This window comes from Hyaena hyaena, unplaced genomic scaffold, assembly GCF_003009895.1.
Source record: "Hyaena hyaena isolate Hyena2069 unplaced genomic scaffold, ASM300989v1 scaffold_825, whole genome shotgun sequence".
Taxonomy (NCBI): Eukaryota; Metazoa; Chordata; class Mammalia; order Carnivora; family Hyaenidae; genus Hyaena; species Hyaena hyaena.
The window spans coordinates 722761-794849 of NW_024081460.1; positions in this window are offsets into that span (position 1 = coordinate 722761).

A 72089-nucleotide genomic window follows, 5' to 3' on the forward strand; every position below is an offset into this window, starting at 1 on the left:
AGAGAATCTGCTAGTTACAAGGAATAGTTAGATTAATATTTTGGCTTTGATGACTGGCCCTGAGGATGCCTATTTTTTGAAGGCAAGGATCAGGAGCCAAAGCCCGTCTACAGCCTAGACATTAAAATCTGGCCTAATTCAGTGGGTTTTACTGCTCCTCATTTACACTACAAATTGAATGAGATAAATACTGTTAGAGTGAAACTCCCTTCTCCTGACTTTATTTCAGTTTAGAGAAACATCAATTGATTTAACTCTCATTTCTTTACCCCATAATACAATCCTTCAACAGGGAGAAATATATTTCACTTGGGTAAGTTTGGGAATGGACCTGGGGAATTCCAAGTTTAATCAGTCTTTTCTTTCTTTCTTTCTCTCTCTCTTTCTTCCTTCCTTCCTTTCTCCCTTTCTTCTTCTTCTTCTTCTTTTTTTTTTTAATTTTTTTTATCTTTCCCGTATATGCCTGCCCATGGACAACATTTTCTTTGGTCCTTCAAGCTACAAGAAATGTTCAATGGAAAAGACTTTGCCCTTGCCTGAAAGGCTTTCAATTTGTCTAGCCTTGCTTTGGATTAGTCTGTATAACCAGTTTAGCATTAGGAAGCACATTTTGGTCACACATGTGTCCAGTTCTTCAACATTTCTAAAATAATAAAAGTGACATTCCCTCTGCCACTGCCACTTATTTGTCTTTTTGTTGTTGTTGTCTATTAATTTGTTAAGAACTTATGTGAAAGATAAAGGAATATTTTTGTATTAACCTTCTCAAGTCTCAATAAATATGCTACCTTAAAACAAATTTATTTATTTTTTAAAGATTTTTTTGACTTTTATGGGGCTCCTGGGTGGCTCAGTTGGTTAAGCGTCCAACTTTGGCTCAGGTCATGATCTCAAGGTTCCTGGGTTCAAACCCCGCGTCAGGCTCTGTGCTGAGAGCTCAGAGCCTGGAGCCTGTTTCAGATTCTGTGTCACCCTCTCTCTGACCCTCCCCTGCTCATGCTGTCTCTCTCTCTCAGAAAAAATTTTTAAAACAGCATTTAACAAATATATTTAAAAAGATTTTTTTGACTTTTTAATTTTATTTATTTATTGAGAGACACAGGGAGAGAGAGAGTGAGTGAACGGGAGAGGAACAGTAAAAGGTAGACAGAGAGAGAATCTCAAGTAGGCTCCATGTCAACACAAAGCTCCATGTGTGGCTAGAACCTACTAACTGTGAGATTGTGATCTGAGCTGAAATCAAGAGTTGGTTGCTCAAGCAATTGAGCCATGCAGGTGCCCCATAAAACTAATTTAAATAGTGAAATAAATGTAGCCCAAGAAATAAGAAACTTTAAGTTCTTAAAAAGTGACTAAAGGTAATATATAAATAAGACACTTCTTTTTAGATGATATCATAGAAATTCTTGAAAAATAAGACCTATTTATAAAGTGGAGACAATAATTCCAGACAGAATCATTAGGCAATTAGTTAAGCATGAGCAAGAAGGGATATAGCAGATGCTGGCCACACCCTCCGATCCACAGCCCTACCTTTAGAATCACCTCTAAGGGGCTAACAGAACAGGAAAGGTCTAGCCACAGCGCTGCCTCAGAAGCCAACAAAGGGACTTCAAGAGCTGAGCATAGGCACATAAGGTGCAACTTACCCTTAAATGCACAGCAAAAGCTCATTAGAAATATATAATACATAAGTAAGTACAATTATAACAGAATGTATCATGAGTAGGCACATTTGCAAAAGCCAGAAGGTTATAACCAACAGCTGTCAACCAAACCCAAATTTTCATATGCAGAAAGCAAGCTTAAAAGGATGCAGCCAATGCCTCTTGGGGCCATTGCCACTCTTGCTTTGGCAGTGGACCACTTTCACTCTTGAAAGTCCACTACACTTATCTACTGAATAAACTCTATCTCCCCATTCTGGTCTGGGGTCTCCCATTCTTTGGTACATCTGGTACAAGAACCGGGCAACCTGGTAACAGAATGATCTGCAAGATGATAATGCTTTTAATTCTGCTTGCTTGCACACTATAACTTTTAGATGTTTGTATTGAAAAAGAAATTTAGCCTTTCTTATAAAACGTGTACCTTAGTGTAAGGCATGTATGTGTTTAACATTGAATGCACATGCAAACAATGAAAGCAGATGTCATATAAACTGTGACTAGGAAAACTTGTTACAGTTTTATTCCTAATGATCAGGGGCCACCAATAACCCTTTTATCATGACTAGATTCAAGTTGGATTTAGACTTATCACAGTAAATCAGATTTGGAAGCAAAGGTCTGTTCTTCTTCTTCTTCTTCTTCTTTTTTTCTCAATCTGTCCCATTTCAACAAGGTGTGTCTTCAAAATAGAGGCATGTGGATCAATTGCAGATTTGCTTACATGGCTGTGCACATTCAACAGTTTTCTAATAGACATGACCCTCCATTTTAGCAATATTGGGGATATTGAAACAGGAATATCAATAAAGGTATTATTAATTAAGGACATATGCCTTAAATTTTTCTTTCAATTCAGAAATACTTTGTTTAATATTTTCAATATATTTGAAACACTTTGATCTCTCAATGAAAATTTTAGTATAAACATTAATAATCACAGTAAGGCTAATGAAGTAATAATGTGATAACAGTTTTAGTAGAGCAAAAAAGACAAAAATATCAGATAAATTTTGTATTTTGATAAGATTATAGTCTGATTTTTTTTACATATCATTAGAAAAGAATCTGCATTTGGTCTAGACTCAGCAATATATACCTGTTAAATAACGAAGTACTTTGAAAAACATCCCATACTTTTTATTTTATATTGGACATACATGCCATACATAAATGATTAACATATTAATTTTAATATTAGTTTATTTAAAATTTGATATAAATAGAAAATATTTAAAATATTTATAAAAGAGTAATCAAAAATTAACAGCCTACATACTGATTGGTGATTCTGGGTTTCTGTGGAAAATTACATATACATATTTATTCAATATATATAATGTGAGGAATTTAATTGAATACAGAGTAGGAACAGAATAATTATGGCAAGGGAAGGGAAAAATTTACAGGAAATTACATACAAACTAAATCATGAAAGATAAATTAAATAAGCCTCTCTGAGTAGCTTACGTGGTAAAGTAGACTTGACGGAGATGAAAGTGAAAGAGTTGGTCCAGATATAATGTCATGGTCAAAGACCTGGATACAGGAAATTTCAATGACTCTTAGGAAAGCAGCAAAGAGAGGATGAGTAAGGTATGGGAAGTCATGGTAGGAGATGGTACACGTAGGATAGCATGAGAAAGTTAGGATTTGGGATTGGAGGAAATGGAAGTCCATCAAAGCTTTCTCATATGGGCAGTGACAACAAAATCTATAATTTAGGTATATAATAGCATAAAGGGAAGTATGAGAAATAGTGAGTATAAGCTTGATTGTATGAGTTAAAAGTCAGTTTTAAGTCTAATTTGGCAAGAGAAAGGACTAGAGGTGGGAAATAAAAGGTTCTTATAATCATCCATGCAAGAGATAATAAAAGCCCAGTGATACTGTAAATACTGAAGAATGGAACATGTTAAGTAGACATTTTAAGGAAGAGTCAATACAACATTAACTGATTATATAGAGAAAAAAAATCAAAGGTAATATATGATTCTAAATTATGTAATTGAGAATGCAAACAATAGGCACCACAATTTCTGTGGGCTTAAGTACTCCAGTGGTTTTAAATGATCTCTGAAGAGTTTGTTCAATATTTTCAGGTGACTTTGTTAATGCTTATATGCCATCATCCATGACCATTTAAAATAAATTTACATGTTCTGATTTCTCCAATACATCTGTCATGACATTGCAAAGAGAATTTACATTTCCTAAGGTCATAAAAAAATGAGGCAAAAATTTACATTTATAATCTATGACAACCAATGAAAGTAATAATTATAACTATCATAATAGTTATTACCTACATGACATTGATCTGTAAGGCAATGTTCTATAGGCTTTGCATATATTACTTTGCTTACTTCTCAAAATAATCCTATGAGCCCCATTTATAGATAAATAAAGAAACTGATGCATAAACTATGGTTAAGGCCCAAAAGCTGGTATGTGGCAGAGTTAAGATGTAAACATGTATGATCTGGCCCCAGTGCCCATATTCTTAATCACTACAGTGTGCAAGGCTTTAATGCATTTCACTTAAGTAAATGTGTTCCATTCAACACAGTTCTACACATCCTCAAGTAAGCAAAAAACAGTACTATTCCTATTCATAAATAATGTAATAGAAAATAAAGCTCTGTCTATAACAGTAATAAAGATGAAAGATTATAAGTAGAAACCTAGTAAGAAACATACAAAAATGTAGAAAACTATAAATTGTTAATGAAAAATATGAAAGATGGATTGAATAAGTAGAGATATGCTATGTTTATAGACAAAAGTATAATAAACTCAGTAGTTTGAAATGCCAATTTTCCAAAAGTAAATCTATAAATTCCATATAATGTCAGTGAAAATCCTAGAATATTTTTAACAGAATTTGAAAGACCAATATTGAAATTCATATATTTGACTAATGCCACCACAATCTATGAACACAATTCTAAAGAATAAAAAAGACGTAGAGCAAATTTCCTTACAAGTTATCCAAACTTATTAATTAAGGTGGTATACTGACACAGAAAGAGACAAATAGATCAATGAGAAAAAACAAAGCAAATACATACTAATGCTAATATGGAAATTTGAAATATGGTATGAAATTCAGTTTATTCAATAAATGTTTTTGTTACAAGTGAATTGTCACAAAGAAAAAATATATACTGCCAATTGCATATACTATAAGCAAAAAAAATGCTGAGAGTAAATATTTAAAAGCAAAATTATTAAAAGATAAACCTATATGATCTTGTTTCTAGATGATTATTTCTTTAAAAAGATGCAAAAAGCATAGCCTTAGAGTAAATCTATATTATATTTTACTAATTCAATTACATTTAATTTATATAAATTTTTGAACAAATGAAGGAATAAAATTGGAATATTTGAATAGACTTGTAGAAAAAGTTGACTACATAAATTATTGCCTGGAATTAAAACCAGTCAGTTCACACACACACACACACACACACACACACACACACACAACACTGCAATAAAAAATAACATGGTAAAATATCTTTCAGTAACTCTAGCATCCAGAGCTCAATAACTTCTTTCACCCCCTTTACAATTTTTCTAGGACAAGGCACCAACATTTTTTGTCAGTATCATAGATGTAGCCTTTTAACTCATCTACCAGTTTCTATGCTTCTCCTCTTCAGTCTACTCTCAACATAGAGAGGTCTCATTAAATTAAGGGTTAGATTATAATAATTCTGAACAAAACCTGTGCTTTCTTCACCTCAATTTGAGTTAAAGCCTTTCAACATAGGACAATTATAAATCCCATTTTGCCCAACAGAGTCCTGCTTTACGTTTGTTGTCCTAACCCAGTCATTGATAGTACTCCCTCACTCTTCAAAGTGTCCTGTTGGATAATCAATATATAGTTATTTGGTAAAAATTCAATCCCTGTGACCTCTTTTCTCATCTTGTGCCACTCTCCCCCAAAACTCTTCAGCATCACCATCACTCCCTGCAAGTTCTTATCTGAGGGCTTTTTGATTTACATCTTTTAATTTTATATTTATTTATTTATGATTTATTTATTTGTATTTTAGAGAGAGAACAGGGGAGTGGAGCAGAGGCAGAGGGAGAGAGAATCTTAAGCTGGTTCAACCCTTAGCACATAGCCCCATATGGGGCTCAATCCTATGACACTGGGGTCATGACCTGATCCAAAATTGTGAGTCAGGGGTCAACTAACTGAGCATGCAGCCTCCCCTACATCTTTTATTTCCTTAGTCTGGAACACAAACATACCTTGTCAGGATCTATTTCCTCAACATATCTGATAAAATTTCAACTTATCAGTTAAGAGTCATTTTATTTATAATAGCAATACTATCCCTCCACTTTCACTAGGTATATTCCATACTTTAACTATGCTTTATTTTCCACCATAACTTTTATCAACCTTTGACATATGTTCATATTTTTTTTTCTCTTCCTCCATCCATCTAGAATATTAGCAGACTGAGAGCAAAAATTTGTACTTGGTCAGCCAAATACTGGTACTTATTACATAATATGTACTTAACAAATATTTGTTTAATGAGAAAAAGAAAGACTAACTGTACTGTGGAATACAATGTAAAATGCTGATGCTTTTTATGTAAAATGGAAAAAATTTTAGGATATATAAGGAAATACTCTCTGTATTTTACTATTCCACGTATACCAAAATCTTTATAGTATTTGTTTGAGGGAAGAGGAGAGAAGGAAAGATGATTTGGGAATGGTGTCTTTGGTCATCTCAACCTTATCTAAAATACTTTCAGACATATATTAACAAAAGATGAAGTAAATGTGAAAAGCTTAGTAGTTTTAAATTCATAACAGTGGAAAATCTGATATGTTCATATGCTTCATAGTTTTCTGCACTTTTTATTTCTTTAAAATATTATATATATCTTTTATTATACCTTCTTGAATAGCAGACAACCATGGTTTTATCATTCACTAGCTAATTATTTTTTAAATTTTTAAAAATGTTTATTTATTTTTGAGACAGAGAGGCAGAGTATGAGTGGAGGAGGGGCAGCGAGAGAGGGAGACAGAATCTGAAGCAGGCTCCAGGTCTGAGCCGTCAGCACAGAGCCCGATGCGGGGCTTGAACCCACAAACAAGTGAGATGATGACCTGAGCCAAAGTGGGAAGCTTAACTGACTGAGCCACCCAGGTGCCCCATTACTAGCTAATTATTTATAAAGTCTTCCCTAAAATGCAAATTCAATCATAGAACATGTTTCTTTCTTTTTTTTTTTTTTAAATATTTTTATTTATTTCTAGGAGAGAGAGACAGCGTGAGCAGGGGAGGGTCAGAGAGAGAGAGGGAGACACAGACTCTGAAATAGGCTCCAGGCTCTGAGCGGGCAGTCAGCACAGAGCCCGACGCGGGGCTCGAACCCACGAACCGCGAGATCCTGAACTAAGCGAAAGTCGGACGCTTAACCAACTAAGCCACCCAGGCGCCCCCATAGAACATGTTTCTTAAACGCAATATGCCTCTTTGAATATTCTGTTTAATGAAAAGTATTGAGGCTAAAAATCATAAGCTAGAAGCAAACAGATGATGTTCCAGGGTATTATTTCTTCTACAATATAATTGAAAAAGTACTATTTATTTCAAATTACTTTAGCCATTTTTATTGTTATATGCTAGTTTTCTTCTTGTTGTGGCCTCTCACTGCCTCTCCAGTTTTGCCCCTGTATCTCTCCAATTCCCACTCAGTAAGTCCCTTCTTTCTTTCCCAGAGCATTATAGGAAACTAATCATTTACTAAAGTCACTTAACTTCTTAGTCTTTTCCTCATCTATGCACAAATGTAACATCCTGCTCTGCTAATATCACAAAACCAACTGACACTTGTTTGTGAAAAGTATTTGGTGAACTCTCTACAACACAATTCTCTAAAATTTTAGTGATAAGTTTTGTAGAGATAAAGAGGTGGAAGAAAATTAAAGATAAATGTAGGTGTTAATAGATTTTTCCATTCACCTTAAATTAGTAGTGAGAAAAGTAACAGGAAATTCTCAGCTGAAGGTCTGTTCCAGTACTATGACAAAAACTTTTCTGTTCTTCAATTTCTTCATCAGTAATGTATGGAAAATATGTTTCATGTGACTCAGAGAAGATAATACATTTTAAATGATTTTTGTAATAACAATAGTAGTGTACCAAAAGGTTATGTTGATGAGAACTTTATTTTGGCAACAATGAACATAGTCACAATTGGATACCATGACACTGCTGATAAAAATAATTTCAGCAAACCCAGAAAAGGCAAGCAGCTGTTTGGGATTTATATATTTCTGATACTGAAGAATCTATAAAAGTCAGTTGAGCAGCTCAAAAGAAATGAAAACTTTAAAGAAATTGTTTTTTGAGCATACTCACAGAAATAATAGAAGATACCAAAATTACATAGAAACAAGTACAATGTAATCAGAAACATTTCAATTGGAGGCTACATTTTCAACAAATTACATTCTATGGAAAAGGCTAAAATTATCTCTAGACATGGTGATAATATCATTCTATCGAAAAGATAAAGTAGAATCTACTCTGTGAGTGAATATCTTTTCTTTCCTTTCCTTTTCTTTATTTTTTTATTGATTTAGTTCTTTCCAGGACAAAAAAAAATAGTTTGTATAGAATGAAGTAGCTTTATGAAACAGAATAGATAACACACTGACAGAGAGATGATTTCCTATGCATGAAAAGAACAGTGGCCTATGTATTATTTTCTTCTTCATTTACAATCATTTCAAACCCAGATATATGCATAGGATACCTACCATGTTCAAGACACATCATCAAGAATAAAAGGTTTCCTTGTCTTAGATTTCAAGGTATCTTGTAACTAAAACCTTCCAAAATTAGAATCTACTGTCAATATTCAATGATTACCTATGAATTCATATATCTATAAATTTTTCCAGATGAAGCTTTGAATGTCTAATTGAGCTTTATTTCCACCTAGAATTATGTCTTCGGTTTGTAAAATGATTATTTTTCTGATACCATCAGCAAAAACTATTTATTCTCTCTTGTTTCTATTAACTCCTGGATACAAGGCATCTATTACAAGGGGCTTAGAATATAAAAGTTTGTCATTATGTCATTAAATCCAAGGTACCCATCACGAGGCCAGTTAGCAAAAAGACTCAAAAAGATACACTCAGTGAATGAATGAATAAATGAACAGAGTAAATTCTAAACTTTTATTGAAGTATTTAACACATTGATAAATGTAAAGAGAATACTTTCCAAATCAAGCTAGAGATTTAATATAATTCTAATCAACTTTCCAATGGGGATTGTTTTTATAACTTGCAAGGTAAATTGATTCTGAACATTGTATTAAAGGAAAACAGTAAGTAATATCTAAGATAGCATAAACATTTTTTAGAAAGATTATTATGAGATGTTTTCTTATATATTAAAACATAAACTAAACTTGTAATTATAAAATTTATGCTAAATATTAGATTAATAGCATAGAACAGGTAGCCTAATATATTAGGAATTTTGTTTACAATAATAAAGCAGTATCAAAAAGAGTAAACAAATTGATTTTTTAATATTGGAACAGTTGGTCAATCACTTAGAAAATAATTAAATTTTTTCTTCACATCTTATCCCCAAATACATTCTAAGTGGACAAAACAGATGTAGTAAATACACACATTAAAACTTGTGGGTAAAAAGTCACATACTTTTTGAAAACTCAGAATGGGCAAGAACTTTCTGAGAATGAAACAATAAATTAAATCATAAAGGAAATTAAATCATAAAGGAAAAAGTCTGATTTGACAACATAAAATTTGACACACATATATTTAAAACTAATAAATATAATTGAAATCAAATGACAAAAATGAGGAAAATTACTGCAACAAATATGAAAATTAAGAGATAACACTCTTAAAAAGCACTGACCCATACAAATTAATTAAATAAATAATTTATCCACACCCAGTGGATCATGATCAAATCACTCTCAAATCAGACTTAAGGTATGAAGAAACTGGAAAATATCCGACATCTCTAATGAAGAAATGGAAAATTAAATAACCAGATATCATTTTCTACCTATCAAGTTCACAAAATGTTTTGAAAAGTGATAATATTCCATTGTTTTATGAAATCAGCCCTAATGGCATTCTTACATGAGGCTGGTAAAGAGGATACATTGACCTAACCTTTGGAGAAAGCAATTTCAACGGGTCGTAAGAGGACAGTGATTTTTCCTTACAGATGTATAAAGCTTCTGAAGCCATGACCCTCATAGTCCAGTTTTAGAATAATGTTCAGCCCAAAAAGCAGCAAGTCTGCAGCCAAGAGATAACTTCAAAACAAAACAATTTCTTTTATTTTTATAACACTTTTATTGAGTAGCTTATCTTGGACCAGATTAGCAACTCTTAAAAAATCCCCTCTTTTTCTGTTTACTCCCTCACTCTGTGAAGCTGCCCTTTTTCAACACTCCATGAAAAATTTCCTCCCACTGGACAAGTGCAAGTGTATCTGCATTACCTCTGTGGCTCCTCAATGCTTACCAGCAAAAAGAAAAAGAATGGATCTGGCAAACCATGGATCTGGCACTGCGGGAGGCAGGTCAAGAGAAACAAAGAAATAAATTGAGGGAACACAGCTGAAGTTCCTTTCATGAGCAGAGTTGATGAAAAATTTAGGAATACTCCTAAATTAATATTTTGTTCTGTCATACAAGAAAACAGTATATTGTCAAAGATTGTTGTTTAAAGGAAGAAAAGATTCACATGCAGTGCTTTAATAATAAGACAATTGGATGAAATTTATGTCCATTTATAGGTAAGAGATTAAAAAAAGCCAATCATTTCATATAGGAAATTTTGTGCAATGCTTCAACACCACTGTATTTGAAGAAGAATGATGTGAAAAAAAATTCTAAGTGGGGGGAAAATGTAGAGTAGGAAATGTATTTCCAATATGACAATATTTTTACAAGGAGAAAACTAAAGGAAGTGCACCAAAAATGTTGATATTGATATTTTAGTCATTTTCTTCTCCTTCTTTGTATTATGTTTTCCCAAGCTCTGGCAGTGAGCATGTTTTATTTTATTGATTTTTTAAATGAGAAAATGACCCTTTAGAAAATTTGGTTTTATTTTAATCCCTGTATTTATACTGATATGAAAAGATGACTAATTGCCAGTCAATCTCAGTTACTAAGAAGTTAAAGCAGTAAATTTTCTTCCATCAGATATGGCTAAGGCTAATCATTAACATTCCTGTTGTCTTTCTTTCCACTATTATTACAGAAGCTGGAGGAAATGGCATAATCATGAATCTAAACCCAGGATGGTAACTGACAATGTGTTGGTAAAAGAAACTCATTTTACCTAGCACAAGTCTAACGAGAGACCACAGAACTAATTTATCTTCTGATAGTCTCAATTCTAAATGAGAGGAGAAATGGCAATGCATTAGTCTATGTCTCTCATGCCACATTTCTAATTTAACACATTACTGAGAAGATAAATCTTTGAATATGTCCTGCATAAATAACACGTTGTTAAGACTCTGTTAATAAAGCATGAACAATTAGCCTAAGGACTTTGAGCACTTCAAAAAAATATATATTATTTTAAATATTAAGTATATACAAATATTTGTAGAGTATATTTAAAACATAAAGAATAATAATACATGCAAATCATCTAAACAATCTCTCAGGTTAAAAAAGAACACTATCTTGACTTTTAGGTCTCTGTGTAAACTTCTCTGCTAGGCTGTAACTACTTTTTAAAATTTTGTGATTACTATAGTCTTATTTTTCTTTCTTAGATTTACTAGATGTTTAAATGTCTAAAATTATACTGTTTAGTTCTGCATGCTTTTCTTAAACTTTATGTAATGAAATTATGCTCTATCTACCCTTCCATAACTGCTTTTTGACTCAACTTTATGTTTCAGAGGATCATTTTTATTTACATGTTGATAAAATTAACAAAATTGTTCTTTTTATGGGCTATCTTTAATTTCATCATAAGACTCTAGCTCACATAATGTATCTTTTATAGTGTTGGTGGGTTTGATTGGATTTGCGTGATTTACTTTTTTTTTTTTTTTTTGGTACTGCAGTATCTCTCTAACATTTTTTCATGTTTCATGGCACCAAAGTACAGTGGGTTTTAGCAGACACACTTAGGAGTGGAATTGTTCAGGCATAGGATAATTGGGTTCAACAATACTACATCATGTCAAATTATTTCTTTTTTTTTTTTTTTTTTTTTAAACAGTCTTTTTTTTTTTTTTTTTTTTTTTTAAAACAGTCGTTTTTTTTTTTTTTAATTTTTTTTAAATATTTTTATTTATTTCTAGGAGAGAGAGAGAGACAGCGCGAGCAGGGGAGGGTCAGAGAGAGAGGGAGTCACAGACTGAAACAGGCTCCAGGCTCCGAGCTGGCAGTCAGCACAGAGCCCGACGCGGGGCTCGAACCCACGAACCGCGAGATCATGACCTGAGCGAAAGTCGGACGCTCAACCGACTAAGCCACCCAGGCGCCCCAATGTCAAATTATTTCTAAAGAATGTTTTCTGGAGGATTTATTTTTTTCTAAAGAATTTTTATACAGCACTGAATTTTATTTGTGAACACTGTTTTGAATTTTTGATACTAGGTTCATGTCTGAGATTAGCCTATATTTTATGTGTTTATACTGTTTTTGTTTGGTTCTGGTAATCAAGGTAGTTGTTAATATTATAAAATTGAGCTTTTTCTTTCTCTAAGAAACAGTATGTAAGATTATTATTTGTTCTTGAATATTTGGTAAGCATTTCTAATAAAACTAATTGGGACATGAGATTTTAGGTTTTAAGATCTTATGTTAATGGTTAACATGTTCACAAGATTTAATTGTATTGGATTATTTAATTAATATAGGATTTTTATTTATTGTTATATGATTTTTATGTTTCTTAAACACTTTACATTTTTAATTATTGCAATTTATCTTTAATAACTTATATTTCTATTATTTATTTTTTAGATGTTTATTTTGAGAAGGAGAGCATGAGCAAGACTGAGCAGGGGAGAGTTAGAGACAGAAGAGAGAGAGAATCCCAAGCAGGGTCAGCGGCTAGCAGTGCAGAACCCTAGGCAGAGCTGAATATCATGAACCTTGAAATCAAGACCTGAGCCAAAATCAAGTGTCTGTTGCTTAACTGACTTGAACCACCCAGGAGCTTCAATAACTTATATTTTTAAATAAACTTTTGTGCCTCTAGTTACACATTTTCATTTCAAATGTTTTTGTATCATCTTTGTTTTTCTCATAGTCAAACTTTCCAGAGTATAGTATATTTTAACAACTAATGCTTTTATTATTATACTCCACTGTATTTGTTTTGTATTTTATATTTATACTTTATTTTTTCCTTTCTTCGATGATTTTTTGGGTTTACAATTTATTCTTCTTTAACTTTTAAGTTGATGCTTACTTTATTTATTCTCGCCTTACGTTTCTTCCTAATACATTAACTTAATGCTTTACATTTCCTCCAAAGTGATGTTCAAGTGAATTACACAAGTTTGGTACTATGTTATTTTGATATTATTTTACAATGCAAAATATTTTAATGTGCATTTTAGGATTATTTTCTTTAACCCATGAATTATCTATTTCCTGACATATAACACTTTGCAAATATCTCTGCTACAGACCTCTAATTTAAATGGATTATGGAAGAAGATTGTTCTTTATAATACGTTTTTTGACAAATTTTTAAGATCTGTTTTAATTTCTAGTGTGTGATCAGCCTTCTTAAGCATGTTATATGTACTTGAATAGAATATGTATTCTGTAGTTGTTGATTCAGTGTTGTTTAATAGATAGATATACATCTATTAAACTAAATGTATTAATTTGTATTGATTATTTTATGTTCTTAAAATCAATTATCTGCTTTTTCTATTAACTATTGATAGAAGCATATTAAGAATCATCAAAATAATTTTGCAATGCTACCTTCAGAATTCTGCCAGTATTTGCTTTAAATATATTTTTAAAATATCTTATTTTATAGATAAGATAATTTTTCTGTTGATTGAACATTTTATCATTATCTGAAGACAACTTTATGCTTTTTAATGCTTAGTGGGTTTTGCTTAAAAGTCCATTTTTCCTAATATATGTTTATACCAGCTTTCCTTTGTTTAGTGTTTACTGTGTCTCTTTTACAACTCTTTTACTTTCAGTCTTTCTGCGGTCTTATTTAGATATAAACAGCACTTTCAATATATTCTGGCAGACTTTATCTTTTTTAATAAATAATTTACTTATTTTGCACTTAATATGATAACTAATCTATATTAGTTATAGGGATATAATCTACCATCTTATTTTGTGATTTCAATATCATTCATCTTTTCTATATACTTTCCCCCTTTTCTTTCATTTGGATTGATTTTTTTTCTTTCATTTATATTTATCTACTTTATTAATGTTATGCAATCTATTTTTAGTTTTTAATGATTAACTTAAATAAGTTACTATAAATAAATTCAAAAGCTCTAAGTGCAGAATATAAAGAACAACAGTAAACACAAATATACTACTAAATAAATAATAATAATGTCAAGTTTTAATGTACATTGATAGAACTAAAATGCAGAAAAATAATAGCATACAAGTTGGGAAAAGGGGATTATATGGGATCAGGTATTCTAACTTTAACACCTAAATTAGGAATTATATATTATTTAAATATAAATTATTTAACAGAATGATTTACAAGTCAAGACCTCCCTAGATACCACTTGCCCAGAGTTAGCCAAACTCAATATTAAGGGAACAGTTGTCCAAAAGATTGTCTTCACTTCAAACACCAGGCACAAGGTTGAGGATCTGCAAGGTCACACTCACTTCTGACCAGCTGGCCACAAATTTGGGGTATCTCACATCATTCTCAGGTTTAACTATGCATTAGAATGATTTATAGAGTTCAAAAAAGCACCATATTTACAATTGGAGTTTAACAACAGCAGAAGGAATCAAATTACAAAGCAAAAGGAATCAAATCAAAATTAGCAAATTGTCCAAAGAAGACATACATGAGAGAAGTCTTAAAGGGTTCCCATATGTTCTAAATACTCAAATGGAAAGACAAAAATGACAAGATTGAACTTAAAAGAAAAGTTATGATGCATATAGGAGAGAAATCTAAAATTTAGGAATATGAGAAGGAAAGTAAAAGGATAAAAAGACTATACTAAGCAAATGCTAACAGAAATTTATTATTTATTTTTTAATGTTTTTATTTATTTCTAGGAGAGAGAGAGAGCGCGTGAGCAGGGGAGGGTCAGAGAGAGAGGGAGTCACAGACTGAAACAGGCTCCAGGCTCTGAGCTGGCTGTCAGCACAGAGCCCGACGCGGGGCTCGAACCCACGAACCGCGAGATCATGACCTAAGCGAAAGTCGGACGCCCAACCGACTAAGCCACCCAGGCGCCCCAACAGAAATTTAGTTATCCCTCTCTTTTTGAACTATGTATTCATGTCAGTTTAGATTTTTTTCCCCTACTTCATCCAAAACAACAGAGCCCAACAGGATTAATGCAGAGCAGATATGAGAATTCTGTTTTATCATTAAGCCAGATATTAAAGAGATCTGCAAAAGTATAAAATAATGCCCTCTTTTCTCTAAATTGCTTTATTTTGGAAAGTATAGACATTTTTCATAAAATATGTTATATGCACTCACATATAAGAGTTTAACATTGTTACTTTAAATTATATAATACAGTTTTGAGTTATAATGTATAATAACATAGATATCAATAGATACAGCTCACCTAAATAAAAGTTCTTTAGGTCCTTAATAATCTTTAAGAGTGTAAAGAGACCTGGGGCACCCTTGATGGTTCAGTCAGTTAAGCATCTGACTCTTGGTTTTGGCTCAGGTCATGCTCTCATGGTTTTGTGAGTTCAAGTTTTGTGTCAGGCTCTGCACTGGCAGCACAGAGGCTCCTTGGGATTCTCTACCTCTCTCTCTCTCTCTCTCTCTTTCTCTGCCCCTCCCCCACTCATGCTGTCTCTCTCTCTCAAATAATAAATAAATACACTTAAAAAGAAGAGTTTAAAGAGACAATAAAATGTTTGAGAACTTCTGTTGTAAAATGACTTAGCAAGTAGCTAATAAGGCTTCTAAATGGAATGATATAGAACTATGTACCTAACAACTAAAGACTCTAATTTTTTAAAAGTTCATACTTTGAGAAAAATTAATGATATTCTAAATCATAAAGGAATTCTCAACAAATTACAAGGGACCAAAGACATATAAGTGTTCTCTGACCACAGGGAAATTAAAGATCCATTAAACAATAACCATCAGATGTTTAGAAATTAAGAAATGTGTTTTTAAACAACCTGTTATAGGGAAACAATAATGTTGATTAGAAATTACTTAGAACCTAATGACACTAAAAATTAGCATCTAAATCTTATAAGATGCAGGTATAGCCATACTAGAGAGGGAATTATAGCCTTATTGCATATATTAGATGAGATGAAAGACTAAAAACCAATGACTTAAACATCAATCTCAAGTAAAATTGAATTAAAACAAATCAAAACCCGTAACATTTTAGAATGGAAGAATTAATAATTAAGACAATGATAGAAATTAAAGAGAAACAAAATTAATATGTAATAACCTGAAGCAGGACAAAAGTAGTATTTTAAGAATTAAATCTATTGGGGCACAATTTATATAGAGTAAAAATCACCCATTTCTAAAGGTAAATTTTGACTAATGCACATCTATGTTAACTATCATCTCATTTACTTCAACCCCAAAATTCACCTCATGCCCCTTTGTAGTTAATTTCCTCCCCTTTACTAGTTCTTAGCAACCACTAATTTTTTTTCTGTCCACATAATTTTACCTTTCCCAGAATGACATATAAATTGTATCATACAATATGTAAACATTAATGTTTGGCATTCATTTAGCATAATGAAATTTAGATTAATTCATGATGCTGCATTTTTAAGTAGCTTATTTATTTTCATTGTTGAGTAGTATTCCATTGCACAGGACGTATCACAGTTGTTCATCCATTCACCAGCTGATAGACATCTGAGTAGTTATAACATTTTATTGATTACGAATAAAATCAGGACTGGCATCATAGGCATGTGGCCTATGCAGTTGCAGACTAGATGATCAGACTAGATTATCAAGAATTGGAAAGTGTGTTGGTGATCATAATAAGATGTATGTTCTCCAGGGAACGGAAGATAAACCAAAGAAGATTCAGGGTTTTACCACACTGATGAAGGGTTTTAGGAGTCCAGCTGTAAGAGGCATGCTAGGACGTTCTTGATGAAGTAAAGAACAAATTGCATCTTGTACCTTCTACTGTTAAGAAAGAAACATATCGCCTCATCAAATTCTTTAGGGTTTTGAAGGCACCGTAATCCACACATGGGAATACTATTTTGATCCATTCACTTGGTGACATGGAAGGCTGCAGGTTTTAGTGAGACCAGACTAGAAAAGGGGTTTGAAGCACATCTAGGCTATGGTGAAAACCATTCTTCTACTTAGGCCAAAGAAGGCAGCAGGATCTATGATACTAGTGGTATGGGTGGTTGCAAAAGACACCCAGTGGAGTTGACAGCACCTTGATATGGGAATCACAATGTAAATTCTAGGCTTCTGGAGCAAGATTATATCTTCTGCAGTGGAGAACTAAACACCACTCGACTAACAGCTCCTATATGCTACTGGGCTCTGGCAGAGATGAAATGTCTAGTTATGGGATATCACATGACTGTGTCCAGAGCCATCCATCATGTAATGAGTTCTGTCAGATCTACCATGAAATCATAAAATTGGGTAGGCTCAATAGCAATCCACTGTAAGATGGAAAAGGTATGTTGAGGATCAAAAAGAAGCAAAAAACATAATTAAGCTACATCATAAGGTGGTCCATCCTTCAAATATCCACCTCTGTATTACCAGTGCCTACACCTCAGCTCAATCGATAGCCACATGAGTGATTTTTAAAGAGTTTCTGTTTTCACTTAGTCTTGGCTTCTAAAAAGCCTTTACTTTCTTGTCTACTCCTCAATGTATTTTGTATTTTATGCATTATTACAATCATTCTTATTGGGATGTTAACTAAGGGAATTCTCTGCCACACTCCTAAAAATGGAGTCCTAGTATCTATAGATCATAATTTCAGTTAAAGTTATTGTTTATATATGTTCTATAATGCTAAATATATTATCATAATTATCTTAGACAAATCTAACATAGTTGACAAACTAGCATTTTTTTTACTGATTTATTCATTTTCTTCTCAATTTAGCCCCTGTAGTCTATAGTACCAACAGTCTTGAAAGCTAAATTACAAGACCTGAAAAAAAAGTAATGATATATAAGGCAAAAGAGAGGGAGAATACCTAAAAAAAGATAGTTGATTCTCATTTCAGAGTTCAATAATCCAACAAAATAATCCATCATCTTTGGGAGAACGAAATTTCTCAAATTTATTTTTGTAGACATGGTTGAAATGTACTATTAAAACATATTAGGTCTTCTGCTTTTATTTCTAAATGAAATATGGCAAAAGTATGGTAAATTTTAATAAAAATGGAATGATCCCATTCCATGTTTTAGATCCCTATCTGGAAATAATAATAAATTGTTGGGTATATAAAAATGTGTATATATGTACATATTTTCCATATTTTTATACATTTTATAACAGAAATGTAAGAATCCACCAGCTTATTTTGAAATTCCTAAGAAAATGTATGTGACAGAAAGTCCAAAGGTAAGCTTAAAATATACTTTTCCTGATTTTAATAGCATTTACAACTGATCTACATTTTATGCTATGAAATAAAATTATTGTATAAAGCAAGTACTTTCACTTAATATGTTTCTAAGTGCTTTGCAATTATTTTTATTCTGGTAATTTATATAAGTAATGGAATAACTTAATAAGAATTATCAAATACGGCGTTAAAAATTAATGAGAGGGCAAAGAAATAACTAAAATTCTGATTCACTAAATGTGCTTTGTATATTATTCTGATGCTAGATTTAACAAATGAATGTCTTTTTAAACGTGTAATTAAGAAAAGAACTGAACTCAAGTCTATGGAAGCAGGAGTGATGCAATCAGATTATTTCATGCTTCATAAAACAATTGTGAACATTTATTATAGACAGAACATATAGAGGTGGACCAGCTGAGATTGTGACTGCATGAACATGTCCATTTTGAAATACCGATAATTAAATAAGCCAAATTTGCATATATACAGTCAATTCTCATAATTGTGGATTCCATTGTTATAAATTTGCTAACTTGCTAAAATTTATCAGGAAACCTAAAAATCAACATTCATAGTACTTTCAGGTTATTCCCAAACCTGCTCAGAACTGAAATATTTGAGTTGCCTGATGCACATGTTCTCAGCTGAGGTCCAATGAGGCCAACCTCTGCCTTTGTTCAGCTTTCATACAGACAGGATCAGAGAATGGAGAGGGTGGTGACAGGATAGTGGAGTGAAGAAACTCTGGGTCTTGGCCATTTGTGAGGGTCTGAATCCCAACTGTGGTAATTGTTAGCAGGGTAATCCATCTTACAGGTACATAAGTTACTTAAAACTTCTGAACCTCATTTTCTCTTGTATAAAATAAAAAAAACAGAATTTACCAGGATGAGTTATTTTAGAACTTGAGATCATAATCGACGTGGGCTAACACACACACCTACTTCAGTAATGGCAATGGTTTAGTACTTAATAATTTAGTGTTCACAGCAACTTTATAGAACATATCTACCACAAATAATGAGATTCAACTGATTTCATATATATACCTATGAATATATATGCATATTTATACATATATGAATATATGTATATTTATATGTATAAATTTATAAAATTTGACTCTGAATTATACTTAGAAATATTCTTAAATTGCATTTCATCATGAATAGTCATAACAATATACTCTTATGTGAGTAGAGCTAGAAATGATTATATTATTTAGTGTTTGGAGAGAATAAAAATCATGCACTGATGATAAAATAAATCACAGACTTATGCTTAATAACATTCTGCTGAAATAAAAATGTAAAAACAAACAAAAATTAAGTACCTCCTAAAGTGTGGAAAGAATACTAGAGAAATATATTGCCTATCACACAATTTACGAATGATGGCTTTAAACAAGTTGCCAAGTAATTACCTTTTTAAAAACTAAAATTTTATGAGGCAAAGGGAAAAGATTAACCTCCAATTAATTTAGTTTCTAATTTAACAAAAATTAAAGTTTTCAATTTTTATTTCCATACAACCAGAGAAGTGATGTCTTTTATCCTGTATTTATATATGCAATTTTTTCACTGTTTATACTTGGCATTGACTGCTAATAAATATGATAGGAAATGGAACTAAGGTTACAAGAACATGATAAATCAGTCTGTGCTTTATGCTCTACCTCCATTGGCAGTATACATCATCTATGGTCTGTTGCTAATTTTTAAAAAGAAAGAGAAAATAAAATTTTCTGTTTCCCTTAGAGTATATCTATAAAAAATCCATAGTTTTGACTAAGAATAAAGATTATGATTTCTAAAACGAGGGGAAAAAAGCTCTTATTTAAAATTGTGAATATCTGTTTCCTAAAATGGTTTAATCTTGAAATGACCTTTTTTGTTCTGGAAAATCACCTAAACTATGTCTTAAAGTTATGCTAATACAGATCAAGTACCTATCTATCATTCCTTGGAAACCTTTGAATGCAGCTTTTCAAACATAAAAAGTTGAATAGTGGGGTTTTTTTGTACTATTATTCAAGATTTGAAATAATTAAAAGAATGTACTTAGTATCCTTTCACCCGAGTGCTGGGCATTTTTTTGTGGACCCTATCTGAGTACCAGATTCTGAAAGTAGTATAACCATGATTGACTTTTGATGACTAGATTATTATTCTGTCTAAAACAATGCAAATGAATCTTATTATTGCCAATGCAAATATATGTAATCTAGTAGAGAATAGAAATATCTATACTACAATTCTAATGTGAACAGGTTTTAACATCTAAGTGGTTGCCCTATTAATGAATAAATTGAATACAATCTTTGGAACACATTAACTTTGTATTTCATGAGAGTTTTTATATGAGTATAAAATTTATAAAATAAATTTATAAAAGATTTATGAGTCATGATTTTATATTTTGGAAAATTATATCTTAAGAATATATAAATAAGGTTCTTAGTGTAGGCATATGCAACAAAATTTTGCTGTTTTTTTTTTTCTATGTAGAAATAGACCATTCCATGCTTAAAGTATATTGCTGGTTCTCATGGAGTTCTGTGTGTAGGACACCTAGAAATGTAACAAAAAGGTGAGAAATAAGAACATTCAAATGTGATCCTTCTCTTCAGGTAATAATGGAAAAGAATCTGAAAAAAAATTAAGCTTGACTATCGCATTGGCCTATTAATGGCCACTTTAAGTTTGCAACTAATCAATTAATTTTAAAATGGTGGCAGGAAATCATCATAAGATAGGAAAAAGCAAACAAAGTAACAAAAGAAGAGTACATACATTTTCAAAATGGGAGATTAGGTTGAAAAGATTTGGAGGTGGTCTAGGATCAAAGGCATTGGGCATAGGAGGTTTTGGACTGAAGGAAGCAGACTTAGTATCAAACAAAAAAACTGAGTTCAAATCTCAACTCCATTGTTGCTGTCATCTTCAGGAAGTTAATATCTCTGAGCAATTATATCCTTCATTTCTGTCTTTTCAGATTATTGTGAGAATTAAATGAGATAGAATATAGAACACTATATTCACAATATGTGAACACCTTAGCAGCATGTGAATATTAATTGTGTATGTTCATAAAAAACATGAGAATAAATTTTTTAGTTAAAAAATAGTGGATTTTGAGATTTCTCATCATCTCCTTAAACATAGGTTAAAATTATAGAATGCATTTACGCATTTCTATTCCTTTTTAAAATTTTTAAATTTTTTCAATATTATTTCCTTTTTCTGTTACATTCAAGAATAACATATTCCAAGGGTACTTTCTTTCTTACCACATAATATCCAGCTAATAATTTCAGTTCCATATAACCTAACTACCTATGGCTACACTATACCTTCTACCTTTACTGATACTTTTTTTTTTACTTTTTTGTTTTAGTTTACTAAATCATCCTGATTTTTGGGATGAAATAGAAGCAGCCTTTTACATTTCACATATTGATTTTCATATTTAGAAGGAAAACACTTAAACATGAAAGACACTGATGTATATATACAGCCAACTCATTTTTTTTTTCCCCTGAGTGGAATAAAATAACTAATGTCTGCTTTGAAAACATTAGATGTACATAAAAAAGAATCCTGGACAACATGACAAATGTCTATTCTTTGGCCAAAACTCCAGTTCTATCCCTTCCTCATAAGAAGGACTTCCTCTGCAACTGAACCAATTGGCAACAGTTGGGATTATTGTTCTTTGAAGGGCAATTAATAATTGGATGTGATTCTTTCTCTGCTTTTTTCTTTAATGATTGCAAACTTTAGATATTCTCAAAGATGTCATTTTCTCTGAATATTCACCTTATCATTATACATTCTCAGAAAAATGTTAACTTTAATATATTATTTTTTAAAGAACAGGACTGTAATTATATGTCTTAATTTTTATCCACAGTTAGGTTTCTGACACATAATGGTCATTTGGTCAACTTTCCTTAAAACACATTTCCTAAGTGTAGCACAACAAAACACTTTTAGAACCAGTAGAATCTTCCTCAGTTTTCTTTGGTAGTGATTTTATTACTGATTGTTAAGATGTAATATTCATTTTTTAAATAAATATGTCATTGAAAACTATTATCAAATTTAAACATCTCCATCTGTTTTTCTCCTGAATTTCTCATCTCCTTCGAACTATTGTCATTAGTGATTAAAGCATTATTATATTCTTGTTCAAAAGTTCCACTCTGACAGTAACTGCTGAAATTCATATTTTGCAAAGGGGCATTTCACAGGTGATATCTCATTTCCATCTCCTGAGAAGTGCTTTCTATGAAAAGCAGATGACAAGGAGATATCCAGCTGTGTACACAAAAATTTCTTTACCAAGCAAGCCATTCCAAGCTTAGAGACTCAACTGTTGATGCTATGGTTCTGAGATGCATATTTTTCAACTTAGCACACGTGAAAAGTCTTGATAAAATTGTTTCAATTAACCTTTACTTCATATAAGTATTCTTTATAGAGCCTTGAACTCAGGACTTCTTTCTTAAGCAACTCTTTGGGCAAAATTTAAATGTGAATTCTAACTCCATTCCTCCATTATGTTTGTGATTTTGAGTAAGTAACTTAAATTCTCTATGTTTCTTAATTTAGAAAGGAAGACTATAATAATGGCTGCATTGTGGAGTTGTTGAGAAGTGTTGATGAAATGTTGTACATGAAAGCTTTATAAATGGCCTAATTTACATGAAAATGTGCTCATTCTTTTATTATTTCCAGTCATAACACATTCATACTCAGGTTTGGGTATTATGGCATCAAACAAGAGGATAAAGACTAACAAGGCTAAATATTTCATATTTCCTAATAAATAGTCTCCAGATTAATAAAATTAAATAAAAATATTTTATAAATATAATGTGCTAGTGAAAAAATATTCACTTTATTTGATGTCAAGAAAGTGAATCAATATTTTCTTGTCACTTTTCAGGTCATAAACACTTAAATGTTTAGTTTTCTATTACTATTGTATTATAGTATTATATCAATTTTCTGGAAAGAAGTTAAAAAAACATTAAATGCAACTTGACTTTTTCATCAAATAAGTCTTGAGTTTACTTTTATTGGCATTGGTTACTCTCCTATGTCACTCATTCCACTCTTCCTGCTTGCCAGGTTTATGATGAAACTCAAGATTCTCATCCTTGTTGCTCTGTAGGTAAGATGTTTTCCCCCTCAGATTTTCTTTCAGATTTTCTCTTTATGTTTGATTTTATGTAGCTTGAATATATATGACTAGGTGGGTTTTTTTACTTTAAATTGTTTTGTTTTCTTGGTGTTTAATGTTGTCTTCCTCCTCCTCCTCCTCCTCCTCCTCCTCCTCCCTCTTCCTCTTCTTCTTCTTCTTCTTCTTTCTACTTCTCCTCCACCACCACCTCCTCTTCCTTCTTTCTTCTCCTTCTTTCTCTTTCTCCTTTTTCTCCTCCTTCTTTTTTTTTTCCTCCTCTTCCTTCTCCTCCTCCTCTTCTTCCTCCTCCTTCTTTTTTGAGTTCTCTCAGCATCCTGAATCTACGTTTCAGTGTCTATAAATATTCTTTGAATGTTTTCAGACTATTTCCTCAAATGTTTTCAATGCCCCATTCTCTCTTCCCCTGATTTTCCAGTTATGAATATGCTACATAGTTTGAATTTCTATGTTTTTTTTTTTTAATTTATCTTTTTTCTTTACCTTTTAGTCTGGAAAGTTTCCATTGATCTATCTTCCATTCTTTCATTGGCTATGTGGAGTCTACAGATGAATTCATTGAAGGCATGCTTTATTTTTGTTATTGTGGTTTTCATGTCTAGCATAGCCTTTGGATTCTTTTTTATAGTTTCCATTTATTTGATGACCTTTCCTTTTGGTCTTGCATGCTTTCTATTTCTTTTCACTAGTATGACAAGAAAAAATAGGATAAAGAAGGCAGAGAGGGAAAGATTAGGACCTGAAGTCTCTGGGTGGGGAAAAAACACATATTTTGGAACAATGCTGGGAGCCTCTGACCACAGGAAACCCCCTAAGGCATAAGATTCCTCTTAAGAATGTAATAGACACCACTTATTCTCCTTCAAGTTTCCCTTAGGAATTTGACTAAAGACCTAACTAAAAATAAGTAGACTATAAAGCTTATGACCCACAAGGAAGGGTATGGCCATAGAGCACCCCTCATACAATGGAAATGATCCAATCAGGAACAGACAACCCAGTACCTAGAGTTGTCAAGCCAATAAGGGTGGGACCTGAGAAGGAACAAGGGGGAAGGGATTCGGGGTGGTGACCATAAATTTATAAAACAAGGACCTTTGCCTATAGTCCTCAGGCATTCACCTTTGAATGCTCCCTTCTGTAAAGAGAGCTTTACTATCATTCTTACTTTCTGATTGTATACTCTAATAAACTTTTGCCTGCTGCTCATTTTGTGTCCACCTCTTCATGCTTCAAAGCAGCGAGACAATGAATCCCAGGTATTGTGGTAAAAAAATCCTGCAACTCTAGAACATTAAATGTATTAGCCATAGTTATTTTACATTCCTTATTTGATAATTCCAACCTGTGTCATAACTGAGTTTCGTTCTGATGCTTGGTTTGTCTCTTCAGACTGAGCCTTTCCTTGCTCTAGGATTTGTTATTTTTGTTGAAAATAACACATGGTGCATAAGGTAAAATACTGAAGTAAGTAGGCCTTTAGTGAAAGGATTTATGTTAATCTACAAGCTGGGCTGTGTTTAGTGTTTGTTGTAGTTGTAAGTTCCAGAGGTTTCAAAATTTTCTAATGTCCTTGATTTGTCTTTCCTCATGGCTTTGGGGCTTCCCTTTGTCCTGTTCTTCAGGGAGAGTCCATGTCTTGAGGCTACTTTAGCTGTAATCCACTTTTATAATACGGAAGGTTTATTGCTATGATGATAGGATATGGAGGAGAACAGACATTCCATAATCTTCTGATTAAGTTTCAGTCTTGTAAGTGCTTGTGTCTTGCGGGTGTTTCACACTTCACAAGTGTTTCTGTATCTTTTCCAGGAGTAGAATTTTTTTTTTGTCTTTGTTTTCTTTTCTTACCATTTACTCCTTTCCCTACCTCCTGTTGACTATTTTTGTTTCTCCTGACTCCTTAGGTATGATAGGAAGATTAGAGGAAATCAGGTAGAATAATGTTTCAGCATTGCACTATGGGAAGATTCCTCTCTCTGGAGAGGAAGCCTTTGTTACAGAAAAGAATCTGGAAGAGTTACACATTGGCTATTGTTCCTTTCCCTCTGCAGGGTTTTGAGAGCATTTTTCTTGGATCTTCCATATGAGAACATGGTGGGGTTCCTTGAGAGAAAGTCTAAGAAAATTTGAGAGCCCCATGATTTTACCCCCAGGAGTTGTTTTTTTTTTTTTTTTAATTTTTTTTAATGTTTTACTTATTTCTAGGAGAGAGAGAGAGACAGCGTGAGCAGGGGAGGGTCAGAGAGAGAGGGAGTCACAGACTGACAGGCTCCAGGCTCCGAGATGACAGTCAGCGCAGAGCCCGACGCGGGGCTCGAGCCCATGAACCACGAGATCATGACCTAAGCGAAAGTCAGATGCTTAACCGACTAAGCCACCCAGGCGCCCACTCCCCCACCCAGGAGTTTTTAAGTCTGAGTGTTCATGCTCAGTCTCAAGAAGCAATTTACTAAAATTACCAGTGAATTTGTATTACCTCCATGGTTTATAGTGGCCTTTGTTCTACCTAAACAGATTTCAGGTACATTATCTCCTTGTATGTACCTTTCTCTTTAGATTTTTGCTGTGGCAGTTTTACTTGTGAACTCAGTCTTTTAGGAGTCCAAATATTCATAGATCTTCACTTTGTTTGGTTTTTATTTGTTGGAACCCTATACTGTCATACCACTACATTCACCATTGTTATATGATTTGATATGTAAAGGAATGAGGTAAATTGACTTTCATTGATCGAATTATCTCTTGCAATTTAATTTTTTGAGTAATTATAAAACTTTACTTTTGCAACATACAAATCACTAACAGGTCACTGAATAAAGAGCAACTCTTGATCTGTGTTTATTTTTTTTCTATCCCAACTTTCTTTCCTCACATCATTCAATATTAAAGAGAGAGAGAGAGATGCCAGTTAATTCCTGTTACTCCTGAATCTTTCAGTTACTAAAATTATTTCCTATTGAAATGAGTGAATACAAAATTGGTTTTGAAACTCATGTCTGGCCAACACAATCATTGGAAATGCAAAGGCATTAATATGATACATGACTGGTGCTGCAAGCTCATCTAAAGTAGCATATTCCAGGAGATGGGTTAGAGAATAAGAACCATTCTAGTGAATTCTGTCATCATAATTCATCATTTTGTCCTGGACAATTAAAGGACAGTTCTGTTATTTTGTGCTTCTTGCATTAAGATCCAAGTCAACTAGTCTATTTCCTTAGAGTGCTTTCTGATAAATCTTTTCCAATGGTTTCAATTTACTTGTCTTTGCTAAGCCAGACAAATATAAACACCAGAAAAGCTGAGAAGCTGAAAGGATGGTGGGCAAAATGGTCAATGGGTGATACTTTTCAGTACATATTTAATAGGAATTAATTCTACTCTCTGTGGTTTAGTAATGATTGGATTTGAGGGATGTTGATAAGTTTGGAATAATTAGCAAAGTAGTAAACTGGTAGGTGAGTCGCATAACCCCCACCTCGGTAAGAGATTTAAGTTAACTAAAAAATCACTTAGTGATTCTTAAGTGCCTTTTAGAGATAGTCCCACTATCGCTAGAAACAATTTTCAGAATGTCTGCAGCTTTCTAGTTTGTTGGTTGATAATCATATCTTCTGTTTGTTCTCTGTTGAATAAATGGAGTATATTCATATATTTGCATTACTCTTTGGCTTTTAGTGTCTTTCCATTTGAGCCAATGTACTCTCCTTTTAGAAAGCCAAAAGATGACAGAGGTAGTTTTCAGACATAAATAAAACTGTAAAGTAATTGTATATATGAAGAAAAGTATTTTAATTTAAGGTTCACCCAGTTTATTCATGAGTATCCATAAAGAGCCCCCAAAAGTCTGGTGATGATCTAGTGGACTTAATTTAGAGAAACAGCACATGTAGATATTTCTGATGCTAAATATAGCCATTTTTTAGATTATCAAATTAAGGTGCAAACTTACATGTTAAACTTCATAGCAAGATTCTTATATTATGTAAAATAATTCTTTAGAACAAGTTCTCTTTTATATAATTATATATTTTGTTTCTATTAACTGCCTCTAATGTAATTTCCTCCTAAAACAATTGCCTTCTCTCTGACACTCAAAGTCACTCTAAACTTTCTCATGTGGTGATGTCCATAGGCTATGTTTATAAAAATAAATTTTATTACTCTACTTGACCTACTATGTACTAGTTCATAGCACATTGCTTAGTTCATCTAAGCTCTACCACCCATTAGCTATTGATGAAGAAAGTGAGAAACAAATATTGGGTGACTTGAATATGGCTCGCACCTAGTAAGCACCTTATCTAAAATAGGAAATTGAGTTATTCTGCCATACTTTGGTACCTTTATGCAAACTTCCTAAGCTATCTTGTTTTATGGATGTATACTCAGGATATGGAAAGTCATAATCTAAGAAGGAAATAGGTAGATTTTTTAATATACCATAACTAAGCTTCTCTGTAACTTCTTATTCCATGTAGAGAGTTATAAGAAATCCAGCTTGGAAGAAGTATACCAATGGAGTCTTTGCATGGTGCAGATAGGAAGTTTTGTTCTGTGTTGTTAGGAAATTGGATGTTTGTTTAAAAATGTACAAACAAGCCAAAAATGTGTATGGTCTTAATTGAGTGGTGCTGCCATGACAACCCCATAATCCTTGCAAGGCTTTTCTAGAAGCCTTTATAAATTGCACATCATGGTAGAAATGACTGAGGTAAAATAAATTATTTCTCTTACAACAGAAATTATGATACCAAGGACCCATTTTTACTTTGAGATTTTAAAGTAAGCATATAGATAGCATTAAGATATGAATAAACATGAGTGATAGATTGAGTTGTCTAACAGCCAGCCTCAAGCAGAAAAACCAACTGACTTGAACAAAGGATCTCAGGAGAGCAAGATTTATGTTATTCAGCTGAATTACATTCCTTTATAGACTGCTGTGGATGGGTTGCAGGAAAAGCAGCCATCCATCCGATTTAAATAGACTGCATGCTAGTACTATAGATATACCATTAATTCATCGTCAGGGGTTGCTGTAGGCATAGAACTAGCTTTGTTCTCTGACAGTCTCCCCCAGATTAAATAGAAATGCCATTTACTACTGTGTCAAATAAGTAGGGCCCATATAACACTATAATCAAGTTGCAGTGACATTACATATTTTAGCCTCACTGTTGAAAATGGCTAAGTCAGCAGACTTACTATCTGCAGAACTCTGCTGACCCCTGAGAGCCACATATAATTTATCAGGTAGTTACTGTCTTCTATTTGTCAATAATAATACTGGTATCTTTAATTTGTGCTGCATATTATAGTTACAATGCTGATACTCTTGCCTGTAGACTCTGTACTTTTTTTTATAAGTTTTTGAAATATGTGTTATTATCTTAGATTTAGGAATGATAGCACTGACTAAGAGAAGTTAAATAAGTTTCTCAAGTTTGTACAACCATAAAGTGATAAACCCAGAATTCAAATACAGATATGCTGACTCTAATGTCAATATTCTATCTATGGCACTGTGTTAGGTATTCTGAAATGGAGTTAGGGTAAATGAAGTATGTTATGGAGTATATTATATTCTAAGTTGTGAGTAAAGTATACACACAACTAAAGTAGGAAAAATGACTACAGACATTAAGTATCACTACTTTCTTGTAGCATATCTAGTGTCCGTTATTCATCAAGTCTTAGCAGAGATCCTGCGGTCTTCAAATAACCCATGAGCAAATTTCCCCCAATAACTTGAAATAATTAGAAACGAGATCTTAATTCTGAATATTAATGGAGATTGCTGTGTTCAATCCCTTGTTACTAAATATATACTAAGTTGCTTACAGGTAGGACACACAATCTATGTGAAAGATTTTAGATCTCTTCCATACATCAAGGTCTGAGAGGATTGGGAACATGTTTAACTAATGTACTCAGATATTTAAGTTACTAGTTCGGAATGCTTCTAATTTTAAATCTAAAAAAATCAACAAAACAGTTTTTATGTTAGATGAGATACAGAGTTTACTGAAATGTTTCATAGAGCAAACATGAGAGTCTGATACCTATAAAAGCATACATTTCCTAAAATGAAGCAGATCAGATGCTTTACACTCTAAAACCATTAATGATTCAGTATGTGCATTTCCAGTTCAATTGGCAGCACATTGTCTTCTCTCCACTCTCGCATTACAGGGAGACTATCTGTCAACATGTGATGCCACATACAGACACCACTCCACCTGCAATTTCAGTCTCCAATGACTCCATATTAATGAGGAAGTATCAACACTTGAATGCAATACCTCATTTAGAATGCACAGTGACCAGAATGATGAAATAATTCTTTTCTAGATAATCAGTGGATTGTATAGAAAAAAATACTTGTTCTGCTCAGTTAAGCCATATCTCAAGATAACCAGATGCTTAGGGTATCAATAGACATTCTAGTGCCTAATAAAAACATATAGCTTGGATAGAATTTCATGAGAATGACTTCATTTTCAAAAGAGCCATTTGGAACAAGTTTCAAAATAGGTTCATCAGGGGGCAGAAACCATTCAGGTTTTTTTTTTTTTTTTTATCCCACAGCATTCTTATATAACTGTGATATTGATTGTGATATTCTTTTTGTTATCAACAAGACATAATTAAGTATAATATGTTAAGTAAAACATTAACCCATTATGTAAAATAAATATATATCTCAAAAATTTGAAAGAAATTTTATTATTAGGGAAAGCCAAATATATATATCCCATTCATGTTCATTTTTAACTGACTTCTGAATTCTCTTCCACTCTTCTAGTTTGCCTAAGGGCAGGCCCAAATAATTTGTTTATGTGTTCTATAATTTTGAATTCAACAAGTATTTGTCAAATATTCTTATAGCCTAACCCTGTGCCAGTTATCTGAGACTTTAAAAAAAAAAATAGGACATTTTCTGGGCTTTGAAGAAGCTCACAAGATTATTTTAAGAAGACATATGTCCATCAGGTAGCACTAGGAAAGAATGTGGTCACATTTCAATTTTGTGAGAAAAAGAGTAAGTGCAATGAAAATTACTCAGGGGGAAGATGAGATGGAGAAGAGCGAAATCCACTTTTATTTCTAAATGGACTTCTCTTTACTATTTCCTATTTCCTATGCAAACTTTCTTTGCTTTGCTACCCATATTATGCATGCATTCAAGGCAAGTAAAGGATTTAAAACTTTTCAAGAAGTTATAAAAAGCTAACAGATTAGTTTGTCTATATACAACACACATCATCCCACAATTACATGTGTAGGATCGAGTGATCATTTTTGTAGTATATTAAATCCATGCAAAATTAGTGCCTCTATTTACTAAAGATAACACATGTTTCTTCAATACAATGTGTGTGAGAGATAACTTTTAATTGTAACAAAATGTAGGCTGAAAATTACTTCATGGTGTGCACACACACATATAATGTACCATTTTATATATACAATATATGTAAAACTAATTTTATTTAGAGAGACATATGCATATACATATCTAGGTATATGCGTATGTGTGGGTATGTTACTTTATTCTGAGATACTAATTCTTCACTTAACTTTAGAGACCAAAACATTATCTAGAAATCTTAATGAAGCTTAAACCAAAGAGCATAACAAAATAGTAGTAAATTAATCATGGGCAAAAGTCATGGATAATATTTTATAACAATTAGTTTTTTAATTAACATAACTATTCTATCAGTGCCATCTTCCCATGTCATCTTCATTGAAATAAACCTCAGAAATAAAAAGAAAGCTCTCTTTTTGTTCTCTGGTGTAAGCAACTTTACAGAAGTGAATTAAGTAAACATGAGCCTTGTGTATTTGATAAATATGTATGTCTTATTTCTCCTTTCCCACTGCTTTTCATCCAGCTGCAGCTGGGAACCAGGCAATAAATACTATTTATTTATTTTAATAGTATGCTTAGTGGAAGTATTACCAGTATTTCCTAAGCTTAAAAACATCCCAAATGCATTTTACTGTGAGACTCAGCATTTTCATAGTAATTTACAACTTAAAAAGGGTAAACTCTATTACTCTATGTCAAACCAACAACTGGGTAAGTGCAGAATGTTACCCCATGAAGTATGACCAAATTTATTGCTGCAGTCATTAGTACATATTGATTCTGCTTATAACAACCCAAAGGGAATAGTAAACCTATTATGCTAGTGCTTGGTCTTTTTCTCTGAGAGGAACTAGGCTGGCACTGTCAGTTTCCAAGCCATGTCCAATTAGTTCAGCGATCAATGCTGCGCCCTTTCTTTTGGTTATTATTAATATGGCTAGTCAGTTGCATGAACTTCAGGAACTGTATCTTACAATCACATCTAACAACATTACCTTTCTTCTGCAAAGGCACCTTCTCTCAATCACCTTTGGAAGTCAGACATTTTCTGGGTGAAACCATTTACTTCTGTTGGTCTTCTGGAGGACACAGCATTCAAATTTATAATATTGCCGTGTGTACCACATAGTCACACCCATACAGGCTTCAACATTTTATATTTGTAGTAACATGGATAAGGTCCCATTAAATCCTGGTAAACATTTTTGGTAGTCAATTTTCAGGACTTAAGTTTTCTCTTTAGAACAGAAACTCATTGCACATCTCAAGTATATGTAATTTTATTTATCATTTATACTTCAGTAATGCCTCAAAAAGTCTGGAGCAAACAAAAAAACAAGAGAGAGACCATATGGCTAGAACTTCAGAACTTCAGATCTCTGTCATCAGGAGTCATGTTACCCATTCGAAGCGTCATGAGCTGAATTGCGTCCCCTCAAAATTTGTATGCTCAAGTCCCAAATCCTAGAACCTCAGAATGTGACTGTATTTCGAGATATGGTCTTTACAGAGGTAATTCAGTTAAAATGAGGCCTGTTTGGTAGGGCCCTATTCCAATATATTTGACAACAGGGGAATGTGTGTGCCCTGAGGGCTGACCATGTGAAAAGACAGGAAGAGGGCAGCCATCTGCAAGCCAGGAAGAGCTTTCAGAGGAAACCAGACCTGCTGGCACCTTGATCTTGGACTTTAGCCTTCAAAACTGGGGATGAGAAAATAAATGTTAAAGCTAAAGAAATAAATTGTAGGCTTTTGAAGAGAAGATAGAATTTGCTACCACTTCTGCACCAAGAAAGTCAGTCTTTCTTCTCCCAGTCTTGTTTGTTCTTGCCAAGAGGGAGAACACTTCTCTGGTTGATGATGTTAAACTCTGGTCCACCTTTACTAGCAGACATTTTCATAGAACTGGAACTGCCTAAACCTGAGTGTTATCTTTCATTCTCATTTATCCTATGGTCTCTGAGAAGATAAACAGACTTGGATGTAAGAGGGTGCAGAGTCACTCATATTCCTTTGGGCTGTGACATGTGCATCAAATTCAGTTTCATAGAGCTCTGCCCTGGAGTAACTAATGATACACCTGCCTCCTAGCTGGTACTATTCCTTGTGTATAAAGAACCCACATATTCATATAACAAATGAGTGACTAGACCAAGGCAGAATTTATAGTAGCCCCTCGTCATAAAATTCATTAGACATCATATAATAAAAACCTAATCTATATTCCCCCAAACAAAACAAAATCCAAAACCCATAATTGAGATACAATTTGAATGTAAGTAATGCAGTATGTTTTATCTAGGGGCATTATAGTTATTCAAATTTGTATCACTTAGAATAATCAGGGGTAGGCAAACTGTGTCCTATAGGACAAATCCTGCCCACACCTGTTTTTGTAAAAAAAAAAAAAAAAAAAGTTTTATTTGAACACACATGCTCATTAGTTTATGACTATTTTTGCACTACAAATGCCTAACTGACTAGTTGAAATGGATACCATATATCCCACGAAGGCAAAACATTTACCATCTGGCTCTTAACAGTAAGTTTGCTCTGAGGCCAGCCTCTAATACATGGTAGGTACTCACTAAAGCTTACTGGATTGAATTCTGAATTGAATATAAATCCTTCATGTGAATTTCATAGATTAGGGGGAAGCTCTACCTAAGAAATGGACCTAGATCTTTCTTTTCTCTCCTCCCTTCTTCCTTCTCCTTCCTTCCTTCCTTCTTTCCTTCCTTCATTCCTTCTTTCCTTCTTTCCTTCTTTCCTTCCTTCCTTCCTTCCTTCCTTTCCTTCCTTCTTTCCTTCCTTCCTTCCTTCCCTTCCTTCTTTCCTTCCTTCCTTCCTTCCTTCCATCCCCCTTCCTTCCTTTTCCCCCCTTTCTTCTCCTTATGTATAAAAGAAGAAAAAATACTAGTTGTGACTATCTTCCTTAAAACTTGAAGAAATGGCTTCTATGACTGGCAGTAACCACCTCCCTCAACCATGTCACCAAACCAGTCTCACGAGGAATACTTCAGGGAGCAAGTCTTGGATGGATCTCCCACATACTCCTATATACCACTCGGGACATGTTCTTATATACCCTCCTCTACTGTCACCAGCTAGACCCCAAGACCTGAACTTAACTGCCCACCTGCTTGTACTCACTGACCTCTCTCCCACATTTTTTGTTAAGCTCTTCTTTCCAGCTTATCTCTTAACTGAGGCAAATGGAAAACAAAACCACCCCTCAAGTGATAGCGACTGCCCTGACAAGACCTCCAGCTGACCCAGACCCATTTAAGCTTAACACTTGACACGTGCCTGTGCAGATGGACCATTGACTGATCTCTAGAATGACTGACAATTATTTTTCCCTCATTATAAGACTAAAGTCTCCCCCCAAGGGGGAGCACAGCCTCATTTACATAATATGCAATGTACGTATAGGCATGTTTCCCTAAGGCACATGGGCAGCCTTATGTCCACCTCTATATACAATGACAAGGCTTCCCTACCTAAATATTCATCCCAAACGTTAATAAAGGGAATCCATTCACTTTTGCTCAAGAAGTCATGACTTTGGAAGTTATTCTTCATGATCTCCTTATTTGCTGCAAATAAAGTTCACTTTGTGTATCAAGCCCACCTTGTATATCTGTGACTCACCAAGGAGTGAACTAACATTGGTTTGGTTACATTATTACTCTTGAGTCACTCTACTATTTGTGCATTTAGATGCCTAAACCAAAAGTGGTTTAAGAGGGGTCACTGACTGTGTCATTTTCATGGACTCACGAGATGGCCAATTTACAAATTTAAATTTACATAGGTGATCATACTGAATCACAAGTTTGATTCATGTTTGACTTATCATTTCATGTTACACAAACTTAATATTTTTTACAAGAGAAGGAACAAAAGATAAAGAGAGCTAGGAAGATACGAAGAGGATGAAAGATGGGAAGAATAAGATTAGTAAGAAAGCCAGAGCTATAGTCATTTAAAAAAAAACTGTGCAAATATAGAAGAAAGAATTACTTCTTCCCAAGATGCTGCATCATTTTTTTTTCAAAATAAATTAAGTCATAAGTAATTTGTCTGCTTTTCTCTGCTGCATCATTTAGACGTTTATTTTCCTACATGGTTATATTAAGTTCCTGAATCATTTAATTTTGAATAAACCCATTATGTCAGTTTTCATTACAGTGGTGTATATGCATAACAAATTGAACTAAAAATTAAACTAAATAATCAAAAGAGACAAACACAGACAAGATGCCATATAATAGCCTCAACAGAGCTGATTGGAAGTTTTGTCATAAACATTTCCAATGTAACAAAGCAGGAAAGTTGTTAATCACAAACTTCATAAATTCACAGTCAAAACTTATATATTTAACAGGACTCTTTCTGTTCTTACTTAGGACTGTGTTTTACAACATTGAATGAAAAATTTTCAATGTGTAAAAGTTGTCTCTAGAGTACCCTTATTTATTATAAGCTGTTATAAATGATATTAATTGGTTCAGTAACTTCTAAATAATGGGAAAAAATCCAATTCTTAAGGTTTTAAAGTTGTATGAGAAGTGTTTAATTGTTTATTATTTATTTACTTTATTATTCTTATCATGTCCATGTTTAATATGTTAAAGATTTTATTTTTAAGTAATCTCTACACCCAATGTGGGGATCAAACTTACTACCTGGGCAATTGAGCCAGCCAGGTACCCCTGTATGAGAAGTGTTTACATGCTACCTTCAACAGTTCTTTGAAAATTGATGCATGAATATTATCATTTGGAGCATTCTCTACTATGCTATCCAAACATGCCTCTCTGACCATGTTCATCATTCAAATCATGAATAGCATGTACCATTTATGTTGCATTAACTCACAGACTTCCAGAGGGACTGAGGAAGGAAAAAGGAGGAAAGACATGATTTAACTGACAATGAATAACTTTCTAATATAGAAAATGTCAGAGTCAACTTATCCTACTGTATATCTGGACACTATATCCCTTTTGTTAAATCTATTTTCAGTTAAAATAATAGATGGATACCTTAAAAACATATGTGTGTACACACATATATATATATATTATAATCCATCTGAATTCTTTTCCCAACTTTTCCTGATTATGCCTCTATACCTCTACTATATATAGGAAAATAAGAATTAAAGATAACTTTTATTAATATCATATTGCTCATGACACTTATTTCCAAAAGAAATATAAATTTACAAAAAAAGTATTGGTATGACAAATGTAAAAACTCTAAAAAGTTTTCAAATGTAATATTTTAGAAGTCACTTCTTTGAGCCTCTTAAATACATGTTATCCATCTGTCGGTTCAGTATGGCATCCTCTAGGACTCTTGCATAACATTTACACCATTTCAATTTATGTCTAAATATGTTGATGATGCCCATAAAAAAAAAAACCCAGTATATAATGTAACTGGTACCACATTTCAGGAATCCATGCAGCTCTCCTATCTTCCCATTTCCAGATGCTCCAAATCTCTTTTAGCTTTTACAGCACTCTTATAGTTGACATGCCATACTGAGCCAGAAACCTGTACCATGATAGCCCATTTTTTTTCTCCCTTTTTTGAAACAAATAGGTTTCTGCCAACCCTAAATGTATAAACATATATATACTCCTCCATTCAGACATATATAAGGTCTATATTATAAGTGAACACAAGTATCAGAGTTTCTTCTCAGTTGTCCTATGCCAAAAGAGAGCATTCTTCGAAATCACTGAATCTGTTCCTGCTCAGTTCTACAAGTAATTCTGAAGAATAATTACTCCTAAAAATATAATTAATCTTTTCTTCACTTTCTTCTCTCAGGGGTAATTGAGGTATAGCAGAGCAGAGCTCTATGAATGACCACCAGAGGTAAATTCTTCAGATATTATCTAGTATAATTACCAGACCACCATTAATAATTTAACCTTTACTAGAGCATAGAACAGAGTAAGGAGAGATGAGGTGTTTATTGGTTGACAAACAAAACCTAAAAATTCTTCAAGTAGTCCAAGGGAATTGAGGAAAACCAGCCAATAAACAAAATTACACATTAAATTAAGCCCCCAAACTTTCTAAAATGCATGAGAGAAAGAACAGGGGATTATCAGACTCTGCCTTTAATTTCCAAAAACACTTTTCATTACTCACAAACCAGTCACTTGATAGCATTAACTAACCCCATACCTCAATCTACAGAGGATACAAAAGGCTACTAGGACCTTAAGTCTGTATCAGAATCATAGTACAGTAGGATTTGCCAATATTTTCATTGTAGTTGTCACATATATTAATATTTGATGGATGAAATATACCTAATGTTTGAGAAGAATGAGCTTCTGCTCACAAGAGGTGTAGTAGAACAACCCAAAGAGACAATTGTAAGTAAGAAATTTAATTAAATTTTCATTTTATCTTAAAAGTGATTTTTTTTTCATTTTGGTCTGTTTAACACGTGTGCTCAACTTCAAGTATATTTTAACACTGACTATTGAGTAAAATTAATGGTTTGGGAAGTATCATCAAATTCCCCTGGTATGTCAAATAAATCCATCTACACTACTATATATCCTTAAGTGCTCAAATGAACCAATTTGAAAAGTACACCTATATGACATCCTGATAGGTGATATACTGTGAGGTCTTTCACCAGTTGCTATAGACTGAATGTCTGTGTTATTTAAAATTCATATGTGAAAACCAATCTCCAAGGGAAAGGTGTTTGGAAGTGGGGACTTTGGGAGGTGCTTAGACTACGAAAGTGATACCCTCATGAGTGGGATTACTGCTTTTATAAAAGACCTTAGAGGGTTCCCTTGCCCCTACTGTCATGTGAATATACAGTGAGGCAAAAAAAAAAAACTGTTTGTGAATCAAGAAGTAGGCTCTCACCAGACACCAAATCTTCCGACACTTTGATCTTGGATTTCCCAGCTTTCCAAACTGTGAGAAATAAAATGTCTGCTGTCTATAAGTCACCCAATCTATAGTATCTTATTATAGTAGCTCCAACAAGTAATATGCCTATTTTTATGAATTCCTATCTTACTTCATTCAAAATATAGTTGTTTTCTCTGCTTAAACTTCAATCCCCTAGAAAATCTATGACCTTTGATTACCAGGACCTTTGATGACTTACTTGTTTAATTTATTCATTTGTCCCATCTCACGGCAAATGTTTATGGAGAACCTACTTCATTCCAGACAGTGTTGTAAACACTGGGAATAGAAATGAGTAAAACAAATCATCTAGTTAGGTAGAAATGTCATCATCATCATCATCATCATCATCATGCAAAGAGCCAAGGATAGAATTAGAAATACATGCAAGATGGATGTGGGGGGAGGAGGGATGGGCATGGAGGAGGGCACTTGTGGGGATGAGCACTGAGTGTTATATGGAAACTAATTTGACAATAAACTATTTGAAAAAAAAAAAAAGAAAGAAAAAAAAAGAAATGCATGCAAAAAACAAGAAACAGTGGCAGCACCATGATTGAAGAAAGGGATGAACTATGGGTAAACTACTTTTTTGTTCTGTTCCTTTTAATGTCAGTTTCCCAAATTTGTCTCTAGTAAAAGCACCCTCCTGACACTGCTAAGCAGCAACTCTAAGGCCTATTGTAATTTATTTCCTTAAATCTCCAAGGTTATTGAATTTTGTATAAGATGAATGCCCAATACAGATTCATAGTTACTTATATTCATTTAAATGACTTATTTAAGCACAGTTGATGAATAAAGAAATGTATCAGAATAAGAAATAGGCAATACCTGAAAAAATTGTTCAGGCCTTTCTGCTTTTCTAGACTCAGTCATTGCCTTCCTGGCACATAATACTTAGCAGATTGTTCCTGCCTAACCAGACTCTCTTAGTTTTGCCTTCATTTGGGCAGATTTGTTCTGCTGATGTGTTTCAGTTCTTCTCCAGTTTACCAGCAAATTACTGGCATCCTTAAAATCCTAATTTTAAGCTATGGGTGTCTTCAAATTGAAAGACTTCTGGAAGATATGTAAGTAAATTCAGTGTATGCCCTGTTTATTAGAACTCCCAATTCCAAATTAATATCTTACTTGGCAGGCCTGTAATTGCAGGGGAAAGTAAGTTTTCAAAGCATTGCTCTTAGAAATATACATCCAACCACTTAAGTAATGACTTGCCTCCAGAAAGTACAAAGTGCTGAGCTGTCCCTGAACCACATTCACAATCTCTCTCAGCAATGACCTGAAGACAACAATGTGCACTCTGCAAAGGGATTGCCACAATTTTTAATCTGCCTGGCTTTCTGATCGGGCAAAATATAAATCATTCAATCAGCTCCCAACTGAGCATCAGGTACAACTAGTATAAATTTTCCTTCATAAAAGTTTCATCAAAGCTGGGATGGCTACATTGCCTTATCTTGTGCTAGAGAAATTACAGCCTGTGAAGATTGGCTGGTAGTCATATGTGATTGATAGTCTTGAGGTGGATGGCCTTCATGCAGAGGAGTTCAAGTCTAAATGGTCTTTGCAGTCACTTCCATCTTCCCTTTAAAATAATGCTTTGCTTCATTTACTGAAAAGGAAAAGCCAACTAATAATTGTTGTTTTGGTGTGTGGTGTATGTGTGTGTGGGTGTGCGTGTGTGTGTTTCTTTTAGGAACACTCTTACTTCCATCAATTTACAGCTAGAAACAGAATTGGCAGATGCAATTTTCAATATGGTAATTGTTTTTTTTTTTAAGTCAACACATCTGTAGGAATAGCTAGAAGACTGAAGACATAAAGCTCGACATAGCTTCAAACTGATATTTATAAAATGAATATTATTAAATTATGTGTTATTATATAACATCAAGGGACTATATGGTAGACTATACTACCAATTAAATAAAGAAAATGTAGATTCAAAAACTTCCCTTAATATCACTAAGTCACTTGCCTCTTTTGCTTTTGTGATATTAGAATTCCTACCATTCAGGAGGAAAAAATCACCTAAAGTATCATAAACACTACTCAGAATAAGAGGGGACAGTGTGTAACTCTTGACAGAATGACTAAAGAGTTCTAATTATGAAATATTTGTAAGACAAGCAATATTATATCTCTCCAGTACTGGCCTCATCAAGAACTAAGACATAAATCAATTTTAACAAGTAAACAGGTAAGTTAATTTTAAGGAATCTAATTTGCAATAGACTTACATCACTCATAATGTATTTAAATTTAAAAGGCCCATCATTTCATATTTTCAAATCAATAAGTATATGAATTGCTTTACATTCCAATACCATGTAGTTTCATTTAATGTATTTTTGTTGATTTACGGTAAAGCTCAAAGTGTGGCAAAAAGATACAGATATTTGACTCAAATATTAAACATTCAGTTAAAAAGACTTGGGATAAGGTAAATGCTAACAATGTATGCTCCAGAATCTAAGATTTATATACTCTGAAAACTACCAACATGCAATCAATGAAAATGTCTTAACACAAATGAATTAAGTTTCTCAAGTATTACTAGTCAGACATGAATCTAGAATAATCATTCTAGGTGATAACAGGTAAATTTTCTCCTCAAGCAGAAAAGTGCAATATCAGGTTGGTACACATGTGACAAAGTAATAAAAGGAAACTACTATTATAATATTAAACAGGTAGGCCAATCAAGTAAAAAGTTTCTCTTATAAACAAGGAAAGGGCAAGTTCTAATCCAAGGATTCTATGAAAGTCAATCATAATCAACTTCTCAATCAAGAAATCCAATCAGCTGTAGAGTGGCTGCTGCTTTCACATCTGTGCACCACAACTCAACCAATGAAATATCATAACAAAAAAAAGAATTCTGAAAGCTTCCAAAGGCAACTTCATCTCCAAGTTTCCAGTATGAGTAGCTATCTCACTGAGGACTCCATAATCCGCAAGACTGAGATTCCAACAATTCTTCAAAGGTTCTTTCAGTTTTCTCCAACCTTAGTGTGCAGAGGAGTTTCCTGAGGGTTGATTCAAATGCCTTCCTAGATTTGAGTGAATCTTTTTCCAGAGATATGAATCAGTTGGCCTTGCCTGAGGCGTGGCTTTCCCTATTATCATACAACTCTTCAGGGATGCTTGATGGGGAATTATTGTAAGTCTACATAAATACAAAACTAGAAAAAATACAATGAAAGATCCTCAAGTAACATAATACTTTCTAAAAGCTCATTCTTGTTGACTAAGGAAATAAAGGAAGTAAAAAACTGATTTGAAAAAGAAAATTTACAATTTCTGATCCTTGATATGTTTGGCCACAAGGAATGGGAAAAATGGAAATCCAAGACTATTAAAAACAATGGATGTCAAAACCATTGAGCTTGATTTATGAATCTATTTCAGGAGGATAAAACAACACTTTTCAATGAGAGTGATGTTATTGGCCTGTTAGTCTCAGTTAGCCTGAAATTTACCATTCATCATTTTTATTCTTCCTTATAGAGTTGTAGGCCCACGTGTGGCAGCCCAGGGAAGTTCTAGGCCTTTATCATCAGTGCTTCCCCCTTCTCAAGTGAAATGTTTCACCATCCAGGTAGTTACATAGTCCAGAAATCTCTAAGTGCAATTTCTTAAATTCTTAAATGTTTCTAAAATGCACAAATTAAAAAATTTTTTTTAATGTTTTACTTATTTCTGAGAGAAAGAGAGACCGCATGAGCAGGGGAGGGTCAGAGAGAGAGAGGGAGACACAGAATCTGAAAAAGGCTCCAGTCTCTGAGCTGTCTGTCAGCACAGAGCCTGACGCAGGCTGGAACCACTGAACCATGAGATCATGACCTGAGCCGAAGTTGGACTCTTAACCAACTGAGCCACCCAGGCGCCCCTTAAATAAATGAACTAATTAAAGTCTATTCATAGCCCTATCATTCTTCCCCATATCTTACTCATAAACAGGCTACATCGATTTTACTCCCATATCATGGAACCAAAAGACTCCTCGGTGATCCCTTTCCTGATTTAACTTTTTTTTTCCAGCTTTTAGGATTAAGGGAAAACCTCCTTAAAATGTGTACATAACCTTTCATAGTTTGTTCCATAACAATCCTCTTCACTCGAATCTGATATCCTGGTTCCATCCACCCTACTATACCTATGCCGGTGCCAGATTCACCTTCTGGGTCTTTCTTGTCCATTCTGCTTCTTCATGCTTCCTCCTTCCATAGGACCTTTGTATATTCTATTTTCTCCCTCTGTGATGCCCTTTGCACTTAGCATCCTATAGATGCTTATGCATCCTTTCAGCTCAAGTGAAGGTTTCCTGTCCTTCCTCCTAAGGTAAAATCAGAATATTATGGGTGGACATAACCCATGTAGCTTTCTTTTGTAGCTTGCCACAGATGAATTACACATTTACTTGATTAAAAATTATTTCCTATATAACAAAATTTATTTATTAATTTACTTCAGTATCTTCAGCTTTCAGCAGAGTATTCCTTGAATGCATGAATTAATAAATGAGAGAAAGTTGGTTTGTATCTGGAGAAATGAAATTATAAGATTCTAAAAGAAATTGTGGTAAACCCAAACTGGTAATTGAAATGGTACAGGAAGAAAAAATAATAGTAATGTAATTCTCAGACTTTTCAGTCTTGGGACACTTTTACACTCTTAAATGCTATTGAGAGAACAAAAGGGCTTATGTTTATGTGGGTTATATTTATGAATATTTATAGCATGTGACACATTAAAACTGAGAGTGGGGGCTCAGTCAGCTGAGCATCCAACTTCAGCTCAGGTCATGATCTCACAGTCCGTGAGTTCAAGCCCCACATTGGGCTCTGAGCTGACATCCTAGAGCCTGAAGCTTGCTTTGGATTCTGTATCTCCTTCTCTCTCCCCCTCCCCCACTCAAGCTCTGTCTCTCTGTGTCTCTAAAAAATGAATAAATGTTAAAAAATTTTTTCAACTGAGTACGAAAATATCTGTCAAAAATAATACAAGTAAAATAAACCTAGGACATGTTACCATAAATAATAAGCTTTAATTTAAAAAAAAGTATCTTCCCAAACACAACAATTAGTGAGAGAAATAACATTGTTTTATGTTCATGTAATCTCTTTAATATTTGGCTTAAAAAAGATAGCTGTATTCTCAGATCTGTTTCTGCATTTATTTTGCTGCAATATCATACATTGTGTAGTCTCTGGAAAGCTCCATTTTTAATAAAATGAAAATGAAAAAGTAAAAGAATTTTATAGTATATTATGAAAATAATTTTGATTTTGTTGACCCCATGAATGAATCTTAGATAAACTTCCAGGGATCCCAGGCTACACTCTGAGAGCCACTTGTATAATTTAACCTCCAAACTGGCACACTTCAGAAAATAAAAGAATGCACTATAAATGTTTATGCTAGAATACCAAGCATAAACAGGGATTATCATTAATATATGTTAATGAATGGCTATAGAAATAAGCTCATTAAAATCTTATAATTCAGAACAAATATAGACTAAATGGCATAGAATTTTTTACTACCTACCCATAAGCTTTTTTAGAAGATGGAGACATTTTTCTATACTCACAAGAGTTAACATAGTACCATATACAAAATATGCTTTCAAAAAATATTTAATGAACAAATAAATAAATTGTTATGTAATGGAAGAGCTAAATGATAACTCTTGATTGTATGTTATGATAGTCTGTTTTGAAAGAACAGATGAGGGGATTTATTTATTTATGACAATGATTCTACAATAAAATTTCCTACTTCTCCAAGTCACCAACTTTTCAGGTTGTTACAAACCTGTAAAGGTAGAATCTGTGAAGCAGAATACAAAGTCTCCTATATGGTATGACTGGAGAGGCATAGAGCCCTTCATAGTAAAATATTATTACTATCTCTAGCTATACTTGAAATATACTGACCATAGTTGCTAGGAATTATCTTTCTCCCTGTCCATGACAATTTTTAAATGGAAGTATGCTTGAGAGATACATTCTGTCCCTCATAGGGTACAATATTCACTTAACCCTAACATTATATTCAATGTTAGCGCGCGCGCACACACACACACACACACACACACACACCACATACCACTTAGGAAAGGATATTTAATCCTTTATTTAATCAAGATAGAAAATTTCCTGAGCGTGAGATGGCTTAGAAATTTTCTGTTCAATAGAGATAATCTTAAACATGAAAGCATTCTTGAGTGTAATAGAAATTGAGGATAATATGAAATGTTGAGAACAGAGGTAAGTTACTTAGTAAGTTGATAAAAACTAACTCACCAAAAATACAAAGTTTTTTTTACTAAAAGGAGATTAACGGTTTAAAATTAATGAAAAAAGTTTTAATATTTTATAAAATATGTTTTCATATATCTTAAAAAAAGTCTAATCCTTTATAGCCAAAATCAATGGAAAGAAAAAGTAAGTTTCTCTTCTAATTACTAAGTGTTTTTAATTTATTACTAGTTTTTCCTATGTCAAATAAATTGATTAGAATCATTTTTGATTGTCCATAAGTGCCTATCTAAGTGAAAATACTAGAAATCAAATATTATATAAAAATAATCTGTTAAGATGATTAGCTTACCTTATTTATTTTATACTGGTAAAAATGGTTTATTCATTTTCTTTCTAAATACTAATTGGACATATTAATATCCCTTTTACTACAAGGGACTCAAATATACAAAAAATCTAGATTTGAATGTAAATTATAAGAGATATGCATGCAAATTACTAATATATAAGGCAATGATCTAAAGTTTTTGTGGTTTACAGAGAAAGGAAACATTGCTTTTGTTTTGGTCATCTAGGGCAAAACAATACTTATATAAAGATTTGCTAGGTAGTCATAAGATAAAGGGAATAGAGAAGCTGAATTTTTCCCTTGAAGATGAACCAGGTAAAAGAATTCTACTTGGAGCAGAAACTGAATATAAAGTGAATGGAAGGCTAGTTCTGACTGGGAGAATAGAGGATCAAAGTTATTTTTTAGTTGTATCATCAAAAAATCGAGGTAGAAACATGGGTGATAGTAGTAAAAGTTACCACAAGGAAAGATGGTAACATGGGAGACAGAAGCGTAAGAAAAGAATTCACAGAGATGTTGATAGTCAGAATAGTTGAAAGTAAGGAGGTACTCAGGTTTTAGAGTTATTCATGAGTGTTATGTAGGTGGTAACCACATTAGGTTCAAGAGGTAGCTAGAATTTCAGCTAAGAACAAAAGATGTAAAAATGTAGCATAGGTAAAGGTCTGTCTTAGTCATGTTTATAGGTCTTGCATCTACTGTAGTTTTAGGAACTTAGCATGAGCTTGAAAGATGGTTATTGATTGAGAACTGAGTGTACAGTGTATAGTCCTTGGCTTATACTAAATAGCAGTGGATATAAGCCTATAAAAGACAAGTTGGAGATAGACTATAGAGGGTCTTGACTGTCCAGACAGATTACATTTTATTAGATTTCAATATAGCATCACAAAACATTTTTAAACATGAGTCACATTTTAAAGAAATACTTCAGAAAGATGTCCTCAATAATTGCATTCAGGACAGATTGCATTCAGGATGGATTGGAATAAGAGTTTTCAAACAGTAGCTGTCCTTTCTATCAGGGAAAACCACTCATCTGAAGGAAAACAAAAAAATAAAAACAAAACAAAAAATCAAAACAAAAACAAGAGAAGGACTAGAAAACTGAAATTTCCTTTTTTAATTTTTTTAATGCCAGGCACTACATCACACACATTGGGAACACTTTCTGATTTCCTTCTCTTTCTCAAGAAGGTTTTCATCCACATTTCTACATGAAAAATCTGAGGTTCAGACATGTTAAATAATGAAAGTTACGTAGAAAGCATGGAGAAGCAGATGCTAAAAAAAAAAAAAACAATTGATTAAATTTGACAATCTAACTGCCTTCATAAAACAATTCATGAATGGTTCAGCATTCCATCTAGCAGGTAGAGGGGAACTCCCAGGAGTTGTACCAAATGGATGGTTTTCCTAAGAACAAGGGTGGGAGCAAGAAAGTTATTAGCCGGAGAAAAAGATTGTTCCAGGCAAAGTTGCTTTCCCTGAGGGGGAAAGCAGGAGGTCTTATCTTGAAGATTACCTCATCTTCTTTTGGAGAATGGTGAGGACCCTGGTGGCTGATTACTTCATTGACATTGACCAGAACATTCCTGACTAACTAGCTAAAACTATACTTCTGGGGGAGGTTGAAACTGCAGTTAGATTTGGTATTAAGCCCTAGTTAAGATTATTTAGTCTTGGCCTAAATGAAGACAATTGGGGCTTGTGGGTTTCTTTCTTAGACAGGACTTAACTTCCACTTTAAAGAACATACTATTTCTACTATAGAAAAGTTACATTCTGGGAAGCACCTACTTCAAAGAAGCTAATTAGAAGACTTTATAGAAGAGCAAGTTTGAATATCAATGTTGTAGGATAAGAGTGTCATGAATTCTTGGCCACACTTCCCATAGAGATATTGAGCCTACTTTTGCCTCCCATGAAATTTGTACTAGGTCTGTGACTCCTTTTGGCCAATGGCATGTGATAGAAATGACACTGCACATCCTTTAAGGGTAGGTCATAATCCTTGGAGCTTCTGCCATGTCTCTTAGAACTCTGGGGGGAAGTGACCCACCATATTCAAAACCTGACTTTCCTGAGATCCCATGCTTCAAGATACTCTAGTCACTTGGAGGATCCTGCAGAACAAGATGCATGTATAGAGGGAGGAAGTCCACATGGAAGCAAGGCTCTAGGCGTGTGTGTGTGTGTGTGTGTGTGTGTGTGTGTGTGTGTGTGTGTGTGAAGAAACATCCCTGCAAGTGGATTTTCCAGCCCCAACCACCCCAACTGATGTCAGGAAGACCAGGCATACACTGCCTGGCTGAGTCCTTCCCCAGTACCTGAGTCCCAAAATTATAATCAAATATGTAACTGGAATACCTAAGAATAGTAGAAGTCATAATACTGCTATTGACTATTTTTAAAATAACATGTCAAATGGTGTTGATGATGCTAGTGAACATTGAGTTTTACATGGATATCTAGTGATTGATGATATATTAAACCAAATTCTTCCAATAAGGTATCATCACAGACAAACACACACACGTGCATGTGCGCGTGCACACACACACACATACACACACACACAGCAAGCTTAAAAGAAAGGCAGTTGAAAATAAAATGTGGAGAGGAAAATTCTCCTAGTCAGCACTGATTTGTCAAATGGGGCTCATTCTGATATTTGTAGTGCTTTATCTCAAAGGGTCATTGTAAAAAGTCCTCCTCACCTCTGTGGGAATCCTTTAGCCCCAGTAACCTACCTTCAGTGACCAACCCTACAGCTAGGTCAGTTAAAATCAATTCTCAGTTAAAAATCAACCAACAAGGAAAGACTTAAAGAAAAGGAGAGAAAGATTTGACAAGGGTTTTATTGAAACCTCTCTGCACTTTACACATTTTGGGGCTAGAAATGTAATAAGCATTTGCTAGTTATCCTGGGAATAGCTATTTTCTCTCCTCTCAGCTAGACCAAAAAAAAAAAAAAAAATGAGGCCAAAATGCTTTGTCTAAAAATCTCCTTTTTCAAAGAAACTAATATTAGGCTGTAAACTAAGAAAGGTGCTGTGCTTTCAGAAAGCATTTCACCGAACTCATTGATTGTTTCCTGCCCGTAGATAATCCTGAGTAAGTATGCTCATTGATTTATGTCAGGTCTAAAAGCCCCAATTCTCCTGAATTATTCTAGTGCATTTCAAGCCAACCAATTCTAACTAATTTCTTTAATCTATGGACTGCATAAGAAATATTCAGTTATTTCAATAGGATTTTTCAAATGTGTAAAACACATTTTTAAATGCTCATATCTTCTCTAAATATTTCATATTTCAAAATGATCTGTTGACGGGCACCATGGTACTTTAAGTGGATTTAAATATATGTGTGCTTAGCTCATATACAGTGATCTGTTGAAGACCTTTAATGTCTCTGACAGCACTTAACGATTTGATCTGGGCATTTGTTTCTATGTTGTCTTCAGTGATGACACTCAATCAGCATAAGATTCTAGTAGGCATTTGACTTTAGATAATAACAGATGTAAATCACTATTGTTTCATAGGCTGGGAAATGAGGTGTTCCTCTTTAAATTGGTATGATTCCTCTTGTTTTCCTTTTTAAAGTTTATCATAAATACCAGCAATTGACAGGTCTTGCTTTTTCATAGATCTTCTATATTAATATTGTAATATAATGACCCATAAAATATTTCTGTAGGTGATATAACACAATAACTCAAATAGAACAACTTTCACATTCTTCAAATCTGCCTAACTCTATATGTTACATGTAAGAGAATTTATCATGTTGAAAGCTTTCAAATCCATAGGCTCAGGCTGCTTGGAAAAGAAATGACTTCTGTATGCCAACCCGAAAAAAAATCTAGGAAAGATAAGACAAAATTTTGGGCTTATTGGCACCCATGTATCCTCTGCACTTTAATGGTATCTAGCACAGAGTAGGTGTCCATAAATAGATGCAGAATTGATTAAGAAATAAGCAGATATTTTAATTTTTCACAAATGATTATTAGAGGACAGGTTTCAATAATATAATCATGCAGAATGCAACCTCTGTCCCTCAGTACAGTCAAGAAAGTTTAACTCTTGGTTTTCATTCCTACAATTATTAGGGTCCTTAACTGGGGTAGATGATCTGTTTGGTCACAGATGAAAGATGTATAATTGACAATTATACATTATTTATTAAGTTCATTTATGTTAAAATTATAGGACTCTATAGAGTTGGACAAATCTTCAAGGTTTGTCTACTTCATTTATTTTAAAAGAAAAAGGCTGTGCAATGTTTAAAGCTTTAAATACAAATACAAGACTGAGTAGAAAACATGTTCCAAATTCCCCATCCAACATGCTCACCATCCAGACTGCTAAACTCTTCTTTCCTATACAGGTTTCTCCTCCACTCCCTTTATCAAGATACTTCTTTGCTTTGTGTTCAAGGGGGTTGGGAGGTTAGTAAAGTAAAAGCTGATATTCCTCCCTTTTTAACATGGAACTCATTTTCTCTTCTAGTTTGTACACAGCCTCTAGTATAGCTTCAGGTGGTATTGGCTGCTTTACTAAAAAAGCAAGAGAAGCTTCTTCTAAAGCTTGAGATCAGACTTTTCTGAGAGAAAAGTACTGCCTTTTAAAAATAAGTAGCTGATTTTATTAGGAGTAAGCAGGACATAAACAAATAATCTTTTGTATTGGTCTTTTCACTTGCAGGATTCAGATGTTATAGCAATTAGACTCCCTGTGTTTTAAAGGATTGTCCTCAACCATATCTGGCAATATTTGGCATAAGTGACCTGCCTTATAAGGAAAAAAAAATCAATGTAGCTAAAGCTTTTGGCTCTTTTTCCCATCTATGTTTTTACCCTCATAATCCTCTCTTTCTCTGTCCCACTCTTAGTAAGGCCTCCTTGGCTTAAACTAATAGCTAACTAATCCCAGCTATAGTGATAATTGATAACTTCTAGAAGAATTCCTCTATCAAGTAAAATTCTTAGGTGAGGAGTGCTTTGAATCAAATAAAAGCCTACTCTGACTGCTTTAAAAAATCACAACACGTTCTATCAGCCCACCCAAACTTTTACCCGTCTCTATTTTCCTTCCTGCAGACCATATTTTCCCTAATCTACCATAAGTATATTTATATATTATATTTATATTTTATTGTCTTCCTACTAGAATGTAAGCTCAAATGTGAAGGATTCACTGATGTATTTCAAATGTCTAGAATAGCACTTGGCATTATAGGTATTTAATACAAACGTGTTGAAAATATAATAGATGCCTATCTATACACTTCTATCTATAAGTATAGATATATAGATACATATGAATATCACCATTGTGATATATCCTATTTTGAAATAGGAATGGAAGTGTATTTTCTGTGTACTGTAAATTTGGAAGTCGTTACTTATATATTATGTCTGAGTCTGTTCTGAAAGACTCTTGCCAGGCCATATGAAGTCAGATTTGTCCAAGGTCATGAAACTAACTTGCAATAAAATTTTTTTTCTCTAAGATTAATGTACTAAATGTTGTAATTTTAATAAATGTACTGAATGTTAACAATAAGATAATATTTATAATATATACTACAAAGATGTATAAGGTTTAAAGAATAAAAATTATACATTCATAACTCACCACCAGCTTAAGAAGATCATTAGAAAAACATTTGAAGTTTCATATGTGCTCATCCAACATTCCATTCTCTTTTCCTTCTATGTCCCAGAGGACATCATATCTAGATCTGCTATTATATTTATAGTTTTGCCACATGTATTTGTATCTCTTATGAAAAGATTACTTTGTTTTGCTTGCTTTTAACCTTTATATGGTCAGAATTATAATTATATTTTTTGAAGAATATACTTCAAATGTTCTCCATTGTGTTGTTATATTCATTATCATCATTCATCTTCACTGCTTTGTGGTATTCCATTGTATGAACATAACACAATTTATATATCCCAACTTCTGTTCATGGCACTTGCATGGTTTCAAGGTTTTTTTTTGCTTGTTTTCTTAAATTACAAACAGTCCTGTTAGAAATTATCTTTCATCTGTTTCTGTTTCCTGGTACTCATGTGTAATAGTTTCTCAAGGGTACATATGCAAGTGTTTTCAAGGGTATATTTCTGGGAGTTCAATTATCGGTTATACATTGTACATATTTTCACCTTCTCCTGATAACACCTTAATGTTTTCTATGGTGATTATACAACTATGCATTCTTAAAACTATTGTACAAAAGTTCCATCTGCTCTCATGCTCACCAACATTTGATATCCTGATAATATTTCAAGTAAAATACATTTCCTTTTAACATGTTAAGCTAGTTTTGAGGAAATAAAAAACAAACTAAAAAATATTTTTATATGCAGAGAAGCAAAAAAAAGCCAATTTAGAAAAAAGTGTCTCTACATGGTTTTCATGAATGATCAAATGCAGTTTTTTCAATACATATATAGTCAAATGTCATTAATAGCCAAACACTTAATACATTCATTCAGAATGTAAGCTGACTTGATTTTTTAGGACATCATTACAGAGATTAATCATGTTATCAATGAGCTCTAGTAAAATAAATAATTCTAAACTCCTCAACCATACTATATGGTTCTTTCTAAGATAGACCTGGCAAGGATTTTATATTCCAGCCCCTATTCTGTGAGATATTTTGTGATACGTTACATTAGGAAAAGATTTTGTGCTTCATTGAGACTTGGAAACACTGAGTTTGGCTTGGTTCCAATGTATTTATTTACCATAGATGGTTGTCTTTATTAAATTATTGTACATTTTGAATCTCCAAAAGAAACAACTAATATTTAGTGGTTTTCAAGCTTTTTGGACCACAAAACCCTTTTGTCTATAGTCTCACAGAACAGTTAACAAAAGCCCCACAGTGCTAAACTGTGACTTACATTCTACCCTTGTATGAAGTATATATCCCAGTCTTAGATCAGATGAAATTAAAAAAAAAATTGAATCACACATTACTGCAGGAAGTATGAATTTATATAGCTTTTCCAAAAACCAAAATAATGATATATACAAAAAGCTTTAAAATTTTACTTTGGCATTATATTTTTAGACTTTTGTATTATACCTTATATTTCTCAGCACTAAATATTATCCATACTAAATAATAAAGGATTCCTATAAATATATGCCCAAAGACAGTAAAAACAAAAATTAGGAATAACCTAAATTTATCATAATAAAAAAGGTTAATTACACTAATGTATACTGATAAGATAGAAAACGTGCAAGCAGTAAAAATTCTATCCAAAAAATCCAGAATTATTTAATAATTCCAGTAAATATTCATGAAAGATTGAGTTAAAATATGTGAATATTTTAAAGCATATGCATGCATATATTAAAATGGAAATAAAAGTAGAAAGAAAACACATCAATCTTAATTTAGTAGTAGTCACTGAATAGCAGAATTATGATTAATTATATTTTATTTATGAAATTTTGAATTTTTCCCAAGTGGTCTACTCTTAACTATTGTTTAAAAAAAATTTTTTTTTAATTTATTTCTAGGAGAGAGAGAGAGAGACAGCATGAGCAGGGGAGGGTCAGAGAGAGAGAGGGAGATACAGACTCTGAAACAGGCTCCAGGCTCTGAGCTGGCAGTCAGCACAGAGCCCGACGCGGGGCTCGAACCCACGAACCGCAAGATCATGACGTAAGCGAAAGTCGGACGCTTAACCGACTAAGCCACCCAGGCGCCCCTGTTTTAAAATTTTTTTAATGTTTTATTTACTTCTGAGAGAGAGAGAGAGAGAGAGGAGAGAAAGATGGTGAGCAGGGGAGGATCAGAGGAAGAAAAGGAGATACAGAATCTGAAACAGGCTCCAGGCTCTGAACTAGCTGTCAGCACAGAGCGCAACGGGGGGCTTGAGCCACAAACCATGAGATCATGACATGAGCCATAGTTGGTCGATTAACCTACTGACCCACCCAGGCGCCCTCTTAACTATTGTTTTAATAGCTTTAAGAAGTAACCAAAGATACTTAATTTATAAATAGCCTTTGAAATTTGCCATGAAACCCAATAAACAATAAAAAAGAAATGTTCTCCGCAATGGAAAAAAACCCCGAGACTTTCTTTAAATGTATTTCTGAAGAAACAATTCAAAGCACAAGGTAGCTTCAAAGGTAGATTTGGAAAGACCATCTATTTTCAAATAACCTGACCTGCCTGATAAAAATGGAGATTCCTAGGCCCCATTACAAAAAGTCTTATTCTGAAAGTCTGAAGAACTTCTTTCCATAAGCAGAGTTAGAAGACCTGGTTTCACTTCTGAAATCAATGGTTTGTTTTATAGTACTGATTTATCACTGAAGTGCTCTGAGGTTCACTTTTCTTATCTTTATATAGTGGGACAGTTTGGTTGGACTAAAACCGGGTACCCATTATTCCACTGGTGACTAGCAACCATTGGGCATCCAGTCCCCCAGATCCTATGCTCTGTACACAAGTTTTTGCCTATGGAGCCATATTTCTGTTTCCCTGGGTACTTGCTGTATTTCCAGCTCTTTGTGTCAATTTTCTTTTGCAAAGTTACAGAAGGATACAGAAACTTCTTAGACAAAACACCCAAGCCCCGATCCCTCATATTGAGACAAGAGAATATAAAAATAGTGTTTGAATATTTCCAAACCCCTCTGTGCTATGCAGAGGTGTATGGAAACATAGGGCTGGACTGGAGGCAAAGCTGCTGGACCCATGGACTCGGATGGGGACAGATGATCCACTGAGTCCTTGTACCTCAGTGTGGCATAACTACTGCTATCTGATAAATGTGCCAAGATGGGAAACAGAGCAGAAAATTCTGGATGATAGAAAAGACACAGAGACTCAGATAGGGACTTTATTGAATGGAATATTTAATGTTTATTCTATGGGAGAAGACAGGTCCATAAGCTCTTCCTGTGAAGTAGAATCAACTTTAAAATATCTGACATAAGAGGTATGTGCTATTCCCAGTACAGCTTACAGTAAATCCTGAATGCTATATTGGACCAGCCACATAAACATCACAAGAGTCCTTAAAAAAATGAGCTAGATGTGTACAATGGTGGACTATTGTAGGTGGAATTCTGTGCCCTCAAAAGATATAGTGAAGATCTAACCCATAGTGACAGTATTCATAGAAATTTGGAAGTAATGTCTTTGCAGATGTAGTCAAGTTAAGATGAAGTCGCACTGGACTGAGGCGGAGGGGCGGCAAATCCAGTGATTTATAAGAATAAGGAAATTTGTAGAGATACACAGAGGGAAGAAAGCCAGATGACAATAGAGGCAGAGATTGGAGTGATAGGGCTACAAACCAAAGAGGATTTTCTGGCAACCATCAGAAACTACAGAATAGAATATTCCTAGGAGCTTCCAGAAAAACTACTCTGTTGACACTGTGATTTCATACTCCTAGAGCTCAGACAATAACTTTCTGTTGTTTAAAGCTACCCAGTTCATACTACTTTGTTATCCAGTTCTAGAAAACTAATACAGGTGAACCAACAATCCAAAAACCCTGGAGACCTCTTGTCAGTTGCACCTTGGGCCATTGGCTGACTTATCATTATAGGCACTCAGCTCAGCACTAACTGAGACACATAGGGATTTGTCCTCTCTGGAAGCAGCAACAAGGAGGGAAATGTGCTCTTTGAATCACAAGGCTAGACAAATACACATCAAGATGGGAAGTATATTACAACTACATCACAGACGAGTCAAGATTTTCAAAGAATCTTTGAGAACTCTTTTATAATATTCAAGCAGAAACTGAGCTTATATTATTTTACTATACCTTATTCATTATATACTATATATTATGTAGTATACATTCTGTGTTATGTACTTTATACAATATGTATATACCATATACTAATGTAATGTGGTTATTAGGAAGACCCACTAACATTTTACCTGGCCCAGTCCTAGAATGGCCTTATTCTTGTACACGGGTGATCTGATTTCTACATGGGCAGGAGAAACCTTCCAGAATAGCAATTGCATATTCTCTGCTCCCTTATCACTTTCCAATGTGTACGTGTTAATTCACACTAATTTCTTTGAAATGAGGAAAGACAGAAATTGGGGGAGCTTTTCTACATTAGAAAAAGACGTGGGATAAAATAAAAAAAAAGAAAAAGATATGGGAAAAACTGTGGGAGAAGACAGATAAATGTGTTTACAACTGTTTATAAATGTTTTATTATGTTATATTTATACTTTTCTGAGATTACTTTTTCAGTTTCCAGTTAGTAGAAGGCAGAAGGGAAAATAAGACGATGTATGACTATTTGTGTTATATTTGAATTTGTGCATATTTGTTTACCCATGAAGAGAAACTCTTCACTCTTGCTATTTAAACTCATTTTCCTTTCTATCTTTTGTGGGTTGAAAATTTTCTATGTACCAAGTGACAAAAGAGCAGTGAAGAAAAGGGGTACAGCTTTACATGATTTATCAAATTCTGAGAAACAACGTAACAATTGTTATTGTGTGATTGCCATAATCAGTAGTACTATATGTAACTCATGAGTTTCTCCCATCTGGATTCAAGTTCAGATAATAAGGCATTGAAAATCTTGTAACAAAAAAATAAGTAAGATAAGTTAATGAATCTGTGACATTTCTTCATGTATATGCATGTCTTAGAACTAAATCATGTCTTGGTTTCCCACATGCTTGATACCAAGATACCAAAAGGTACCCTACAAAATCTTTGTTTTCAGATCTTCAGAAATTCACCACATTATGATACCTTCCTATACTCCTGAGAGGCAGCACATCTTTAAGGAAGAATTTATGGCTAGGTTTGAAGTTCTTTCAAGTCCCTCTAACAGATAATATAATTCAGCAGAAATAAAAAGAAAAAATTTTGATATTCTCAATGATTAGCAAGAAAGATAAAGAGATGTAGAGACAGGTAGATAGAAAAGTAATAGATGGACATGGGACTCCTGGGTGGCTCAGTCGGTTAAGTGTTTGGCTCAGGTCATGATCTCACAGTTCGTGGGTTCAAGCCCCGTGTCGGGCTCTATGCTGACAGCTAGCTCAGACTAGAACCTGTTTCAGATTCTGTATCTCCCTCTCTCTCTGACCCTCCACTGTTCACACTGTCTCTCTCTCTCTCTCAGAAGTAAACAAAACATTAAAATAATTAAAAAAAAGAAAAATAATAGGTGGACCGGTAGACAATATGTTTGCATATTGTATGTGTGATCTGTGACATATTTATTTATTATATTCTTCACATAAGAACCTGAAACCTAGCAAATGTAAAGCTGGAGATCTTTGCTGAAATGTTAGGACCAAATAAAGGGAGATTCAGAGTTAGAATTTTTTTACCTTTATAATTCATAGCAATTCCCAATTGTTTCTCAGACTATAGAAGAATGGCACTTAGGTTTTAACTTTTTATAAGGTCTGCATTTTTCCTTCCACTTGTAAAAAGTTGTCCAGTGAAATAACAAAACATGATTAAATATAATAATCAATACTTGGTTAGATTTATGTATGTATGTATGTATTTTTCACAGGTGAAACAGCCAGTGATGGATCAGACTGTTATCACAATGAAAATAATCTATAGCACTCCTGGTTGCATATAATTTCAGATATTCAGCCTAATGGCTTTTGTGAATAAGACCAAGACAACTTTTATCCAACGCACATTTCTGTGTTAACTTGAAAATCGTACATTTTCATATTGATATATATTTTTAAAATCATCTACTACTACAATATGGATATAAAAATCATTTGCTTTTAGTCAACTGAAGATTCCCCCTTTTAAATATATTGATTACCCTAGGATAATCAATTGGCATTTGGCACAGTCTTATTTACAATAATTCAACCCAACAGCAATATAATTAAGAAACTGGTCACCAGGCATGTGCTGATAATCAATAGAATTCATGTTTAATGCAAACTTATAAGCAAAACCATAATGTTTAGGTAACATTATTATTATGACAACATGACAAAGACTAAAGAATTCAATGTTAAAACTACCTTTCTTTCTTTAACTTAGATATTTTGCTAGGGATGTAAAAGAAACTAAGGAACCATTTTGAGTTATATTCAGATTTTAGAATGGGAAAGAAAAGTAGATGGTATTATAGGGTTCTTTCAAGTTTGTTTGTTTGTTTGTTACATATATATAGACTAGGGATTTATTTGACAGTGTAACAGAATAACTTTGTTTTTAGCATTGCTTTTACAGAATAATACTGCAATAATGACCTAAGTTCTCAAGCTTGAAGGTCATTTTAGAAGTGGAATGTATGTAAACCAAGGAATTTTAGAGATAAATAGAACTTTGGCAATCATTTTCATTTAATACATTTTTCCACCACTAATCATTTATTCCTCTCTTGATCAAATTAGCCAGACAATGGCACTCTAAATGTAAGATAGATATTGAAATTTTCTATATTAAAAGAGTTTAGCAGTGACATAAATTATAGTAATCCATCTTACTTGCTCTCTGAAAATGTATTTGTGGTTTCACTTGAAGTTCCTTATTTCTAATCTCCCTGGCCATAAATAGCCAATGTTCAATGAATTATGGAAAAAATGCTGACCAATTGTGAAAACTTTATTACAACAAAGAATTATGCCTACGGGTTTGATATTACTACCACCAATACCCCAAATCCCTGAATCTTTAAATAATATCATCTTAAGGGAAATACCCCTAAAAGAGCAAAATCACCTTTCCACATTGACTAATCCAGATACCTGTCTTTAACCTTTCGATGCTTAAAGTTTGGCACAAGTACAATTTTGGAAGATCTCCCAATTCTTATCATGAACCCTGCTTTACCTATGACTTGAGATGTCTGCTGATTTTATCTTTGCAATAAAGTGTTGGGGAAACTCTTCTCTATAAAACACTTTTTATTTATCGCCAACTACAAAAACAACATGCTTTATTATATAATCACAGAAGCTTAGTCCTCTGAAGTGGAATTTCAATTACTCAGAGTATATTGTAAAAATCTCTTTCAGACCTCTATTACTGGTATTTAATACTATATACTACTGGAGGGATAATACCTTACAGGAAAATCTAGGCTTTATACCTACAACTACCTTAATCATAATTAATTTTGCAGTAATTATTATAAATTATTTAAATACACTCTCAGGAGCGGACTACATTCAGATTATTAGAAAAAAAGTGATTGATCTCTCACTCATAGAGAAAAAAGGAAAAAAAACATGAAAAATATGTAAATTGTTTTTACTTAGAAAAGATGACTACGATGATAAACTTTATTAATTTCTGTGATTCTATGTGAAATAAATGGCTACATGTCTAAGCTGTAAAAATTATTTTTAGTCAGTGTATAAAGGTATTTAATGAGAAATCTAGTAAATGTGTTGAAATAATGAGTCCATGTCTAATAAAAAATAGTCTTGAGAAATATCAGTTGCTATAAGAAAAACAATCTTATATTCAAATTCTGCATTCTGTTTTATTCTTTCTTCTTTTAAGAGGAAAATTATCATTTTGAATTTTTCTAAAAGTTTTTTTTTTTGAGAGAGAGAGATAGTATGTGTGTGTCTGTATGTGTGTGTGCATGGGTGTGCAAGCAGGGGAGGACCACAAAGAGAGGGAAGAGAGAATCCCAAGCAGGCCCCACACTCTCAGTGCAGAACCCAACTTTGGGCTTAATCTCACCTGAGCCTAAATCAAGAGTTGAATGCTTAACCAACTGAACCCCTCAGGCACCCTGAATTTATTTTTATTGGATATTAATATCATAGTCAAGTAATATCACAAAAATAGATAGAATTACAGACTAAAAGCTAGTGAGATTCCTTGAAATGATCAAAATAGTTTACAGATCAAATAAATTATACTGGAATGTATTATTTCTATTAATGGACTAGATAGTAAATTTCTACATTATTTTTAATGATAAAAATATGTTTAATAAACTTCTAAGATAATAAAAATTTATTATAATGTTACTACTTTTTTGAGAAGCCTCACTACTTCATCAAAGTCCATATGATTCCATCCAGGAAAGCAGCTTAAGTGGCATGTTTTTCCAGAATAGTTTTGTAAAAATCTATATTGTCTTTTGATAGTTCTGTATTCTTATGCAACTCACTTAATTTTTCTGAGTCTTGGGTTTTTAATTTCTGAAATGAAGTTGATAATAATATCTACCGCAAAGGGATGAGGGCCAAATTACATTATGTTTAGTTCACAAAAGTTACTCATTGTATTTATAAAAGGAAGAAAAGGAAAGGAGAAAGAAGGGAGAGAGGAAGTTGCCTTAATTATTTACAACTAGGGGAAAGGAAATGTATATAAAAAATAGCAAACTGTATTCAAAATAAAAAAATGGAAAAAATCAGAGGAGTTTATGTATATGAGGAGAGGTAGAAGTGGTTTAATAAAGGGGAGGTTTGGAGTAGAAGAAGTTGAGTATGATGAATATGTAAACTTGCTGTTGAGATGCTAAGCTTCTGGATTCTCCAGTCCTAGCTCCTTTATCAATTAACTGAATATTGTTGTAATAATGTTTATTATGTGGTAATGTATGTAGTAATGCAATAAATGTAATAAGTATGTAATGGCATGGGAGGCTCTGGCAATAGATGTACATTGAGAAATAACAGGAAAAGAAAAATAGAAATGTGTTGCCAAGAAAAATGGATCACACTTCCTCTGGATTATTCCTAGCTATATCCCCAGCACCTAAAAAATGCCTGACACATAAGAGATGTTCAATAAATATGTGAGGATACAAATTTGAAAGAATGACAGAATATAATCATTGAGTCTATTTATTTGCCTGAAAATCAATTGTTATTAAATTCTAAATGATTTCCTGAACTTGCTCAGGGTTCACCAATATAAGTAAAGAAAAGGAGATATATTTCCCAATAACTAGTTGTACAATTTGTTTGGAATACATACATATATATATATATATATATAAAAATATATATATATATATATCTTTAAATATATTCCATCTACAACATCTCATAAAAGTTTGTTGGCATATTTTTCACCAAAGAGATGTATCTGCAGTGATAACAAATCTTGCAAGAGGAAACTGTTCTATTTCAGGACATGTAAAATAAAACGAAATAAATATTATATGAGAATTTTTAAAATTTAAAGTACCATACAAATGGACTGTTCAAAAAGGAAATAATCCTATAGATCTATGTGGTAAATAAGAGAATATGTTAGTTAGCCCTTTAAAATTTCTCACTTAATACTGAAACTGAATTTCTTCAGGCTGTTGAAAACACAATCATTGACGGGCGACTGGGTGGCTTAGTCGGTTAAGAGTCCGACTTTCACTTAGGTCATGATCTCGCGGTTCGTGGGTTCGAGCCCCGCGTCGGGCTCTGTGCTGACTGCCAGCTCAGAGCCTGGAGCCTGTTTCAGTCTGTGACTCCCTCTCTCTCTGACCCTCCCCTGCTCATACTGTCTCTCTCTCCTAGAAATAAAAACCTTAAAAATGAAAAATAAAATGTGCAGTAAGTATCATTATCATCATATTTTGTTTTCTTCTATGACATAGTCTGGTATTGTAGTTCATTTTAGAATTATCTATTTATTGTAGGGAAGTTTGTCTTCACTGTTCAGTTGTTTATTTAAATGAAACCCTCTGTTTAACAGCATTTTTTTTTTCTTTTAGGACAGATATAAACATTGTCAGAAAAACTTGAATTTAAACAGACCTTCTATTCAGATTCTGCTTTATTGCTTCTTTTCTATATCTGCAGAGTATAGGCAAAGTGTGATTGAAATTCCAAAAGTGCTAGTCTAACAGACATGGATTTAAGTTCTGACTCTACTATAACTCTGCTAGGCAAGCATGGAAAAGTAATTAAAAATCTTAGTGCCCATTTCTTCCTCTTAACTACCATTTCAATAAAGGGGAATATTCTTTAAGCAAACTTTGCCCTCTGTGAGCACTGTCCTTCTCTCTGTATAATTTGCACCCACAACTCAGCCCTAACATTTTTTATTTCTTGAGATGAAACTGCCTACAGTGACCACAATGGCTGCTTTTCCTCCATGGTAGGCATGTGATGAGTCTCCTTGGCATATTCCATGACTAGATGATTAATTCTCCCTAATCCTAGGGTTCAGTACTTGCAAATCCACTTAGAGAGTAAGCTTACAGGCGTGAATTCCAACTGATAAGAAAAATCATACATAAAGATCATCTTTATTTTTTGCTTTACTTCTCCATTTGGAAGCCCAAGAATGAAAGAGGAGTCCTATTCACTGGAGGTCTTCCTGAGTATCAACTTAACTATTTTTTGTTTGTTGATGACCCACCACTCAGTGGCCATTATCATGGATGTATTTCATAGATTCATTTTATTCTCTCATTGACACTAGCAGGCAGGCACATTTAGCCTCATTTTAAAAATGTAGAAATGAGATTTATCAGAGTTAACTGATCTTCCCAAGTAATAAAGTTAGTAACTGGGAGAAGTAGATTTAACCTGGGCTTAACAGCAAAGCCCACTCTGGCTTTCTTGCCACACTGTATTTTCTAATATATTGATGGCCTTGTGCAATGCTTGGTATTAAAGGGCGATCAATAACTTTTATGGCTGTATATTTATTTGCTATGACTGTGTAACAAATTATCACAAAATCAGTAATTTAAAAAAAAACCTGCACTTAGTAGCTACCTGTACTGTAGGTCAGAAGTCTGGGTAGACTTAGCCACGTTCTTTGCTCCAAGCATCACAAGGTGTCAGTTGGGATAAGCTCTTATCTAGAGGCTCTGGGGAAGAACTTGCTTCCAGGTTCACAGAGTTGGGCCAGAATTCAGTTCCCTGAAGCTCCAGGATTCAAGTCCCATTTCTTTCCTGGCTGTCAGCTAGAGGCTGTCCTCAGATTCTACAGGTAACCCAAATTTCTTCTCATATTACCTACTCTATTTTCTTTTTTTTAACATTTTTTAAAGTTTGTTTATTTATTTATTTTGAGAGAGACAGAGCACGATCAGAGGAAGGGTAGAGAGAGAGGAAGAGCAAGAATCCCAAGCAGACTCTGTGTTATCATCATAGAACCCAATGGGTGGCAGGAACCCATGAACCATAAGATCATGACCTGAGTCAAAACCAAGAGTCAGATGCTTAATCAACTGATCCACCCAGGGGCTCCTGATCTACTCTATTTTCTAACTAGCAACAGGTAGTCAAGTTTTTCTCTTCTTTCCAATCTCTCTGAATTCCTCTTCTACCATTGAAAAGAAAAAACTCTGCATTTAAAGACCTAGAATGATTAGATTAGGTCCATCTAGATAATCCAGGATAATCTCCCTATTCTTTAATGTCAACTGATAAGTAACATTAATCATTTCTGCAGAGTCCCCTTTGCTATGAATCCTAACATATTCAAGGGCATGATAATTCATCATGTGCAGGTCCCAAGGATTAGGGAGGGAACTTTTCCAATGGGGGACATCATTTTTAGAATTTTTTCTGCTGCAAATTTACTGCCATGAGACACGATGTGCTGTTAGTTTTCCACCACTGCCATAACAAATTCCCACAAGTTTATTGTCTTACAACAGCACAAATGTATTATCTTGCAGTTCTGTAGATTAGAAGTCAGACATACATTTTGCTGAGCTCACATCACGGTGTTTGCAGTGTTACAATCTCCCTGGGAGGCATTAGGGGAGCATCCATTCCCTTGCTTATTTCAGATTCTCAAGATCATTCCCTCCATTCCTTGGTTCTGGCCTTCTTCCTACGTCTTTAAAGGCAGCAACTTTGCATTTCACTGGTTCTTCTTTTTCTGTCACATCATCTTCTCTTTCTGAACACAAGTGGGAAAGGTTCTCTGATTTTAAAGATCCATGACATCAGAATCAGCCCAACCCATTAATCCAGGATCTTCTCTTCATTTCAAGGCCCTTAACTTAATCACATTGCATATTCCATTTTGTGATGTCATTAAAATACTCAACAGATTCCAGGGATTAGCATGCAGATATTTGGGGGGAAGCAGGGTGGGTGTTGCTTCACCTACCAAAAATGGTATTGTATCCCAAGATCTTGAGTCATAAGTGAAATTACATTATGTTTATTACCAAATTGTTCAATTCATTACCAACACAAAAAATTCATATTTTAGAAAGATTTTAAATCTTATTAAGCATTAATCACTTTCTGAGTTAATAAAAGTACTTAGAGTGCCCATTCTTCAAGCATCATTGCTTATATGTTCATATTGTCCCTCCAAAAATTCATTCTATTTAACCTTAGAATCTGACAGTTTCTGTTTTTAAAATTTATTTATTTTGAGAGAGAGGGAGAAAGAATGAGTTGGGGAGGGAAAGAGAAAGGGAGAGAGAGAATCCTAAGCAGGCTCTGTGCTGTCAGTACAGATCCTGATGTGGGGCTTGATCCCATGCAGTGTGAGATCATGACCTGAGCTGAGATCAAGAGTGGACTGGGCTACCCAGGCATCCCAAAATCAGACAGTTTCAAATCATTCCTTTCACTGCAGTTTTAAGATCTATTATCACCAAGACCTAAAATTTGAATAAGTCATTCAAGGTATCTTTCTCTCCTTCATGATTACCTTTTGTACTGTTCATCATAATTATTAAATTTACCTTACTGTTTGTCTCAATAGTGCATTTAAGAATCAAGTGGCAATCTAATAGAGAGCATGCTGGGGCCAGAAATTGTTTTTTGACACTGAAACCAGACCTCCTCACAAACGCTTACATCAAGCTCAAATGCAGGGGTCAGGGAACTCATGACCAGTCAAAAATGAAATAAAGCATTGCAAATGTCACATTTTCCTTAGCTGTGGAAATTTAAGCATGGTTGAAAGTGAAAGTCAATTTTTCTGTTACCATCTTTTATCTCCCACTTCCTCTAAATTCACTGAGAACACTCTCTCTCCTGAATTCCTCCAAATATCCTGGCATTTTCATTTATTCATTTCTCATTCTTCACTGCCTCACTTTTAGCTACTCTTTCCACTGATGTCTTCCACTTTGCTGTACACTTTTCCCCTCTATTATAATGTCCCAGCTAGTAACCCCCATGTTATTCATTTCTGTAGTGAGTGTTCAATGGATTTTTGACTAATCTAAAGCCCATGCATGTGAAACCTACTGATAATTCCTACAATTTAAACCACTGAGATCCTAATTTGTAATAATGGAAGTATATCCTAATGACATAATGTAAGGATTTAATAGACATCGTTGAGAAATTTTGAACCAGTTCTTTCCAGCTTTGATTACATGTGGCATTTTTAGCCTATAGGTTTTGTTAATCCTAGCAGAGCATTATTTCATAGGAAAGCAGCTTAACAGCATCTGTATGTGCTTCTTGTATTAAATAAGAGAGTGATAATCAGGCTTAAAAAATAATGACTTGTTTTGCTCATTAGCTGAATGAATGTGGAAAATGACTCCTCAGTTCATAAATTTGTCATAATGCTTGTCTTTAGTGTCAGCCAGCAGTCAGGCCCAGATTAGCAGAGTCCTACCCGGAGGCCCAAAAGATTATAGAAAATTGCTGTTAAAAATGACTTGACAATATTTAAAAAAATTTTTTTGGCAAAACAATGTAGTCAGCCAATTGCTGAATACTCTGCACGCTGTTAGCCTCTTTTTGAATTATATTCAGTTTGTGAAAACATGATGCGTTTTTGTTCTACATGAACAAGACAGAAGGTTTACCAGCTTGAACTGGTTTTTCTGTAAAAAACTGTCCAGCAACCCACGGATGCTAAATGTGTCATTAACCTTCTACCTGGGTGTTTATTACCTTAACTTAGACAATATTCACAAATGCCCTTATCAACATAATGAGGTCAAGGCAGCAATCAATGTCTGCTGTGCTGTCTCTTGTTTCTTGAAAGTACAACTTATTTTTTAAGTCAAAATCTCTCATCTAGGTTAAAAAGAGACAGAGGGTCTCTTTGTACCAAAGAGAGCTTCATTGTACCAAAAGATCAGTATATATCTACCTCAAAAAAAAGGGGGTACTCAAGTTGGGTAACCGAGTAATTTATCATCCAAGGATGCTTTTTAGAGTAAAAGGCACTAAAAGTTACACTGGAGTAACCATGTGCAAACAGAGACTCTGACAAATTGAGATACATGGAGTTACCCTGCGCTAAACAAATTTCAAAGACTGTATTCTTTTCTTTGCAGTTTGACAAGCATTAGAAGTTTTGGATTGGGCTTTTAGTTACAACTCTGAACTTAATGGACTTCCTGAAACTTATCCAAGGAAACCACACTGGAACATACTACTTTTAGTAATTTCAGAAGTTTCAGTCCAACCACACCCAATAGTCAAAGCAAATAACTTTGAAAGATAAACTTAATTTTATGGGGGGTTTCCCCTTTATTTCTCTTTTAAAAAAATTAGTCTGTCAATTTTTATTTAAAAAAAAAGGTTGCTTTATTTGGATTTGTAAGAAGTATACCAAAGATACGAATATTTACATATCAAAGTTCAAGACAACCAACTGGATAAGATACTAGCTTTTACCACTTAGAACTCTCCGTAAGAAACAAAATATCTGGGGACACCTCGGCGATTCCATGGTTCAGCGTCCGACTTCAGCTCAGGTCATGATCTCACAGTTTGTGGGTTCAAGCACCGTGTTGGCCTCTGTGCTGACAGCTCAGAGCCTGGAGCCTGCTTCAGATTCTGTGTCTCCCCTTCCCTTTGCACTTCCCATGTTCATGTTCTGTCCCTCTCTGTTTCTCAATAATAAATGTCAAAAAATTTTTTAAAGAGAAGCAAAATATCTGACCCATAGGTACATTTAAAAGGAAATAGTTTTTATATAAGTTGAAAAAGTCATTTGACTTGTTCTAAATCTTAATTGTCACGTTGGTTACATGGATAAAATAAATATAAATAAAATAAATATAAATATAAACATAAATAAAATTTACCAATCTTTCAAACTATAAAATTAAGATTGCCACTCTATCTACAATTATGCCTCATTAAAAAACTTCTGTTACCCTGCATAGACTTATATCTGTTAATTGCTCACAAATGCTTTGGGATCCATATATATGTTTTGATCTCTGTACCAGAATTCATTCTGGACACTGGGATACAGTAGAGATTGGAAGTCAAAGGTCTTACTTCAAAGAACTTATATTCCAGTCAGATAAAAGAGAAAATAAACACAAAGGAAATAAATAATAAGATAATATCATATAGCAATTATTTCTATGGAGAAAATCAGTGAATAGGTGACATTTGAGTGAAGAGCTTAATAAAGAGCAGTAGAGAGCAGTATTCCAAACCCTGGGAGAGAAAAGCACTTGTATACAGTGACATATGCAATATTTCTAAAGGACAAAAAGTACACTAGTCAGGACAAAAGGGACGGAAGAAAATGAGGTTGAAGAGATGAGCAGTGGCCAAATCACATAGGGCTAGATAAGGGTTTTTATAATTTAGTGAATTATAACTAGGAGTCTATAAGTTAATGAGTTTTAAGTACAGGTTTTATGCCTTCTGCTCTCATATTCATAAACAGACAAAGTTGATCTCATGATTCCTTGAAATATATTATAAACTCTTTCCCAAAGAAATGCGTACTGACAGAAAACTAGTAACATTTTTATTTTTTAAAAGTTTATTTTATTTACTTTGAGGGGTGGAGGAGAGAGGAAGAGAGAGAGAGAAAACTCACATGCATGAGCAGGGGAAGGGCAGAGAGAGAAGGAAAGAGAATCCCAAGCAGGCTCTGCACTGTCAGCACTGAGCCCCAAGAGGCAAAAGATAATGACCTGAGGCAAAATCAAGATTTGGATGCTCAACTGACCAAGCCACTCAGGTGCCACTAGTTATCTTTTTCTAATACAAATTTCAAGTCAGAGTAAAAGGGCAGGACAGATTAATGGTTGCTGTGGCTTTGTTGCCTATTTTCATTTTTTTTAAACCTCTCATTGGAAGCTTATAGTATCATTTTATGGATGACTCCCCTTCCCAAACCCTGAGGAATCATAGATTCATGAGGTACATGTGAAACCAAGATGCTTTTATTTTGTAAAACCACTCAATTACATCAGGCTTTCCATGATAATTAAACATGTATCCTCATTCAGGATAATAAAATTCATTAATTTCTAAAAAGAGAGAGCAAAACATAACTTGCTGGTGATTTATGTTTCCTACATGGTTGAGAAGATAAATGTTATATAAAAGTTATACAACACTTTAAGAATTTTAATAAGCATTTATTTAATTTCCAATATATTTTAAGAACAAAAATTAATAACACAGGGAACTGCATTTTGTTATTTTTGTTTTATTCTGTTTGTCAATGTGTCATCATCTTCCAGTCCAGTTTTCAAATAAAGATTTAAGAAGCTGATACCAGCTCATTTTAGGAACAATATGCCATATTTCCTTCTTTGAAAAACACTAACATTTCATGCCAATACATATTACAGATGTTCAATTGGAAATGTCAGTATGTTATTAGCTTGCTAAAGGCATCTACATAGATGTGAAATGACAATATTTGTTGAATGATTAAATGAATGGAGATGGCAGGAGAAAATGTGTGTGTCTAGAAGGGCTTGTACTTTGGGCAGGTTTGTTTATCAATATGGGTAAGAATGGCTCTCTGCACGTGAATGTACAGCAAATGGTTTTGCAGGATTATGCTTCTCAACAGTGATAATAAATAATTTTCAATGCAAATGCTCCGCAAAGGAGGCTAATGTTGTTCTATTTGCTGTTTAGATTTCACCATTTTGGGCTGCCAAAACTATTTAAAGCCTCACAGGGTCCTGTTTGTGATAGGCCAATGCAAATTTGATGATCCATCCAAATATATAGAGATGTCGCTTTAATGGTGCTATCATTATTAGAGCTGTCCTCTACACAGAAATTCTTAGCCACTAGTAGTAAATGACAGATGTGTTAATTAAGAGACTGAGGCAAAGCCAAGGTTGATGTTCTAATAAACAGGTCATTAACTTTGGTAATGACCAATTTGAGAAGATGATTGTTATTACAAACTATATTCCATGAGTTATGAGAGCAACAGTATAACTCTGGAGTGCATCCAATGGTCATAGTACAATGAGAAGTCTTCTAAAACAATGGACATTTCTAATATGTCACCTTGCCTATTTATAACTTCACACATTTGCAAAACGTGGTGACTTTATATAAAGCAAAACTTAATAAATGCTTAATTGATTAAAATCAGATAAATTATTGGCCTTTCCTTTGAGTTGAATGAAAAGCCTTGTCAATGATAATTTTAAGAATCTAACATAAACTTGCTACAATGTTAGAATAGCAACTCTTTCCAGAGTCCACAAATGATATTTAAATAGGATGAAGGCACGTGATGGAGACTAGAATCATACCATAAATATGTTGGAAAGACACTTGTGAGTAATTTGTCTCCCCTTAAGCTAATATAAGAATTCCTTTCTTGCAATATGCATTGTAGATTATTTCTTTTTTTTTTTAAATGGTAGTTTGCTTTTTTTTTTTACAAATAGTTTATTGTCAAATTAGTTTCCACATAACACTCAGTGCTCATCCCCAAAGTGCCCTCCTCCATGCCCATCCCCCCTCCCCACCACATCCATCAGTCCTCAGTTTTTGTCAGCATTCAAGAGTCTCTCATGGTTTGCCTCTCTCCCTTTCCCCCACAATTTCCCCCCTTCTTCTCCCCCTTGTTCCTCCGTCAAGTTCCTCCTAATCCTCCTATACGTGCAAACATATGATATTTGTCCTTCTCTGCCTGACTTATTTCGCTCAGCATAACACCCTCAAGATCCATCCATGTTGCTACACATGGCCAGATTTCATTATTTCTCATTGCCATGTAGTATTCCATGGTATAGATAAACGACATCTTCTTGATCCATTCGTCCGTTGATGGACACTTAGGCTCTTTCCATGTTTTAGCTATTGTGGAGAGTGCTGCTATGAACATTGGGGTCCATGTGCTCCTATGCCTCAGCAATTCTGTATCCCTTGGGTAAATTCCTAGCAGTGCTATTGCTGGGTCATAGGGGAGTTCTATTGTAACTAACATTGTAGATTATTTCTAAAATATTTTCTGTTTGAACTTCAAACATCAGAGTTTTCTTCCTCATAAAAGAATCCATTCCATGTGGAATAGCTCTACTTATAAAGTTTTTTTCTGATATAGAACTGATTTCTACAGAAATTATAGATGATCTTGATTTCATGAAAAATATATATAAAAGTCTGAAAATATTTTTACGTCTTTTCTAAATCTTCCCTTTCCGGTTAAATATACTAGGCACGTGCAACCATTTGTGGCATGACTGCACATCCCTCACTGTAGCAACTCTTTTTTGTTAGCTACAACAGCCCATCTCAACCCTGTTTCTCCTTATCTGTTTCTACTATGGAAACTAGAAAATCTAAATACCCATTTCCCCACTCAATTTTGCAACTGAAAGTGAACATTCTCAACCCCACTGGGCAATGACATATAAGCAAAAGTCTACTAAGAACTTCTGGGAAATATGTGCCTCCTTACAATAGGCTCGATGTTGATGTCATTCTCATTTTTTCCTTCCTGAATATGAATAAGATACTGTACCTGAAGGAGCTATGCTGCAATCTTAAGGTGCTTGCTTAAGGACAGAGCATCAATTTGTTAAGCATGACCTATTGGAAAGAGAGAAAGGTCCTAGGACCTTGAAAATATCATGGAGTAGATGAACCCATATAAACAACTTCAAAATTTTATATGTGAAAAAGAAATTAATATATACTAAAGACATTATTCATTGAACTTTAGGTCCATTTTATGAAGGTTAAGGGATTGAGTAGTTTTTCTTCTTGGTACTTTCTCATTGTTTCTCTCCAAGCTTTACTCACTTACAGGAGGAAGAGTTATCCATAGGTCACAAAGCGTTCCATCACGCCTTAGGTATATAAGCCCTACCATGTAGTTATCACTTCCTGCCTGTATCTCCTCTTCCATCCTTTTTAATCTCATAAATTCTATCCCACTTCTATACTATTGTGAATTCTGGGGGGTCTTTATAGGACCTCCTATCTCTATACACTCGCAAGATCACTATGGGGAACATTTGGCACCAAGCGGGACTCAAAAAGACATTGAAAAGGAGCAAATCATGCCAATATGGAAGAGCTGGATTTTCATCTCCAAAGGGTATCTTTATGGCAGTCTAACCACCAGTTCCAAGTGCAATAAGACAAGAGCCTCACTATATGGTTCTATCCTAGCCTAAAAGCTTCTCCTGTAGAACCTTTCTAGAAAGAGAGATAGGTAAAAATGTGAAGAGTTGAACTTGCTTGAAAAGTTGCCAGGGGACCACCTAGTTCAATCTATTCTTTTTCACATGTGAAAAAGAAGGTTTAAAGAGATTAAATAACTTTCCCAAGAATACAAAGTTACTTAACAGCAAATGCTAGACTAAAACACAGGCCTTCTAACTCCCAACCTAGCGCTCCAACTAACCATGTCTCTTAAGATTTAGTGAACAATTTTGTTGTTATTTACATTTGTTTGGTTTTCTTTCCCCTCCAAAGTAAAACTCAAAAAATAAACACATTAAATTGACTTCTAATTTATTAAAAGTAACTAATATCTTTATATTAGAATTCTACATTAGAGTAAATAAAAACAATGTGCAGATGTCAATAACTATTTCTATAAAAGTAAAGTGAATGAGGTCATATATCTGGTTACAATCAAGTATTGATTTTAACAAATTCTTAAGCATATTTCATTTTCTATTTATTGAAAAAGTTATAACAGTTCAGAAATTCAAATGGTAAAGCTTCACCCAGTGTAGTAATTATTGCAAAATTTATATTTGATTACATCATGGCTCTAGGCAAAAAAAAAAATAATGTGTGCTCAATTTTGATTATAGGCAAAGACTAAAGAGAATTATAACAGATATGAATAAGAGTAGTCAAAACAACCAGAATGCCATTATTAAAAGGCATAGTTATATTTATTATTGCTTAATGAATGTTTACTATGTTCCAAGAACCATTTGAAAAGCTTTACACGCTTGAAACAATTTAATCCTCACAAATAGTTAAAGTTGTGACCCTCATTTTATGGATCAAGAAAGGCTCAAAAGAAAATAATTATCTGATCCAATGGCACACAATGGATAATTGGTAGAGACAAGATTTTTTTTAAATGACAATTTGAATGTAAAAACAAAAAAAAGAATCCTTAAAATCTCTATAATATAAAGTACTACCAGTTGACTCACAGAAATAGATGTATTTTAATGAAAATAATTTCTAATTAGACAATTTAACTGCTGTCATTAGAGCTGTGTTTCTGACATGTTTCATATCCATTAAAATGACAGACAATAATAGATACTGATAACAAATGGGATACCAGAATGTTGGCAACAAAATTAGAATTATGCTTCCAAGATACTTAAAAATGTGGTCTTGGTTTATTTTCAAACAGTATTAGATATAATCCAATAAAAATGGCCTGTTTTTTTGAAGCCACTTTTACATGTATAAAGCATGATAGCAGCAAAAATTCTGAATTTAACAGGTTATAGCCTTTATTTTCCTAATAATTTCCATCTCTTTATAGTGTCAAATCAGTGCTGAGAGTGAAACCATTCCATCAATTTACCACTTGCTTTTTTTACATGACTCCAAAATATTAGCATGTATGACAATTAAGTTAAATTATCCATTTTAATTAAATTGGCTGAATATTTTGTTATGGAATTTCTGTGTCTATGTGGAACTTGTCAGTTTCACTAGAAAATATTAGTGAATTTATTCCAAGTGTGAAGGATGCTCTTTTGAATGAAATGAAAATCAAGTAGAAATCACTTCCTCAACCTTAGATTAATATTGTATATAGGAGAAAAATCTGCATGAATATCCACAGTAATATAGAATATGATAATTTCTAGAGGAGTGGTGGTAAATGGTAAATAAATTCAAAGGAAGTAAAGATTAATTTTGAGTTGTTTAGGGAATTGGATTTTAACTTTTTGTGTATAAAAATGCATAATTGAAAATGTTTTGGGGCGCCCTTGAATAACAATGAAATATGTTAAAGAAAAAAACAGGGAAAACATGATGTTGGGAAATGTGGAATGAAAAGAAATAAGTCCACACAAAAGTATGAGTGAAGCAGAGTACTGAAAGATAGAGCTGGAAAAATATAGTAGTAAAAACCAAGAAAGATTTATTTATAAGACAGTAATATTATTGGAACTATGTCTTATTCATAGAACTATGTATATTTGTTCATTCAGGCACTTATTTGATTGCTTGAAAACTGATTACTGTTGCAAATAATCCAGGTGGAAAGTGGTCAGGGATGAC